Raw genomic sequence first — 72,089 nt, 5'->3', positions numbered from 1 at the left:
ATAATAAATTGAAAAAATAAAATAGCACAATAAAATTTTCACGACGTTTCGGCCACAACACAAGCGGGCTTCATCAGGTGAAGGGACGAGACTGTCTGGAGGACAGCGCTGGAGCGAACAAAGCCAAGCTCAGATCGAGACCTTTAAGCTGTGTGAGAAAAAACAAAGCGCCTTGACAAAGGAATTAGCATTGAATTTAGCATTGAAATGGCTGAGTGATTAGCTTGTGACTGGTCACAGATATGGCTATGTTAAAGTCAAAGCATACACATCCTCAGAGGCACCCCTTGACAAAGGAATTAGCATAGAATTTAGCATTGAAATAGCTGAGTGATTAGCTTGTGACTGGTCACAGAAATGGCTATGTTAAAGTCAAAGCATACACATTCACAGAGGCACCTAGTAAAAATCAAACAGGAAAATTTAGCATTGAAATAACTGAGTGATTAGCTTGTGACTGGTCACAGAAATGGCTATGTTAAAGTCAAAGCCTACACATCTGAGCTATTAATAGTAACTGGGTCAGTGTCTACTTCAAATATTGTTCAGGCTCTGGAGACTTCCAAAGTTATTCGTGATGTTATACATTTGGTTCGTTTTGAGCATAATCGCGACCTTATATAATTATTGCGTGATACACACGCTGAATATATGCACACAAACATCGTGTACACGTGTGTCGTGCCCTCTATTGTCCACATAGACGGCTTGTGCTGACTAGAGAACGGTCTTAACAAACAATGTCGTGACATGTATCAGCCCTTTGTCGATCCAGCGTTTTGATAGAGGCCTCCCCCACACCATGTCGTTCGTGGGAGTTGTTTAACCATACTTCACCATGCCAGTCAATGCGGGTTTGGTGAAGTGAGGAGGCCCAGAAACTTGTATATGCAGATACGAGTTTGCCTGTGCTTGCATCTGCAGAATTACATTCTCACACATCTTCAAGTATAGTTTAATACTTCCACAAATGCATTTATTCTTGAGGATTCCATAAAGTACTGTGGTAAAAAGAAAACAACTTGATTTGAATACATTTCGATTTAAAGCTTTCGTGACTGCAGGGATTCATCTTCTTGGTTCTTTCGGTAAAGTCACGTAGAAGGGAAATAATAAAATAATAAAAATAAAACATAATAAAATAAAATTCTCACGACGTTTCGGCCACAACACAAGCAGCCGTCCTCAGGTGAAGAAACATAACTGTCGGAAAGACAGTGCTCCAATGAACACTGCTAAGCTTGGCAGCATATTTTAAGCTGGGTGGGAGGAGCAGAGCGCCTTGCCAAAAGAGTTTACATATCAACAGAAGAATTTAGCATTGAAGTAGCTGTGTTAATGTGATAGATTAGCAGGATGGTAAAGTCAGAAATTAGCATGTAACTGGGATTTTAGCATGATGTTAATGTGAGGAATTAGCATGTAACTTGTCACGGAAGTAGCATTGTTAAAGTCAGAGTTTATATATCAACAGAGGCATTTAGTATATTGACGCTAAAGAACTGCAACTACCCAACTATCATACAATAAACCGATGTGAAAGAACTAAATATAAACTACATCAATATAATCAATGTACTCAATATATGCTCCACTAAGCTGAGCTACTAACAATAAGTCATTATACATTACACTTCTATGTCGCAAAAATTATTATAATATGCCTCCAAATAATATTTTTATTATAAACTGCCATAGACAGACACCAACATTGAATTATACACTGCGTTACTATACACTACCTTAGATTATAATAATATTAGACTTTTAATATTACACTATGTATTATTTTACCAACCCTACTGTATACCACACTGCTGTATATTGACTATACAATTACGATACTATATAATACCAAATAAATTATATTAAACATTACACTGAGTACTTTGTTGAACAGGGAATGCTTTGAGCTTGTGGGTTGAATCCATCTGTGTGGAGTTGTGTTATTTCTCCATATGCAAGGTGGGGTCTCTCTGGGTTCCACTCACACAAACATCTCAATGCAATGGGACCTTTCTGAAAATGCAGTACTTAGACTCAATGAAGCTTTCCTGGGTAACTAGTTGACATTGTAATATTAGCATGAGAGATAATGACGTTCAGTTATAAGTGCCATTAATAGTACTATACTGTACTTTTATTGAAGACTATAATTTACGTAGTTGTTTGTAAAAAAAGTGTCCGTCTCAAAACTTTTTAACGGGCCCTCATACATAAATGATATTACAGTCTTATATGGAGATTGCGAGTCAGAGTGTCGTGAATAGTGGACTGAACGTGTGGTGCAATCATTATATTGTTGGTGTGTATATACAGAAAGCCCTATTAGGTGGGTAACATTACGAAAATGGAGGTAGTTCGTCATTGTTGTTTAGAAACAAAATATTATTTGGGTGGATAAGAGGGTAAAATCGTACATGATAGGAACTGCAATATTGTGGAGTTCTGGTATAATGAGTTCTAGTATATATGAATCTTATGTCACCTTAAGTATGCCTGTGTGAGTACACTCGTGACACGGGTGTCATGCGCGTGACCTTTGTCTTTTGTTTCAGATGTGCGAGAGCAACTCCGCTGCGAGTCAAGGTGGTGCTGGGAGAATTGCCTTCACCATTGATGGCACTTCACCAGCACCCATCTCAACCCCACCTCAATCCGGTAGAGTTACAAGAGCGAAAAAACTTATCTCTTGTGACGTCTGTGGGAAAAAAATTCCAACTGGCATGGTGCCTAGAAGCCCACATAAGAACGCACAAGGAGACCTGTGAACAATGGTGCGGCATATGCGGACGAAGGTTTGATCAGCTAGGAAGATTAAAAAGGCATATGAAGAGCCACGAAAAGGATTATATGATAAAGGGTGCACCAAGCTTGGTGAATAACGGCAGTTTTGCCAATGCGGTGTTGAATCCACCGTCGCCCTATGAGATGTGCTCAGTCTGCGGATTTTTACGTCCTATTGAAATCCTGAAAACTCATGAAAGTCTTCACGCACAGTTCATGTACAGACCGAAGCCTGAACATGAATACACTTCGACAAAAGATAGCGGCGTTAAGATAAATGACATGAAATCCATTTTTCTTGAATGCTTTGGCCTAGTTCCACGTCAAGAAACTGCTTCACCAGTCAGTGAGAATAAACCATACGCTGCTCTCGATCCTATTACGAGCATGAAAGTGTTGATGGTCTTGCAGCAGAAGAAGGAAAAGCGAAGTCGACCTAAGTCCATTAAAAGAAAAAAGACCACCACCAGCGTCACCAATTGCAGCAGTAGCAACAGCCAGAATTCGGACATCAAGAGGATGGACTGCACGGAAGCAGGAGGCTGCGTGGAGCAGAGCATCCCCAAGGTGGATGAACCCAACCTGGCACCTTTAGGTACGTCCTAGTAATGCACACACTACATTTCATTTGGATGTAATTCCTAATTTCACAAATTAGTTAATGTACGCATTGTTGACGATATTTGTATGCCTGCGCTGAGGAGTCTAGAGATCTGATGTGGTGCTGCTCGGATGTTGGGTTAAACCGTGAAACTCTGGGTTTCAGTCACCGAGCCATGATTAAACTGGCTTCTCATTGATGGTCTTATCCAGTTACCAAACACTTCTTCCAGCAAACACTTCTGATGTCGCGTGATGTGTAAGGAATTGCAATAACCTCCTAGTGGATATAAAACGGCCACGAAGGGATGTCATGAGTAGTGCAATGATATCTCCTTCCACGAGCTCTTCTCTTACATGAGGTGGTTCTGTGGGGGCTACCGTCCCCCGCCATCGCTGAATTGTCGGGGCCGTTGTCCACCGACTCCCCCGGTCCATTCATACCGCTACCCCCCCGGTTGCTCTGTCAGGTCCAGACTACCGACCCCTAATGCCTCGCCCCCCTGTACCTCTGCCTGGGATGTCGACCGCGTTTGCGTAGCTTAATTAGCGGCTCGTACGCTTTGCGCTTGCGATGCGTTACCCTGTTCAACGACGGCGTGTCGCGGTGAGCGCGCTCGCAAAGTAAAACCCCGTCCTGCACGGGAATAAACAGGTGCGGCGCGCCGCCATGGGATTCCCTCCCACCCACGCTCCACGCGGTTAAGCAAAAACAAACACGCCACGATTACTTTGCTCCGACTTAACGGGCTGTTTACACAGCTGCGTATTCGCGCACGCTAGTTGCTTAATTCGCTATCTCGCTATTAGACAATCGCGGGGGGCGCGACCGCCACCCCGCCACCCCATCACACTGGTGCGCGAGCGTTAAGCCCTTCTGTAAACAATCGTACAGGTACACGAGCGCTAAACGCCACCAAAACCAGACGCGTAGGCACGCGCACACTGAGCACTCCGCCTCGTTGTAAACAACCGCGCACGCACGCGAGCGCAAAGTTCTACTGTAGGCGATTGCGCAGGTACGAGAGCGCTGGGCACCACCGAAAATAGTCGTGTAGGCACGCGCGCGCTGAACAATACTGTAAACGATCGTACAGGTACGGACACCAAGCACGCTCTACTCCCTTATTCGCCGCAAACAGCCGCGTGTGCGCACGAACACAAAACACTCTCCACCCTCCTCTTCACCCTCCAAAGACCACACGAAACAGTTTATTCCCCTACCAGTTATTTTATTAACTGCGAGCAACCCGTTAAGCTACGCATAATTGTGTGGGTCAGTGGATGTCAGCTTATTCCCCTTGGGATCCTAGACTGTATTTCATCTGCCTATCGCTCTGCTTTCTACCCTCGATCAAATAGCCCAAACTTACCTCTCTTTCTTACTCACGTGTACTTCCACTCTGCTGCACTGGAAGCTGTAGAAAAGCGATCAGTAGAGGGTTGAGCCTGGCTGCGCTGAAGTTCGTCACGCGGACGTCTCGAACGGCTGACTCCCCTCCTGCGTGGACCGTGATGATTTTTGAAGAAGACTGTCTTGCTACCTGAATCCCCCTCCCTTTATCCCACCTACAACAAAGGAATTTCGCCGTTTCGCTCTCTTGGCCTCCCGTCCAATCAGGGGCTCGGATTTTCCCGCCCTTTCGATACCCGGATCCCAGCTCGGGTGATGTCGCCGCATTGATCTCTCCGACGTCCGCTCTCTGTTCTCCCGCTACCAGTCCACTGACCCGTGCTTGTGCGTGCGTGGTTCCACTCGCGGTGGCACGATGGCCCTTGCCGTGACCATGCAACTTTAATATTAGGTCATGGCGCCGCAGTGCATGTCAGCTACAGGGGGAAGATCGCCCAATTTCCCGGCCGCAGGAAACCATGAAGTTCGATCCCATTAGGGACTTCTGGAAAAAAACCTATCGGCCGGGTGACCTCCCCTCCCGGCTCTACGTGGGGCGTGTGTGCGTTCGTGCGGGGGGGGGGGGGGGGGGCGAGGGTGCACCGCGTCGGCGTCGGCATCCCCGGTGGCGGCTTCACGGTGGTGGGCACGGCCTCGGCAGAGCGGCTCTGCTGCGGCGGCACCACACCCTGCTGACTCAGACTGATTCGGGTAATAGTGGCTCGCAGACACGCCGGGAATAAATCGTTAGTGATCGATAACAGCCTCGTGTGGTTTCTACGAGTGTGGGGAAAGTGCATGGTGGTGTGTTTGCGCTCGCCGTAACGCGTGTGGTCGGCGCGCAGTGTCACGGTAGAAGAAACGCCGCGCCCAAAGGACTCGGCGAGTGAGCGCTTCGTCCTGTGACCCCGGACTCCCGCCCTGCTGCGTGCGGGCTAACACCAATCCCGAATATCCGCCCCTCCAGCCCTTTAAATAAACTCCAATACAACCCCCCAATCGGCTACGCGTGTACGAGTGACGTCCCTGCCCTCTGACCCCCGACCCCCCCGTCCCGCGCGTGCGATTGATGTGTCGCTCTAAAAAAATCCCCGCCCCGCAGCCCTTTAAACAATCTCCATTGCCCGCCCTCGGCGGCAATGCGTGTGCGAAGGACGTCATTCGCTCTGACCCCTGACCCCCCGTTCAGTTCGTGTGAATGGGGCGCGGGGTTGTGTGAGCGGAGACGTCGCGTTTGAGTGGCTGAGAAGCGACGGATTGATTCCAGGCAGCCACGTGCCAGCCCCGAGCTATGCCCCACAAACAGGACCTGCGGACCCGAGGGGCTGCGGCGTGAGGAGAGGAGCCGGAGAGCGGCAGCCCTCTCCCCGCGAGCGAGGAGTCGAGTAGCGGCTGCTCTCACTCGAGCGAGGAGTCCGGAGCCCGCAGCCCTCTCGAGATCAGCCCTCCCCCGCGGGGGGAGCCGGGGGCCCGCGTCCCCCACAACTTTTAACCTGTGTACCAACTGGCCGAGCGAGAGTTTGTGTGTATTTGAGCGTAATCGTGCCAGTGTTTAGCTGTACCAGGGAGTTTTATGCAGCAGAGTGTTTCGGTGTAGCAGGGTGTCCGGATTGTGCCGGCACACTATCCTTCTATCCGTAATGTCGTAGGGTGAGCTCCATTAAAAGTTTACTCGGACCCCAACCTGTCAAAGCGCCTAATCTTTGAACGTGGTTCTCAACATCGTCCCTCACCCATGCTACGTACCTTTGAGACGTCCTGCTTTTACAAATGTTGATGAACTGGAGGGCAAAGGTTTGGAGGACCCCACATGGAGTCTGGTTTCTCACACCCGAGCCTCCTGTGACATTTCTGGAGGCTTCTCTGAGATTTTTGTCCCATTTATTGAGTGCGGATTTGGCTTACTTCTGGCTTCATCCCAAGACGTCATCCAGTTGGGAAATACCCGAAGGTTGTGGGAGTCGCCCCGTGCTTCAGTTTATTTCCAACCCTCGCAATGGCCGGTTGCTCACCAGCCGGAAGTCTTTTGTTGCATACACCACGACCGAGGTGTTGAGAGCAGCCATCTCGTGGCTGGTCGGCAATGGAGATAGTATTATCGATTAGGGGAGCGTGAGTCTTTGGCGTTGGTGGTGCTGCTGTCACGGAGGCGACACGAGTTTAGGAAATTCAGTTTTGTGGGTTTCCTGTAGGGAGCACTGAAAGATCCTCTCTTCCTCTTTCTCCACCCTTTGTCTGTTGTCTCCATGTCCCCGTTCAACTCTTTCTATGCCGCTTTCCTTGAATGTGCAGCCACCTTTACGGCCTCCCCTCTCCCCTTCTCTCCACCTCCAACCCATCTCCGTCGTAATCTCCTCCCCTTTGTTCAGGCTCTTCCCTTTCTTCCTCAGTCTATGTATGGGGTTATTGTTTATCGGGCTATTATACAAAAAATGGAGCTTATTTTAGCCTTTGAATAGGATTTTCTGTTTTCTTTCGGTAGCGTGTTGCGCACATAGGGAAGATCGAGCCACGTCACCGGTTCCCATGATCAAAATCTTTGTCAACTTGTCTCCCTCGGTAGGAATGCCTTTCCTTTTCCAGCAGGCAATTGTATTCTCTCTCTCAACTCTGTTATTTCTTCCGATGCGCTTTCTTAATCTCGCTTGCTGTGTGTATCGACTCTATCATTCAACAAGGGCAAATTAAAAAATTTGCTTTTTTTTCCACCACTGCTTTACCACTATACCTCCTGAGTGGGTACTCGGAGTTTCATCTAATGTACTATTTGATGAGTCGCTTCCACACAGCACAAAGGCGATAGCTATCCGAACTGTAAATTTTTCTTTCAATTTCGATAGATTCTCGAATTATTCTTGGCCAGCAGTAGCTAGTTTTGCACAGAACTTCAACATTAAAATCAACTGAGTGTCCTTGTTGGCACGTGTGCTCTGTTACTGCTGAACACGGGTGCCAACAAATAATACATTATTTAAATGCATGCCTATAAAGGGCAGCATACTTCAATAGGGATTACCATTGGTACGGCTATTTTAATACACAATAGACAGGAAGGACAAGATCAAAGGGCTCTCATAATGCACATGCATAATGTACGTTGACTCGGTAATCTCCCCCCCCCCCCCCCCCCACTTTGCGCGAGAGTGTCACAAATCTGGCTGTCGCCTGATGAAGCTAGTTGTAATTACTGGCAAAACGTCGTACTCCGATTGTAAATGTTGTGGCTTGGCTCTCCAAAGTACCAGTGACGAATTGGCTTGTTCTGTTTCCGTGACAACCCTTACTAGTTGGCTGTGTCGAGTGGTGGCGGGTTTTAACGACACGTTTAAATATGTACGCGATCTAACCCAAAAAACACCTCTATGGATGATATTGGGCCCGAAAGCCTACGTGTTAAACCAAAATTAAAAATATATACAAAATAACAATAATTTCTAGTTTTCCTCATTCACATCGTGATTCGTATGAAAAGACATGAGATGATTGAGACATGTTGAATCATAAACTATTTATTAATATATATACAGATAGTCCTCGACAGCAATGTCCTTGTCCACGTGCAAACAGAGTTAGGATAGCAGCCTCCTTTAAAAGTCAGAGTAGATTTATATGCTGTAGAAGACAGTTGACGAATCCTCGCTGCTTGATTCCTCCTCGGATCCCTTCAGCAGTGAGTCGTCACCAGTCTTCTCTGCCTGCTCATTCTCCATGTGGCACCGCTGGGGTGGGTGCGATACGCCAGGAGACTCCTTATGCAGCGAGCAGCGAAGCAGGCCCATCTCTGCCTGCTCATCCTCAACGTGGAATTGAGGCGATGGCGGTGAGCTGGGGGCATCGGTGAGGAGGGTGTTACGGAGACGGCCCAGCTCTGCCTGCTGCAGAATCGTCTGTACGACGAAGCGCTCGCGGCGCATGCAGGCGCGCACATGGGATGGCGTGTCCGGGATGATGTATGCAATGCAGGCCTTCGTGAGTAACACCACGTGCTGCACACGTCCACACACAGGCAAAGGATTTTCAGTTTCAGGATATGCATGTAAAGGGTGCTTACTAAATATAATATGGCAGCATCTCAAAGTGCTTTACATCTCAGGTCAACTATTCCGGGGACCTGCAGCCTAGGGATATTATATTGTTACGTCGTTTTTCCCAAATTAAATTAAGTCATTTGAGTAATTTTTGAACATTTGGCAAATTATACCGAGGCACTTTTTTAATTATTTAATGGGTTTTTTACGTTCACTATGCAGCAGGCAACATTTATGATGTGCAGTTAATGCACCCACCGTATTCACCTGGGCAGCCGCAAATTACCGCAACAATCAGCAAACACACTCGGCCATGTCACCACTACAAAGATTCCCTGTGTAGCCTTTCACAGACTGAGACAAGTGCATCTATGAAGGGTGGCACAGTGCCTGTGGGGGTGGTGTGCACCTTTATCTCGCCAGTGATGATTTTCACACACTTCATCAAGTACTCATTTTAAGACAGAATCAACTTAAGGGAAGCTCAACACTGGTTCTAATATTTTCCACTGTTGTTGGCTGTGGCCAGAAATAGTACTCCGGTCACACAGGATTGGTAGCGCAGTTCACAAACAACAACGCAGCCGCTCCCCTTCCCACCCACACGCACACATGCTTATGTGTGACAAATTGCATCAACAACATGAATCGTCTGCTGCATGATGAAAGTGAGTATTGTATTACCACTATTATTTGTGATCTCAGAAATACTGTGCAATTGTGAGGTGTAATAGCATTACTGACATTATCTGTAATGACCCATTGACAATGATCACGGTTTGCTCTGCTGACCTTAACAACTGCTCACAGATGAGTCTATACGATGGTGCAGTAGTGTAAGGCTTTGCACACTAGACTTGCAATCCAGAGGTCACGGGTGTGAATTGATCTTTGGTCGTGGCAGTGTAAACAATGGTGAAAGTTTTTTTTTACATTCCACTGCCTCTATCCACTTAGCAGTGTAAATGGAATACATCCAGTCAATTGGTCGGCTGAGTTTGGTGCTGTCCAGTGTGGGAACTCCCACATCTTCCCAAGACGTCTGACAAGTGTGGAAGAGCAGTTAAAATACATCTTAAGGGTCTCTCTTGAGCTCCCTATAGCAGGAGCCCTTTTGCCATCAGTGACATGAGCAAGTAATTGGAGGGCTGTACCTTTATCTTTCAATGGGTTTATGAATGTGTGTGTGCATGTTGATGTGTACCTGCATGGCAATGACAAAGGCCAGCTTTGCCGTCAGTACTTGCCAGTACTGCTTGGTGACGGAGTAGGCTTGGGGATGATCCGGTGGGTAGCGATAACCAGGATACCTACACACGTACAACCACAAGCACGCATGGGCTATATTGAGCAAAGTGCCTCGAAAGTAGAGTTGGCGCTAAATTGAACAAGTATGGTTGTGCACAAACGGTATATGCGTTCACAGCCCTTTAAAAAATCCGCTTCTGAAAGAGGGCCTTCCCACAACGTGCAGCTTATGGGGGCTCTTTTGACCATGGTTCACGCTGGTCCGTGCCAGGTTGGTGAAGGCAGGGATTAAAGATAATGGGAGAGCAATATAGCACAACTGTTAATTTTGCTGAACTACCCACTGCTGACAACCTAGCTCCACAGTCGCCTACTGCACCTGCATTGTGCATGGTGATCATCAATCTAAGCACGAACAAGGCTCAAGCCTGCTTGACTTCCGGAATCTAAGATCAGCTGCATTCGTGGTGATTTGGTCATAGTCAAGGAAGGTTATATTAAACATCGATCAATATGGTTATATTGATTATAGTTGTGTATGTCAGCAATTCAAAAACGTTAGAGAAAAGGGTTGTTAGATCGCATCAATTTCTTAACTAACTGTGCTGTGAGGTGACCAGAAGATGGCTGTAGAGCAAGTGGTTTCATGTCTGTGTGGACCTTTAAGCTTCATTTCATTATCATGGGTTCTCCAGCACCTCTTATTGCATCCCACATGCATAAAACCAACTTAAACTGGAATCCCAATGCGCAGTCTTCCTGCAAAGGGATCTTGAGACTCAATTAAGCAGTCGTGGATTGATAGATAAATAAATAACATTACTCTTTAGCAAGGTAACAATGAGCTAGAATTTATATCAATCTATTATTATACTTCTCTGAGTGGGACTTTGGTTGTGAAGCCATCCCACCCGTACCCACTGCTCCCCCCCTCCAATTCCCCCTCCCCCACCCCCTTTACTGTCCCCGCCCACCACGCACACTCCTCCCCCAACCCTACCACAACCCCTTACTACCCAACTAAGCCAAACCCTGTGTCCAGGGTAAGGGGCAGGGCCTAAACAGAGGTGGGGCCTAGGGGAAGTGTGGGTCTTAAAAGGAAAGTCACAGAGTGAAAAGAGGAAGAGAACCAGACTAATCAGGAAGGGGCAGAGCCAGAAGGACGCCACACCCAGAAGGATGTCGCATCTACCTGGACAACACACCCAGAGATCAGTGCATCACATTCGCAGGGACGGCACCCCCGATAGCTGGGCATGGCACTGAATAGCACAAACCTGCAGGTTGTGTGGATTGCCGGATCAAACCAGGCTGGCAGGATGTTGGGATGATTTTGCTCCTTGAAGTCGCTGATCTTGAAAATTGAAAGGCTGTCCTCCGTGTACCCATGCATTGTAGGCGAACCTGTTCCATACTCTGCTGAGTATCCATAATAATACACCAGGCGTGGGATGATGTCCGTTGTGAACGCCAAGATGCATGACTGTGGAATAAGCATACGGAGGCACAGCGATAGCAGTCACTTAGCATGCAATGATTTTACCAAGGCTTCTGAACATCTCACCTTGACAATTACATTCATTTTCACAAATACAATTTGGGGGGTTGCTGCCAGAGTGTAATGGTTAGCATATAAGGACTTGCAATCTGGCAGTCGTCAGTTCAGTCTCCTGACACAACAGTTGAAGCAATGGATCATTTTCTTAAATCTCCCCCACCTCTGTCCAATTAGCAATATAAATGGGTTCATCACTGTTTTAGCACAGGTAATTCCACATCTTACAACATGTCTGGTCATCATGGAAGAGTAGGCCAAATACCGTGTAGAGGGGTTCTCGAGAGCTACCTTTAGTTGAGGCCCTTCTGCCAGCAGTGACATGAGCAAGCAATTGCAAGGCTTTACCTTTTGCGATTTTGGGAGAGAGTGCATAGGAGCGGTGGTGCAGTGATTCATGCACTGCACTTTGAATTCAGCACACATGCAATTGACTTCCAGCTACGACTAACATCAGTGACGAGTGATACCCGAACCGCTCCTAGTCCCCCACTACATCTCTTCTCAAACCTGCCATGACCAGAATGGTGAAGTATGGTAAAAAGAACCCACACGGCTAACATGACATGTTATGTCACTCATAAGATGGGATATTGAGCGAGAAAGCGAGCGGACAATCTGGCGACTTACATTGGTGATTACGGAGAGGGTGGCAACGATACTCAGAATGTCGGCCCAGGCTCCAATTCCTCTTGCTCGCGAAACCACAGGCCTCCTCATCTTTGTTACGAGCTTCCACGCGTCGACCCGCACTTCAATGATGTTGTTGAGCAGTGCGAGCAATGGCGCAAGTGGAAATGATGCCACAAAGAGAGTGACAAACCCGAATTGGATAACTGGGGTATATTTTGAGAATGGGTAGGGGGGCAAGGATAGAATAATGAGTGAAACAGGATATAGACATAGACTCTTAATGCTGTTATGCTGTGATTACTTTAAGCAAATAAAACATGTTTTCAATGCATTGAATGTGTTTTAGTCAAAGGAGACCCCAAAATATGATCACATTTTCGTATAATTTGTTCACAAAATTATCGTGTCCATTACATTGGCCACTGAGATGCGACCAGCCACTACCATATTTAATGCTCAGCTCTGGTTCACCTGGGTTTCTTTTGCAGCATTTTCCACCACTAGGTGGCTATAATGACAAGATCACACCCTGTATTGAGGACTCCATTAACCGTACCACACATTTTTAGGCATATGCACTGTGATTGAAATGCCAACAAATCACAGCAGTTAACCACAGTGGACATGATGCACCAGAGTTTTAAATATATATTATGGGGAGAAACGTCAACCCAAGCTGACCAATGTAGCTGCATTGGTTAGCAGACAAGAGGAGTAAATATGTGCTCCTATTGTTTCTAAAACTTAACTCCGTACATATGCACATACGCGCATGCTCAAAGACAATTGTGTTACAGTATATCCATAGATTGGTGCCTATGGCCAAATCACCCAGTATGCGTCAGATTTAATCAGATCCCAGAAGTTAAGGAGAGCTGAGCCTGGAAATTGGTTGGATGGGTGACCATGCAACAGTTGTTGTGGGGTTGTGAGCAGCAGAGGACAGTGCAGCAAATTACATTGTTGTATTGTACATCTAAGCTCTTACATCTGTGCTCCCTGCCTTCAACAACCCGAAGTGTGGGTAATTTCCCTCCCACAACAATGTCCGACAGATACACAGGGGCCGTACACACGTGCCTATATAGTCAAATGATACCCAATTGTGTGTGTTTTTTTATAATAAAGTAAAACGCGTTGACTCCGTAGTGTGATCCTCTGAGCTCATTGTACCCATCTCGAGGTATTCATCAAAGAGTCCAAGTGGGCTCTGGGGCTGTAGGTCCATGTCTTGCTCCCAGCGCGTGTAGACAGCCTCAGGCCTTAGCTTGGCCCGACGCTGGGCCCACCAATTGCTGAACCATCTGGGGAATTGTGGAGGGAGGTACGCATGTGCAGACACAGAGACACCCTTACACACATGCATATCCATTTGTTCATCAACACTAGGTTTGCTATTTCATAGCTTTCCACTGCGTTTTCAGGTTGTATCATTTGAATATCCCAAGCACGTGGAGCGAAACGTCAAGACATGCCAAACAATATGCGGTATGACACAAAACATGTCAGAGAGCTGTACAAAACAACTGCTAAAACCTAAGTAGTAGCTGTTTTTCATTTAGCCCGTTGTCAATCCACTACACTCTTTCAGTCATGGGAGTTGCTTGTCTAATATTATGAAACTATGTACGAAGCGTCTGATCGGAATATCGCATGATACTAACGAGGTGAACTTTGTCCACTTGACTGGTGTTCACTGCTTAACCAGTGCACACTGCTAACAAGCTGTCGACCCGAGTTTTCGCTGAATGCGTTTTCACACAACACATTTTCATTGTAACATGGTTCTTATATTTGGGAAAACTTTTCACACAACGTGGAACGTGTCCATTATAATGTGGAATGCACACTGTTAAAACGCCGAACGCGGCCATTATGATGCGTTCCTGAGCAGTCGACGATGAACGACTGTCTTGAGTTGCGCGGCTGAGCAGTTTGATAAAGGATGCCGAATGATACAGTAACACGGCAGCCTAGCCTGAGTTATTTATCCCACCATGGGATGACTGCAGGTTGAATTTACTGTGAAAATGTGATTAACTCAGTAATTCCTTGCTTTGCGCGTTTTTACTTCATGCGGAAATTTTCAGGAACGCATCTACCGCGTTACACGAGGAAACACCGTAATCAGACTTCACAGCTTTCATGTGTTCATGCGATACTTACGGGATGATGACCTCCTGAAAATTGCCAACCATCTGCTTCACTACCATGATGACAGTGAGTTGAGAAGTCAGTTCAAAGAGACAGCCGTTTGGGGGACACTGGAGGGGGGATGGGGTGGAGAATAGATTCAGGTTAAACACTGAAGATATGAAATATTGGGTAATACATATATGGATACCACACATCATTTCTAATGATCCTCTCACATTCTTCTCTTCAGTCAATTGCACACTGCAAAAGTGACGGCTCCATATGTTAGAGGGGACAGTGATTAAGAATATCAATATTCTCCAGATTATAAGAAACACTTTCCCCCTCCCCCTCATGTATTTTAAATAAATAAAAATAGTGGCGCATCTGATAATGTTTTGTTTGTTGTCCTTCCCCCACACATCCGATGCAGGCTGTGTACGGTGCAAAATAAGTTCAACACACAACATGCATACTGCAGTTGGTGTTTAGTATCAGGTGAGTTTAATTCAAGAGCATCGTCTAGTAAATATAATAATCGTAAAACATGAAATTAAGTTGGTAGAAAACACAGAGGCACTTAAATAATAAGCTGTAATCTTTATCCTTTATGTGTATTGTTTTTGAGAGGATATCAATCAATGAATCGCCCTCGTAACGATTTTCTACAAATCTGCAACAGGACAAAGTAGGCACCTTAATATAACACCAAATATACTCATAATAATCATCTCATGTGTCAACAAGTCTGCCTTCAAACAGAAACATGAGCAACAGGTGCACATTTTGGGCAATGGACTTTCTTCCGAGCATAGAGTGACTGCAAATACTCAGGGTGACTCTGAATGGCAATTATGTAAATGTTAAACTACGTGTCATTAACACTGTCTTAATGACATTGAATTAACGTGTGCACAACGCAATGCTGCTTAATTCCTTACTCCAGAATTCGTTCTTGATATCATATTACGGGGCCGTTCTCTAACACAACGTGCTCCACTGCGCCACAGTGAGTCATAGGTAGTGGCTAAACATATCCTTGAGGGGGGCTGAAATACTGTACATTTTTAAGGATGATCAAATATATAATTTTAAATAAATGGCGTTTGATAAATACGGTATATAATTGAAAATGTCCAATGAGAGACCACAAGGGTACTACTTGCAAAGTATGTGATAAACTAACACCCTCAAGTTAACTGGGTTACCAATTGCATCAGTCTAACACGTGTTCTGCTCGTGGTGACCTCGTGCTCTCTCAAGTCTGGTTTCGAAAACTGTTTTACTCCGGAGACTGTGTTAATGCTAGAGCTGGTGACCAGGTGTGAAGACAATGAGGCCTTTTAGAGTTCCAAAAAAAAGAGTCCTTATTTCGACATTTCACCAACAGCACGGTGTGAAGACAATTGTTGGGAAAAATATCAACTACAAAAGTAAAACATAAAAATGTTGTACAAACAGCATAGAAAACAGAGGGGCCAACCCCTCAGATCTACACACCTCCTCGATTCTCCATTTTCCAAAGTAAGTGTAGCTTCCGGGGAAGCCGATGAATTTCCCTTTGAAAAATGCAATGTAGAAAGACGCCGAGTAGAAGTTGACGAACTGAAATAAGAATTTCTTGAACGTCAGCCGATACTCATATTCTCCTTGCGTCTTGGGCATCTCTGTGGGTGTGATACAAAGGCACACATGGACACAAACATCAAACAGGGCAATGAGTTTTGATGTTACTTTCATAGTTTCTGGCACACAGGCTACGAGAAGCCACTGATAATGATGCCGCATTGAGGAATAGCAACATTTCACAATGTAACGTGCTTTGATATCCATTAAAATGAATTTGAAGATCAAAAGTGAATTTCAAAGATGTTGCTGGGGAATGAGTGACAGTGGACAAGTTGTTTACCAGGTGTTGTTCACCACATTCACCCTGTGGAGTGTCCTTCAGTCTCCATTTGCAATTAAGCCATTTACACTGTCCGTATAATGTCTGAAAGCCAGTGCACTTGATTTTCAAATATCTTTAAGGTGTATTAAATTTCGATTTAAAGCTTTCGTGACTGCAAGGATTCATTTTCTTTGGTTCTTTCGGTAAAGTCACGTAGAATGAGAATAAAATAATAAATTGATAAAATAAAATAACACAATAATATTCTCACGACGCTTCGGCCACAACACATCGGCCTTCATCAGGTGAAGGGACAAGACTGTCTGGAGGACAGCGCTAATTATCATGGGTCACCTTTCAGAGGGGGTGCAGGCTTCAGCAGGATAAATTACTAATAAAGGGCTCAGTAGCGGGCAACATGACCAACACAAGCAGAGAGCTGTTTGCTGGCTAGAAGGTAGCAATGCAGCAGTGAGGGTCAGCCCACAATTACATTCAGTGATTCAATGGATCGAGAGGTGAAATCAGAGCGCTAAGTTGGCACCATTGAGATCCTGGGTTTAAATCCAGGCAGCGGCCTCTGGTAACATGTGTTCTCAAGTGCAGTAAATTAATGGCTTCAGGACGATTACTAATGATGGCATTACATCTGTAACATACACCATTTGGTTCATCACTTAATTTGGTGAAATTTTAGTTGTGAGAATGAGCAATTTGACTGTTACGAGATTAACATTATATTCCGTAGCAGTGTGGATTGAAAAGTGCTTCCCTCTAATGTGTGAACCAGAGTTCACTTGAATAAAGGGTCTCAGAGGTAGCTCACTTCTAGGGCCATTTCATGACATTAAGGGTTGCACTGGTCTACAAGAGATCCCATTGGATACTTCATCTCAAGACACGATTCTGATAGCCCAATCGGAATGAAACTGGAGGAAAAATTTAACAGAGTTCTGACAAAAACACGCAGTAGTTGAACAAGTGATTGGATGATGCACTGATGCTGCTATTCATGGCCTCATGGTGCAAGGTTAAAATCATGATGACATTTTACAGCAACAATATTTACCATGCACAACATTTATCCAATCTTCAAATTTACATGTGTTCTCTGGTGGCGTATAATAAAATAAACATATGCAAACCGTGATGGTGATGACACCTACCAAGATCAGTGAGGACGAGGGCCAGCTTGTCGTAACCTTTGTTGAGTAGTAGTATGATTACGATGTTGAGGATGGAGGCCGTGATGGTGGTAACCATATCAGGTGTGAGTAGGGCACCAATCACCTTGATCTTGGTCACATGATTGGGGATACTCGAGGAGAGTATGCCAAAGATGGACAGGCGGTAAACAACCACACCCAAAATTGCAGCAAGAATCAGGAGGATCTGCCAGTAACACAAGAAACACAGAGGTGGGTGAGATTTACAGTCTTGTAGCTCTTTTCCACTGTATAACCAAGCCGTGAGTTAGCTGTGCCAAGCTAGCCTGGTGTGACTCAGGAGGTGCCAGTTCGTTTGTCTACTGCAGAACCAAATGACTGGCAAAACGTCGTACTCAGATTGTAGATATTGTGGATTTGCTGTACTAGTAACGAATTGGCATGTTCTGTTTACGTGAACAACTTTACTAATTGGCTTTGTCGGGTGGTGGTGGGTTTAATGACACATATTTACGCGATCTAATCCAAAAAAAATATTATGGATGATATTGGTCGCGAAAAGCCTACATGTTAAACAAAACCTGAGCTGTTTCGCTAACATCACACACAATGAACGTGTAATGGTAACGTCACTTGGTCAATTGTAGAAAATGATGCAAGGTTATGAAAGGAATTACTATCCCTGGCCCTGCTTGACCTCGAGCCACGTTCAGATGTGAAGTTGAGACCAAAAGCCACAGGGCCAAGGTGAGGCCAAGGCGGCAGCTTTTTAGGCCACAATCAGTGTCAAGGTCACTCAAGGTTGGGTGCGCTAGTATGAGGCCAGTGTCAAGGTCGGTACCTCTAGTAAAACCCCTCGGACTGAGGCCACACACTCAAGGCCAAGGAGCTGAGGAAATCTTTTCCATCTGGCCTTAAGGCCGAGGACTAGTCTCGAGAAACCCAAATCGAGGTTGACAGGAGCAGGTGGATAACATGATACGGCTCATGATGTATTCATTGCCTTGGGCCACCTGTAGATATTTCAGGTGATTGGATTGACAAAGGGCTGTAAGTTATATAATTATGCATGTATCTATACCCCCACTTGTAATCACTCAATGGATCACACAGGAGGAACAACATAGTTTGAGAGCGATTCTGACTGGTGGAGCAGAGTGTGGAGGTTAGGATTGGGTCAAGTAAAAATATATATATGTGTATAACCCGTATATGAATCCACTGCTGGATGATGGCCTTCCCAACCCTGCGCAGATTGTCAGGGTTATTTTCCCATACTTCACCATGCACACCAGTACAGGTTGGTAAAGGATGGAAGCAAAAGAATGCAGTTCTCTGTTGGCCACAAGGTAGCTCTGCAGCAGCCTACAGTCCATTTTGTGCAGATTGTCAGGGTTATTTTCCCATACTTCACCATGCACACCAGTACAGGTTGGTAAAGGATGGAAGCAAAAGAATGCAGTTCTCTGTTGGCCACAAGGTAGCTCTGCAGCAGCCTACAGTCCATTTTGTGCAGATTGTCAGGGTTATTTTCCCATACTTCACCATGCACACCAGTACAGGTTGGTAAAGGATGGAAGCAAAAGAATGCAGTTCTCTGATGGCCACAAGGTAGCTCTGCAGCAGCCTACAGTCCATTTTGTGCATGATGGTTACCCATTCGTGCAGTACCCAGGCTCAAAACCTGCTTCGCCTCCAAGATGAGGCACATAGCAGGTGACTTGGCCATAGCTCACTGGATCAGGAGAAGGGGTTCAATGTTGCTGTTGAGTTGGCGGACTCACCCAGAACAACACCATGATCCCGGAGAGGCAGTATCGGAACCTCAGTATCCTCTTAGGCATATGAGGCTCCTCCTTCTGCACTCACAATGCACGGACACAGACGGAAAAGCATTTGTATATAGATTAGTCTGTCGGAGTGACCAATGTTAGTGTGAGCCGTTAAGGTTGACTGATGAACTATTATTTGTTTTCCCCACTACTAGTTAAGCATGCGATGATATAAAGGAATGGATTTGATGGTCCTGATGTCTGAGAGTTGAGCTGGCAGCGCTGAGATTTCTTGGTTTTAATCCAGGCAGCTGCCTCCAATAAAACCAAGTAGTAAGCCGATCAGCCTGGTCACCAATATTACATTTGTTTCTTTTCTTAATTTGGACAAATTTCACCTTTCAGAATTAAAAAAGATGAGTTTGACCATCATGAACATTTCTTTGTAGCAGGGCTGATGCGAAAGGGCCACCCTCTAGTGTGTGTTCACTTGAAGGGATCTTATAAGTAATTATGTAACATCTGCTTCAGCAAACCTTTCCATAACATAGAGTTCCAAATGGACATTGTTTCATAACGATTCCGATAGTACAATCGGGATAATATTGGGAGGAAAACAAAATTGAGCAAAGGCCAACAAATATGTTAGAAGAAAAACTAGGAAAACAGTGAACAGTTACACATGCAACATTACAAAACAGAGGTGTGTGTGTGCAATGAGGTAGTCGCCGTGGTGACGGCAGAAAGCATTACCATGGTGATGATGTTACATTTCGTGGTCGTGCAGCGAGCCAGGTACTCGGGCCGGATGGGGTCTCCTTCCTCCGCCGCTGCCGTCAGGTCCCAGCGGTATGCGAGCGATGCCTGGCGACGCTTCCAAAATTCCAGGAACACCGTGGCTGTTGCGACACACCACACGGGGAGGATTTACTTAGAAAAGTAATTTCACTATCGATTGCTCAAGGGTTCAAAGGTTACCTAATGTAGTCTGTTAAATGTAATGTTCAAAGTAACTTCATTAGTACTTTTTTTTCTTTCATAAATACCTTTATTGGCTTTTTTTGGTACATTGCCACAATTTTATCCCATTTGCACCATGAGTGGCATGGCATGAGATTGAGATTTCTTTTGGATCTGTAACAGAGCAGTGCTGCTCTTCGTGTTACAAAACGTTACACAAAAGTGAATGTCACAGAGCTACCTCTGTGATTTCTGGTCCACACAGTAGGGGTAGCTCTTTCCCAAATGCTTTGCCACGGAGAGGAGCGTTTGTTACGTGATAGTCAAGCTAACATTTTTATTCTCAGAGCTGGAATGTAGCCTTATTAAGTACAGAACCAACTTTAACATAATGGATTTTTTGTATTTGTTGTGCAGATATCGGTGACTGAGTTGAGACCATCATCTTGCTATAATTGAGAAACTGGTTTAATCGCCGGTGGCCACTTTCATTCCAACACAGAATCTCAGCGGCGGCAACGCAGCACTCTGAACTCTGAGCCACCTGGCCACTTTGCATTTTTCATGGAATCGCCTTGGGGTACCGCATTCGTTGGTTGTTGCAGAGGTTCGTGGTTCAAATTATGTGGCTGCCCTGATTAATATTGCCCGTGTATTAATTACACAAAAATACACACCATCTGCTTCACAGTGGACATTAAAGATTATCGATTATCATTCATAAGAGTAGGACAATGTGTGCAAGTCATGGTCCAAATTTGCCCTCATTGAGCAGTGGGTTCATAATAGGACTGTCAGGATCACTGCATACGAACATTGCAAGACATGATGGTACTGTATATGGTTGTACGTATGTATGTTGAACTTCTTTAACACTGTATGTAGCCAAATGTGCTCATCATAATTGCAAACATGTTGATACTTGTCACTGTGTCTGGACAATGTGTGCCAATGCTTAGCATCACTTACCCCAAAGTCCCATGAAAACTGCGAAGAATATGGTGACCGGATTTTCATACATGTGTGAAGTCTGCAACGGCACAATCAGAGGTGTTAGTCACAATTAAACCTTAAATCTTAGCATCCACGTCTTTTCAATATCATCAGCAGGAAAGTAATGATGCATCGATTGATTTTTAAGTTAAAATAGATTAATCACTCATGAAACATCCATTAAATTGTGGAGATGACAATGCTCTACAATGTCTGATATTATAGCGCTATTCATGTATCAAACAAATCTGTATAAATGTGACAGAAAGAGCAAAATAAGCAATGGGCAGTTCCATGATTGTGGACATACATTTCAGACACTTTAAAGTGAATAATCATTATTTCGGCATGACATGTCAACTAATTAGCACTGAAATTCAGATTTCAAAAATACTTTGTCCACTTGTATTGATCGTGGAGAAATACTCATGAAATACATCGTGTCGGATTTACTCAGACAAAGTCACTTTTGCACTCCCGCTGGGATGTGACGATGCATTCATTTTCATGTATTTGTCAAACCATCGACTTCGTCCATTAAAATGCCCTATTTACTAAAACTATAACTACCTTCAAAATGGTCACACGTGTATTATTAGTATAATATTTTTTTAACACCCACACGAATGGCAGCATAGTGTTTAGCATGATGTGCTGCAATCTAGTGATCATGGTTAATGTTAATGATACAATTTCAGCAACGTGAGTTGGCTATGTGATAATGATGCACAGCACCAATAACCAATAAGTATCCTTATTTAGAGGGAACATCGATGGTGTATTTGTGTGATACCTTCGCAGTCTCGCAGGTATCATTTAGCCTCCAAAAGGTGCATTTTTGGTCACACTGGGGACACATGACCAGGGATCCTCCGATGGTGTTGTTGCATATTTCTCCACTGCACACATAGACACGCACGAACATAAACACACTAATGGGCATAGTACACTTGGATGAGAAATATAATTTGCCTAAAGGTCATGCCGCCTTTGAATGTGTCTTACCCTCCCTTTAAACAAAGTCAGACTAAATTATGGGTTCCAACGTCGAGCATTTTCCAAAGTAAAACGTATTTCCTGATGTTTAATTATAATTTTCGTTCATATCAGTGGTGTAACATCTCTATGTATTGATTTACAGGGGTGTTTACAGCCCTTTTATCAATCCACTTCTGGCTGAGTGCCTCCCCACACCTCGTGGGTCATGAGGGCTATTTAATTCTAGTCATCCCACACTGGTCAGTACGGGTTGAATATGGGAAGCGAAGACTCCAGACACAGAGTACAGCAATGTATTTCCTGCACTTGCTCACCGCTGTCCGTCATGCAGCTCCACAGAGTCTATGTGTGTAAGTCGTATTATAAGGATACGTTTCACATTTAAACATTTTGGATTTGAATATTTTTTGCTTTTGATTTTCGGATTATTTACAATTCGTAAGAATGTACAATATATTCATGTGAACAAGAGTGACGAAACCCGATGCCACGTGATACGTGTTGTCGTGAGTGACGTCACAATGGGTGATGTCATGTTTTCTGAGCAATCCAAAACAATGTTTAATTTTCCCTGGATTGTCCGAAATATATTGTAGCTAGGCTTGATTTTTTGGATTTACTTTTAGAAACAGAGACATTTGGAACATATATACATATACAATATATTGAATGTACTATATTTGTACTGTATATGTATATAAACTGTATGAGATTGTATATATGTGCATATGTACTTTAATAGTGAAATGTTAAAGATGTGGCCCTGAAATTGCTTGCTCATGCCACTGCTGGTGGAAGGTCCTCCACTAAAGAATGCTCTAGATTGCCCCTCGAGATGATATTTGGCCTACTCGTCCATGATGGCCAGACGTCTTGGACACGGTGGGAGTACCCACATTTTACCCCATCACATCTGAACTGCCAATCATCTAACTGCGGTGTCTCCGTTTATACTGCTGAGCATATGTGGGATAATTGAAGAAACCTAGCCATTATTTCAGCTGCCATGCCAGGCGATCGCACTGGAAATCTATAAACTGCAATTCTAGAAATGTAACTATTACACCATGGCAGCATCCCATGGGATTGTATATAAGTGTATCTGTATGTCTATATGTACTTTACGTGTATATGCACTTGTGTATAGCCTTAGTAGGTGCTTGCTGATACTCATTGTTCAGTCTGTATTGCCATACAGGAGATCTGTGTGATTTCTACATCTGACACATGAGTGTATGTGTGTGTGTTTGTATGCATTTGTCTGTATGCATGTGTCGGGCCAGTACCTAGTGATGTCACGGTCATTGCTGAATACTCCAAAGAAAAAGGAGATCAGGCCGACGATTGCAGCGAAGATCAGCATCTTTGTGTAGAAGCCGAGCCATGCAAAATAGAGCCCCACTTGCTCCCCGAAGTATGACCTGTGCCGACAACATCACTCGCACACACAGCGCAAACATCACCAACCGCACATGGCACCAGTGGTGTAGCTATCGAATATGTAAGCAAGGACCATGGGCTGGAGGGAAATGTGAAGAGCAGGGAAGGCATGGGCAAATGCTATTCTGGAACTCCATTTCCCCAGCCGTCTGTGCTATCAACTCCCAGCTAGGATTCAAGTGCAGCCTTAGGACCGTTCTGGACAGGGCACGTCCCTAAGAGGTACGATGGCCTGTGGTCGAGACTAAGAATGATGTGGCAGTCAAGAGAAGGAATGCGTCTGAGAGGATGTGCACCACAGAGATTTAAGTAATAAAATCAGCATGTGTGCAGGAGCCACATGGATCGTTGCATCAGGAGACTGGGAGAGATGGTGAAGGCTTGGAGAAGTCTTCATCCAGCAGTGGATAGGGCATGAACTTACCGCACAAGGTCAAGAGGCTGCTCCTTGAAAGAGCGCCCGGCTCTCGCCCACTCCCGTCGCAGCGTGTTGCGGTCGCCCAGCGTGTTCGGGTTTTTGGTGGGATGAACAGACTCACTCTGACATGGGGAAAGCAATTGTTAGTCACAAACACTGCATGGACATTCACAAATTACCAGCTCCACCCCCCCAAAACTCTGCCGTGGCGCTGCTGTGGTGTAATGGTGTTGCACACTGCACTGGACTTGCAAAGTTAGAGGTCGCCCATTTGATTTCATGGGAACGACAGTTAAAACAATGACCACGTTTCTTAATCACGCTGCTTCTGCCCAGCAAGCAGTGTAAATGGGTGCACCCACAGTTAGTCTATTGGTTGGTCACGTGTTGTGGGATGAAGTGTGGGTACTTCTAATTCTTCCAAAGACTTCTGTCCCACGTGAAATAGTCGGCCAAATACCCTTGAGAATGGCTCTCTAGAGTGCTCGTGGAGTCCTTTCCAATGCATGGATATTGAACTTATTTTGCACCGTATGTAGCCAACCATGCAAATCAGACGTGTGTTTAGTGAGCTGGGGAACTTGGACACCTATACGGCACATCTCTGTGGGACACTAATGTTAAGTATGTGGTAAGCTTTAGACTATGCTGAAGCGTCCTAAACAGGTGTGCAATTCAGGTGTCGTACATGGGCCTCCCGTAGGGTGTCAGTGTGCCCTCCACTCCCTCCCCCCCCAACAACTTACGTCATGCAGTGGATAGGCTGCAGTATAGCAGCCATTTTCAATCATTTGGTTGATATTTAATATGTTTGTGCTGTCTTGTGGCATGGGGATTTGCAGCATGTAGTGGACCTGTGTGAGCACACATGACACACATGACAAACATCACAAACATGACACATAGGGCTAGGTGAGCTATTATTTACTCACTCCACTGTGAAATGTTTCCCCCTCTCCAACCACCACCAGCCTACACAGTTATAATGGGCCCATGACTCTTATTGAGTCCCTACTCGGAAGCGTCCCAGAACGCCCCAAAAACTGAAGTAGATATGTACCGATTTCAGCAAGTACAATGTCCAGATTTCAAGGAGACATTTTCTCCATGCTTCCCATTCATAAAGGCAATTTATTCAGAATACAATACTATCAAAACCCGAAATGAGCACAATATTGGCTCGACAGGATACCTGCTCACCAGGATCCAGGAACCATATCACCAGTAGTCTGTCATTCTTTTGTTGTGCAGGGGAGAGTGATTGAGGGGGCGTGGTTATATAATGTGGGCAGGACTTACAAAGGGAGGGGCTGCTAGCTCACCATGTCTCCTGGTTAAGCATACCAGAAATTTGGTAGCTTTTTCTACAGGGACACATTAACACAACCCCTAAACCGTAAATCCAGGCATTCTTAATAAACCATAATGATTTACACTTCTAATCACATGTCACTCAGAGATCACAAGTTGCGATACAGAGCTAAAAACTTTAATCAAAATGATAAAAAAAACACGACAAAACCCTATTAAATTCACATATGTAATTGCTAAAAAAAACATTCTGGCATTATTGATACAGCATTCTTGATACAAACGTACGATTTGGCTGCGTACAGCCGGTGGGATGAGGACGTCATGATCCTTTATAGGATAGATGTCCTGCTCCGAACGCCGGAAGGGTGCCGTGAAATAGTCCGGTTGTTTGGGCACGGCTCCCGGGTTCAGGTGGTGAATATTTCCCAGGTAGTGAAGAGGCCCACTGTCTGAGCCTGACACCTGGGGGAGGTCGCTCTCCTTGAGTGGCACCTGTTTGATTTTAAATGTATTAAACGCTTTGCCTCGAGCACATGGAATCATCAACATCAGCCAAAATCAGTCCACGAATGGATGAAGGTCTCCCCAAGTTGTTGCAATCTATACAAGTTCTATAATACAACAAGTCCTATAATACAACAAGTCCTTTAATACAAGTCCTATAATACAACAAGTCCTTTAATACAACAAGTCCTATAATACAACGTTCTATACAAGTCCTATAATACAAGTCCTGTAATACAACAAGTCCTATAATACAACAAGTCCTATAATACAAGTCCTATAATACAACAAGTCCTGTAATACAACAAGTCCTATAATACAAGTCCTATAATACAACAAGTCCTTTAATACAAGTCCTATAATACAACAATTCCTATAATACAACAAGTCCTATAATACAACAAGTCCTATAATACAAGTCCTATAATACATCAAGTCCTATAATACAAGTCCTATAATACAACAAGTCCTATAATACAACAAGTCCTATAATACAAGTCCTATAATACAACAAGTCCTATAATACAACAAGTCCTATAATACAACAAGTCCTATAATACAACAAATCCTATAATACAACAATTCCTATAATACAACATTCTATACAAGTCCTATAATACAACAAGTCCTATAATACAACAAGTCCTATAATACAACAAGTCCTATAATACAACAAGTCCTATAATACAACAATTCCTATAATACAACATTCTATACAAGTCCTATAATACAAGTCCTATAATACAACAAGTCCTATAATACAACAAGTCCTATAATACAACAAGTCTTATAATGCAACAATTAATATGCCAAAAGACTCCACTGCATACCCCACCCACTCTTCAAGTTGTCCCACTAATATCTCCAGTCATGAGCACACGCACATGAGCCAATCTTATCTCGCCATCTCTATGATATACATCATCTTGGGCACGTTCTCTCCTTCTGCTGCCACTCCAATGTCATTTTCGGCCAGCAGACATCATCCCTTCAAGAAACGTGCCCTTCCCGAGCCCATTCACTTTTCTAAAAAGAGTCAATATGTTGCTAATATGCATATGTTTTCAAATGTACGTTTTTCTAATCCGTTTGTATATTTACGTCTCTCGATATCTCGTAATGTCAGTGCTACGATTATTATCGTTGAACGTCATAAATTATAATCATCACAATCATCACCCTCACCATCATACTCTGTATCACATGCATGATCAACGCAATTATCATCACAACCATGATGAATCTTCACAAACATTATTGTCATCACATTCATTATCACCATCATAATCACAATCATCACCACAATCATCATCACAATCATCGGCATCATCATGATCATCATTACAATGACCATCAGAATCTTGCCTGGATGTGTAGAATCTCGGCATAGGTGGTGAGTGGGTTCCATGGCGCGTGTACTTTCACAAAGGTGGTGCGTCCGCTCACCGACTCCTAGTGGATGGCACGAAGTTCATCGTCAGACTCTAGATGAGTGCATTTAGTTGTATTTATTAGACTTTGTTTGACCAGGTGAGAGTTCAAGGGAACAGGATGGTCTCATTTGGAAGAGTGTCCACGGCCGCGTGGATTTTCGTGCTTGTGTCACGTGTTGTTAGCACCTCGTGCCGATCAACGTGTGGCACAACCCAAAAGCAAATTGCATAATGTACGTGCAGTTATCGAACACTTATTACTACAGTATAAATAGCTGGCATGCCACATTAAGGTGGAGACTGTTATACCCTCCAGTATAAATGGGTAAGCCACAATTAATCCATCTTAAGATTGTGCATGGTGGGGTAAAGTATGGGTATTCGCTATCTCTTTCAAGACGTCTGGCAAGCATAGAAGAGTAAGCCATATACCCTCCAGCGGGGATCTTTAGCGCTCCTACTCAAGGAATGTATGCCAGCAGTGATATTATGAAGCAATCACAGTCTAACACCTTTTTATTTGTATACAGTGTCTGTCATCTATAGCAGAGAGACACGCAGGAAACTTACCTCCTTGGGTTCAATCTCGAGATCTAGCCCCATCTTCATCAGGCTTGCCTGATATTCGGTCCTCTTCTTCTGTAAAACAAAATTGACCATCTGTGTTATACATTGTTCTCAGTTGTGTCACTGTGGGAGTCAAGTCGAGGTGAGGAAACTTCTTGAACTCTTACAGTGAGTAGAGCCTCACATGGGAATCAATCAGAGAACGGCTCTGCAAAGTAGCATCACTGAACTGCTTCAGTCGGTGTCACTTCAGCAGACCTTAATAAAATAAAAATTTGCACAGCTCTTTGTCAATCAACTGTTTGAGTTCACCTTATTTGTTACAGGGATGGTCTCACTTAGCTAGTTGCTTTGCTATTTTACAAGGGAGATAGATCCATTGTGCGTGGGTACAATAGCAACAAAATAAACAAAAACATCAATATTGCAGAGAATGCATACTGGGTACTTCAGCACTGTTGTAATAGTTTTCCATTTGGCAGTTAGAATGTGGATATTACATGTATCCTGTAAGTTATGTCTGGGTGTCGGTGTTTGCAATATGAAAGTGGTGTATTTATTTAGGAGTTGTGGATGGAGTGTGATACGTAACGATAATTGATTGTTGTTCGCCAAAGCAGTGAGGCGTATGGTTCAGGGTATGGATGTGCGAGTTGAGTGATGGGAGTCTAGCGTTCATTGACTAGCGTGGTCTGCAGTTGACGTTACAGTTTGATAAAGGATGTATACTGTGGATTTAAAGACTCGTATGGAGGTGGCAGGGTGACTCAGCAGTCAGAGAGCTGAGCTGGCACCACTGCGTCAAACCTAGGTTTAGAGGCGTGTGGTGTTGCACGTGGGGAGGGGTGATAATGCTGGGTGCAGGAAGGTGGAGCATTATTTGTAGGTTCCTCGTTCTCACCTGATTGTTGATGGCGTCCTGAGAATGGACCTCATCATCGAACGCGAGGATGAAATCGATCCGACGGACTCCATCGCAAAAGTAGACAGTGTCCTACATGCAAAGGCAAGCACACACACGAATATGAGAGATGTAATAGCTTATGCATGAAATGTATATTTATTCATAAGCTCATGATACATGTATCAGGACATAAGTTAATCTGCTATTTGTATGCAAGTTGTTTATTGCTATGATGATGTACTAGTTTACCCAGGAAAACCTCAATGAGTTTACATTTTTATTTTCAAGGAGGGTCCTACCAAGTTCTGTTTTTTTGCAGTCGAGAACGAAGTTGCTTAGTTTAATTCCAATTGAATAATTTGCATGTATTTTTTCAGCATTTGTACGTTTGGCTAATACCAGTTACACTGTGTCATTTAGCTATGGGAGGAAACCAGAGACCTGGAGAAATATGTACACAAAGCATCTAGCCCCTGTGCATTATACAAAAAACATCAGTATTTTCTAAAGTGCATTGTGGTAATGGTATCTTAAACCACCATCAAAATAAAGTTGAGCAAATGTGACAGACTAACAGCAGCAGTGATGCAGTGATATGCAACTGTGGACCGGTGTCATCCTCATTCGGACTCATCAGCACTGTATAGTCACCAAAACGCACTGCTGCAAAGGCTGCAAATCTATAAATGAGGAGCAGCCATGTCTACACTTTGGGGCCCATTAGTTGGCGAATGCAAATAACAACTAAATCTGTAAATACCAGGAATCTCCCATCTTTGACATTAGCCAAGTTAATTTATAGGCTGTGCAAATCCACGTTGTGCCGCATCGTACCTGGGCCAGGGTAGATTGAAATGATGACGTCGAAAAGTCTTGTGGCACCGTTGAAGGTTGAGCCTCATGCCCCTCCGCTCCCTCCTCCTCATTCATTCTCTCCACGAGCTCTGCATAGGTAATGTGGGGGTAGAGGGTTCATTGCATTAGGGACAGGGGAGGCAGGTGCAGGGATGGGAATCTCGGTAAAGAACCGCACATGGTACCCATGTGTAAAGCTTTCTCATAAATGTCGACGCTGCTCCAGTGTGAGTACACCTGTGGTATAAAGTTGTATTACCATTAGGGGACTTTTACCCCATTGAATATCGTACACTTTAACAAAGCCGTGCCCAGCATGGTCAGACACAAACCAGGGCAAAAAATATTAGTTGGAATATGCAAAGTCATTTTTGCCCTGACAGCTTGTCAGCTATACTCTTTGGTTCTTTCGGTAAAGTCACGTAGGTGAAAAAAAAACAAAAAATAGAAATAGAAATAAATCACGACGTTTCGAATGCAACACAAGCACTCATCATCAGGTGTGACAACCACAGCAAGGAAACTGTTTTACTGAAGTGGGAGAGAAACCAGGGTTAGGGCAGTTAAATAAGTCAGGGAGGGGGAGAGTGGGGGTGAATGGGGCGAGGAGTGCGAGCGCTGCAAGCGCTGCAGAGACGCTGAGAGTAAAAAAGAGGCAACATAATTACTGCCAAGATGGAAGCTTGTCAGCTTCTGCGAGAGCTTCCCCGTGACCACACAGATCATGGTGGTTACTTGACCACATTTCAATTGAAGTGCTGTCGTCCCGACAGTTCTGTTCCTTCACCTGAAGAAGACCACTTGTGTTGTGGCCAAAACGTCGTGATTTTTGTTGTTTTATTTTTTACCTACGTGACTTTACCCAATAGAACCAAAGAGTATGGATCCTTGCAGTCACGAAAGCTTCAAATCCACATTTCACCACTCTGGTTAATGTGGGTTGGTGAAGACGTATAGTATGTATAGTACAACCAATTTTGATGGACTGCCCTTTGCTGCCCACCATGTAGCCCGACACCACACTTTTAGACCTGTTATGCACTATCCTGGCTCAAACCCTGCTGAGCGTCCGATTAAAACACTGACAAGATCTCAATATTTAAAACTGGACATCATGAATCTTTGGTCTAATCTCAGATCTTGTGAGTTAGAACTCGGGGGCTCCTCATGCACAGCCAGCCAAGGATAACTCCCCGCTATAGTGACGTCACAGCAAAAGGGCGTGACGTCACCTAAATATGGGCGTGGTCAAAAGCGGCCCCATCCCCCGCTCTTCCCCACCTTGCTTCCCCCCTCGCCGAGGTTACCCACATGAACAATAATAATAAATCATAGATGTACATTATGAAAGAATCAATGATTTTTCACAAAACTGCTCCTGTACGGCCTTTTGCCAATCCCCTGCTGGAGAGCCTCTTGACGATCGCAGGAATCGTGTTGGTTATTTGCACATACTTCACCATGCCGGTGAGTATGGGTTGGTAAAGGAAAAGGAGGAGCATTAACGTACAAACAAAAACCTATTTTACTAGAATGCCTTCTGCTTCCCATCATGTAGCCTGTAACACCTGGTATGCGCTATCCAGACTCCAACCTCCTTAACGTTAGATGGAGACATCTGGCACATCCCCAGCAGTTTTGTCTACAGGCTCAACATTTAACACAAACACACCTCCCTAACACTAACGTTAAACTTTACCTATCTCGACGAAGGTAGACATCGTGAATCTTTGATTTTTTCTCGAATTCAGAGTCAGAAGTCAGGAGCTCCTCGCGTGCACAGGCAGCCCACGATAAAGTCCGACCCAGAATGATGTCACCGTGACGTCAGTTAAATATGGGCGTGGCCTGAATGTGGGTGTGGCCAACAGCGGCGGCTTCCCCGCCCCCCGCTGCCCCTCCCCGCAGGTTTCTCTCAACCCTCAGTGCGCATGCGCGGGCGGCATGTCTCGGACATCGCCTTCAGCGGCCTTTGGCGACGCGGTGGTTGTGGCGGGAAAATTAATTTAATAAAACTTCTCCGAATAACCGCGACCTTTAACTACCCTCACGGATAATCCACACGGATCTCTGGACGGCAAGGCGAAGACGATCAATGGAATAATCTCCGGTGAGAGACGGAGAGAGATGGGCAGGCGTGAGGGCGAGCCAGGTTCAACTTTGTTGAACGCTGAGCGCAGAGTGAATGGGGTTTGCTTCACTCAGCACGCGGCTTGGACACTTCGGTGTGCAAAGTGTTGTCTGGTTGTGCCGTGTAAAGGAGGAGGACATTCAGTAAATGTCGTTGGTTTGTTAATGGGAGTGTGTGGCACGGTAATGGACTGGGTACGACTTACAACACAAGTTCTGCTCACATTGCACGCTAAGGGTTAGCACGGCGATTACTACGCGTGCATTTATTAGTTATTGTTTATGTTAAAAGTAGTATTGATTGTTAAGACAATAATGTTTAGTATTTGTAGGTGAATCATTTCAATATTGTACAGTATAGCATTGTCCTGCTGTGTGGCTCTCAGGTGGCGGGCATCAGTGCAGCAATATCCAGTACATGGTTGTAATGTACTTCTATAGCCCCCTGCCACCAGTGCAGCAATATTCAGTACGTGGTTGTAATGCACTTCTATAGCCCCCTGCCATCAGTGCAGCAATATTCAGTACGTGGTTGTAATGCACTTCTATAGCCCCCTGCCATCAGTGCAGCAATATTCAGTACGTGGTTGTAATGTAATTCTATAGCCCCCTGCCACCAGTGCAGCAATATTCAGTACGTGGTTGTAATGCACTTCTATAGCCCCCTGCCACCAGTGCAGCAATATTCAGTACATGGTTGTAATGCACTTCTATAGCCCCCTGCCACTGGTGCAGCAATATTCAGTTCATGGTTGTAATGTACTTCTATAGCCCCCTGCCACCAGTGCAGCAATATTCAGTACATGGTTGTAATGCACTTCTATAACCCCCTGCCACAAGTGCAGCAATATTCAGTACATGGTTGTAATGTACTTCTATAGCCCCCTGCCACCAGTGCAGCAATATTCAGTACGTGGTTGTAATGCACTTCTATAGCCCCCTGCCATCAGTGCAGCAATATTCAGTACGTGGTTGTAATGTACTTCTATAGCCCCCTGCCATCAGTGCAGCAATATTCAGTACGTGGTTGTAATGCACTTCTATAGCCCCCTGCCATCAGTGCAGCAATATTCAGTACGTGGTTGTAATGTACTTCTATAGCCCCCTGCCATCAGTGCAGCAATATTCAGTACGTGGTTGTAATGTAATTCTATAGCCCCCTGCCACCAGTGCAGCAATATTCAGTACGTGGTTGTAATGCACTTCTATAGCCCCCTGCCACCAGTGCAGCAATATTCAGTACATGGTTGTAATGCACTTCTATAGCCCCCTGCCACTGGTGCAGCAATATTCAGTACATGGTTGTAATGTACTTCTATAGCCCCCTGCCATCAGTGCAGCAATATTCAGTACGTGGTTGTAATGTAATTCTATAGCCCCCTGCCACCAGTGCAGCAATATTCAGTACGTGGTTGTAATGCACTTCTATAGCCCCCTGCCACCAGTGCAGCAATATTCAGTACATGGTTGTAATGCACTTCTATAGCCCCCTGCCACTGGTGCAGCAATATTCAGTACATGGTTGTAATGTACTTCTATAGCCCCCTGCCACCAGTGCAGCAATATTCAGTACATGGTTGTAATGCACTTCTATAGCCCCCTGCCACAAGTGCAGCAATATTCAGTACATGGTTGTAATGTACTTCTATAGCCCCCTGCCACCAGTGCAGCAATATTCAGTACGTGGTTGTAATGCACTTCTATAGCCCCCTGCCATCAGTGCAGCAATATTCAGTACGTGGTTGTAATGTACTTCTATAGCCCCCTGCCATCAGTGCAGCAATATTCAGTACGTGGTTGTAATGCACTTCTATAGCCCCCTGCCATCAGTGCAGCAATATTCAGTACATGGTTGTAATGTACTTCTATAGCCCCCTGCCATCAGTGCAGCAATATTCAGTACGTGGTTGTAATGTACTTCTATAGACCCCTGCCATCAGTGCAGCAATATTCAGTACGTGGTTGTAATGTACTTCTATAGCCCCCTGCCATCAGTGCAGCAATATTCAGTACGTGGTTGTAATGTACTTCTATTGCCCCCTGCCACCAGTGCAGCAATATTCAGTACGTGGTTGTAATGTACTTCTATAGCCCCCTGCCATCAGTGCAAAAATATTCAGTACGTGGTTGTAATGCACTTCTATAGCCCCCTGCCACCAGTGCAGCAATATTCAGTACATGGTTGTAATGCACTTCTATAGCCCCCTGCCACCAATGCAGCAATATTCAGTACGTGGTTGTAATGCACTTCTATAGCCCCCTGCCATCAGTGCAGCAATATTCAGTGCATGGTTGTAATGCACTTCTATAGCCCCCTGCCATCAGTACAGCAATATTCAGTACATGGTTGTAATGTACTTCTATAGCCCCCTGCCACCAGTGCAGCAATATTCAATACGTGGTTGTAATGCACTTCTATAGCCCCCTGCCATCAGTGCAGCAATATTCAGTACATGGTTGTAATGTACTTCTATAGCCCCCTGCCACCAGTGCAGCAATATTCAGTACGTGGTTGTAATGTACTTCTATAGCCCCCTGCCATCAGTGCAGCAATATTCAGTACATGGTTGTAATGTACTTCTATAGCCCCCTGCCTCCAGTGCAGCAATATTCAGTACGTGGTTGTAATGCACTTCTATAGCCCCCTGCCACCAGTTCAGCAATATTCAGTACGTGGTTGTAATGTACTTCTATAGCCCCCTGCCACCAGTGCAGCAATATTCAGTACGTGGTTGTAATGCACTTCTATAGCCTCCTGCCACCAGTTCAGCAATATTCAGTACGTGGTTGTAATGCACTTCTATAGCCCCCTGACATTGTGCAGCAATGTTCAGTACATGGTTGTAATGCACTTCTATAGCCCCCTGCCATCACCAAACTCACACTGACCAGCGTGGTGAAGTATGGTAAATAACCCCTCCCCCTGGGAGCTGCATAGCATGGGACAGCTGTCAGCCAGCAATGGATTGAAAAAGGAGCTGTACTCCGCACACGTTGTTATTCAGGGTAGGGTAAGGAACTTGGAGGTTTGGTATGCATAATGTGCTCGGAAAGTATTGTATTCTGTATGTGTGTTGAATCTCTTTCGCACCTTACCAAGCCCACCGTGCTCTTCGGAGGTGCGATAATATATAAATATAAGTAGTCATACTACTGTAATACCACTATTAATATTTAGCATTCATTTTATTAGTAGTACGGTAATTTGTTGATATGCAGGTGTACATGCCAAACGTTAACCAATGTTAAATGTTAAGCCTTCTCTTTTGAATACAGTGTGTTTTAAACATGGAGTTGTCTCCAGCTAATTCTTAAATGTATATCATTCATAATGTAGTAGTAGGCAGGTAGTGCATTTATGACACTTCAATTGTACATAGAGCTTGCAGGTGTGATGAAGGAAAGCATGGGAAAGGCTGGAATTTTTGTTGAAAAAAGGACAACAGCCACAGTAGCTTAAGAGACCTAACGCTGAAGCTGCTAACGCGAATTGGTCGACACTGGCCCATGCGTTGTGACGTCGGACCCACTTTCCGCACACAGCAGCTCCTAATGGTGCCCCCCATACCAGGACCAGTGGTGACCTGGTAGCCACAGCCCTTCCTCTCCCTGGCCCCATCCGGTCCGGGCATCCCAAATCGTACAAAATGAACTGCAACGGTGGTGAGACAAACAGCCCTTCGGGCGACAGCACGGTGACGGACACAAGCCCTCGTGGCAGCCAGGGCAGCTCGCTGCTCCGGACCGGAAGCGGGGGCTAGCGCAGCCCTGTGGTGTGCGGAGAGCAGTGCTGCTCGTAGGCGAGCGGTGCGCTGGACGCCTACATCGAGGACTTTGAGCAGAGCGGAATCTGTGCGTCACCGCCACCCAGGATACGTGCAGAGCACAGCGCCGCGCAGCATGGCTGAGCGGAGACGCGCGGAGGAGAGGAGGATGCACAGTGTGGATGAGGGTGGGTTGCGCCTCTCGCCACGCGAGGAATCGCTCCGTGGTGCTTGCGCTCGAGTGGCTATCGAGTGTGCAGGCGGTGCAATGGTATCGAAGCTATAGTAATAGGTTTTTACCCTTTTATCTGGCACAAACACTGACACCTTTATACAAGGGATCATGTTTGCAATAACCACAACACAAGTAGTCAAAATGCAAACAAAAAAGACAACTGATAATATGCACTGTCCTTGAATTTGATTGGTCCACACCCGAGACGGCTTTTCTGAGATCCCAGTCTCCACTGGTGTTGGACCAGAAGACGCCAAAAGGCGTCTTCTTATTCTTAGCGTCTTCTTGTTTGCATTTTGACTACTTGCGTTGTGGTTATCGCAAACATGATCCCTTGTATAAAGGTGTCAGTTTTTGTGCCAGATAAAAGGGTAAAAACCTATTACTATATCTTGTTACTGGCAAAGGAGGTCTCATAAGGTATCGAAGCTAGTTGACTGGAGGGGGGATAATTGGAGAGGAGAACCCCATTTTTTTTGCTTGTACTGGGTGCTTGTCAATTATGCTATGCTATCATGAATGTAATGTAATTCCCCTAGAAAAAAAACCCCTTAATAAGGTCTAAAGATACATTTTCGTGAGAGTCCCACACTGGGATGCTTGGCAAATTCCATTAATGAGTTCATTTTATGTCAGAGAAAACTATCCACAGTAAGCACACGCATATGAGAGGATAGCATAGGTCTGAACAGATAGGTCGGTGCATGCATTTCTTTCTCCTGTCATCTTCCAGCAACTTCACTGATTATCGAGTTTGTAAAGTTTGTGAAATCTAAGTGATCCTCCAACCTTTGTGTCAAAATTTGCAGATCCTAGACTGGACACATCTGAAGTTTAAACAATAACAGCTCATGCACTGATTTATCCCATATTCTCACAAACTCCACAAACGGATAACATCATTAGTTACTGATGGTGCAAAGTAAGGCAACATTGCAGGATTGCCGTTCAGGGGTCAAGGAATCTAGGGGAGAGCAAATTTATTGTGTACCAGTAAAATGTCTGTGGGTCTTACATTGCAGGTGGCATGCTGCTTGTGGAGGACCTCATCTCGGGCACGTGCAGCCTCACTGCTGTGCTGCAGCGGTCGTGGCTCATAGCCCGACGGTCAGTCTAACCACGGACCAGCTCCTAGCGGCGCCAGTTGACGGTTCCTCCAAGTCCTTGCTCCGCTCGCCTGGCACCCACCGAGACCTCGCAGTGTCGCACAGAGGCAAGCGGTCATCTCTCGGGGTCACCGCGCACAGCCTCGGCGCATCATTGGTGAGGGGCAATAAGCCAACTGAACGGTTGAGCTCAACAGCGAGAAGCAACAAGGCCCTGATGCCATTAAATTTGTCGGCAAAGCCCGAAAATTATTTCTTTTCTAACCAGAAGAATGTTTTGTTGTACTTACGGAGCAGTGAAGCAACTAGGCGTGAGCACTTGCCGAACGGCGGCTGTGCGACAAGTACCTATCCCAGGTGGTTGACAAGCCAAAAGGATGAGCTGGATGTGTCGGGGATCACGAGCATTCCTGAGCTCAGGTACCCGGCCTGGCTGCGTGACTGCGATGTGGACTCCCAGACCAGCAGCCACGAGACGGATACCAGCACGAAGAGAGCAGGTGCTGCTCGAGAGCCTGCAAAGCAGACCAAAGTACCCAGAGTGGCTCAAAGTTTTGGATATCTCCGGCCTTACGAATGTAGCCAACGAGGAGCCCGTGTCAGAGGACCATAGATCCCTAGGTGTGTGTGTATATATATAGTCTGTATATAGCAGATGACATTTCATATGTTTTCAGGTACATATTCAGTCTTTTCTCACAGAGACGGCTGAGCGGCCACCCATGTGGTTGTGACGTGCGATGCGTGATTCTTGATGCACAGCCTCATTGGAGGAGCTGCTGAGCAGGGCGCACATGGAGTTGGACTCCCCCGGCTTGGAGGCCCCCTCCCCGGGCAGCTTCAACACGGACGTCTTTCTAGGGGCTGATCGTCCCTGGGAAAACCCCTCCACGCCATTGTGAATTTATCTTTATATCAACACTCACGCACAGCATAGAGGCTGCACCGCCTCTAAGTATGATGTCAGATTTTGAATGTTATAAGCTAAGCAGGTAAGCCTGGTTATTACTTGGATGGGAGACTATTTTGAAATAGCATATATTATAGATTTTGGCTGCTAGGTAACCAGGAGTTAGTAATACAGCAATGGAATCTTGAATCTATATCCAGAGTTTTGCATTTTACTCCCTCTGTTTTCACCGGGTTCTCCGTTTTCCTCTCACATACCACTCGCTGATGAAATTTGCAAAATATCACTGCCAAACCCTCCTGAGACTTGGTGAGATTTTTCTGGCTTCCACCTTGATAATAAGTCAACCAAGTAATTTTCTCTCAATCGTGTCTTCTCAGGGCCGTGTACCACCTGTCGCGTCTGAAAGAGCTGGTTGACACCATCAAGGAGAACAAGGATGGCTGACTACCCGTGATGTAGAAAGCCCGAAAGCATTTTATGGCGGTGGTCGAGGTTTCTACTCAGAAGGATACGTTCGCTTGGTCCTGCTAATTCATGGTTGTTAAACATCAATGGTACTTCAGGTGCTGTGGTGTGAATCGCAATTACTTGTAAACTTGTGGGGCCCATGGGGCACAGTAATTGCCCTGTTAATGGAAGTGCCACAACAAAGTATTGGAAAAATGTGATAAAGTTCGTTCAGGGTTGGAGTTAGTGAATGGTTGCAGCAGTATTTTGCACAGCAAATCCATACAGACTCAAATGTCACTTGAAATAGAACGGATATGTGAACAATATTGTGAGCACAACTAAACTAATTTTGGTTTTAGCCATTTTGGAAGGAGACTACTTTATTGGGAACATACATGCTAGTATTTGTGTAGTTATAAACATTTGGGAAATCACTGTAAAAGTACATTTGCTTATTTAGATTGCACTATACCTGTATTGTAAAATTTCAGAACATTTTATGTAATTTGTAATCAATAAACCAAAGTTGCATATTGTATGCAACCCATGACTTGGATTGTTTTTATCATGTCTTGTTTAGCATGGTTGGTTATGTACAGTGTGAAAGAAATTCAACATACATTAAATATTTTCTGATATTTGAATGTTTATATTGTACATGTATATTTATTTTACAATAAATCTGAGACAAAGGCTTATACACATGGAATTGAAAATATTCAGCTATGATTTGTATTTCTCAAGTATTTTAAGAAAAGTCAGCGAGTCTCGTGACATGTCTTCACATTTGGGAGTGATGATTGTGATGGATATACAGGCATTAACCTGCTTACATTCCTGGAGTATGTAAGGTGAATTTGGGCATTCTGGGTGATTGGGTTTTAGGCCAAACACAGGCAGATGGTGGAGGATAGATGTTTTCAAGCATCTATTAATTATTCATCGGCATGTACTATCTTACTATGATGTAAAGTTCAAAAACATGGTTCATGAAGGGAATGGAATAAAAACTCAACTGTGCACAAGTATGGAGGAATTAATACTTGGAATTCAATTTAAAGATCTGGCCATATGGCATTTACTGGGCACCAGGGTTGCCAAACAACACGTGAAAGATGTGTATCAGGCACAGCCTCTGCATTATGAAAAAAATATCACTTCCTGAAGAAGTGCATTTTGCTTCTCCTGTCTTAGGTCACCATCAAAATAAATTGGAGCAAATGTGACTCGACTGACAGGCAGCATTTATACTTGTGAAGTGTTCTCCTTCCGACGTGTGGTGTGTGTCGCACACACTGTCGGAGACGAGGTAGTTGCAGGAGACATCGTCTCTTTATTATCTTGTTCACACCAACTCCGGCCTCACTCTCTCGACCACGTTGCCATAGAGCCCGGCCTAGACACGACCCTGTCCGTGTTGCACCGACGGCATCGACCGAGAAGGCCAACTACTGTCTGGCCACGCAATGATCGGGCGAATGCGGTGGCAACGACAGCGACGTCGAGACGAGTCCACTCCCAGAACCGGCAGCCCGGAGCTGTCGCTCTCCGCTGCTTATATTATATTCTATATTCTACTCGGTGCGGCTTGGCTCTGCCCTATCCACGCCTCCCTTCTCGAACCGACCAGAGGGTTTCAGAGGCTTCCCTATGAGGTCTTCCATGACCCTTGCCCCAATTCCTCTGCCCGGCCGGCACACCCGTATATATGCTCAACGGCGTGTGTGCAAACTTTCCACTGCAGTTGCCGCTGCTGGACAGCAGTCAGCGCTGTGTCACTACACTTGTATGAACACAAGAATTACATAATCATGTCTACACTTATATGTAATGGGCTGAGATAGGCGCACACAACTTCTTGGGAGGCAACACTATTTATTAACACCAACACATTACACTTAACATAAATTTCGATTTAAAGCTTTCGTGACTGCGGGCTAACACCTATCCCGAATATCCGCCCCCACAGCCCTTTAAATAACCTCCAATACAGCCCCCCAATCGGCTACGCGTGTACGAGTGACGTCCCTGCCCTCTGACCCCCGACCCCCCCGTCCTGCGCGTGCGATTGGTGTGTCGCTCTAAAACCGACTCCAAAACCCCGCCCCGCAGCCCTTTAAACAATCTCCATTGCCCGGCATCGGCGGCAACGCATGTGCGAAGGACGTCATTGCCCTCTGACCCCTGACCCCCCGTTCAGTTCGTGTGAGTGGTGCGCGGGGTTGTGTGAGCGGAGACGTCGCGTTTGAGTGGCTGAGAAGCGACAGATTGATTCCAGGCAGCCACGTGCCAGCCCCGAGCTATGCCCCACAAACAGGACCCGCGGACCCGAGGGGCTGCGGCGCGAGGAGAGGAGCCGGAGAGCGGCAGCCCTCTCCCCGCGAGCGAGGAGTCGAGTAGCGGCTGCTCTCACTCGAGCGAGGAGTCCGGAGCCCGCAGCCCTCTCGAGATCAGCCCTCCCCCAGGGGGGGAGCCGGGGGCCCGCGTCCCCCACAACTGACAACCTGTGTACCAACTGGCCGAGCGAGAGTGTGTGTGTATTTGAGCGCAATCGTGCCAGTGTTTAGCTGTACCAGGGAGTTTGGTGCAGCAGAGTGTTTTGGTGTAGCAGGGTATCCGGTTTGTGCCGGCACACTACCCTTCTATCCATAATGTCGTAGGGTGAGCTCCATTAAACGTTAACTCGGACCCCAACCTGTCAAAGCGCCTAATCTCGGAACGTGGTTCTCAACCTCGTACGTCACCCATGCTACGTACCTTTGAGACGTCCTGCTTTTACAAATGTTGATGAACTGGAGGGCAAAGGTCTGGAGGACCCCACATGGAGTCTGGTTTCTCACACCCGAGCCTCCTGTGACATTTCTGGAGGCTTCTCTGGAATCTTTGTCCCATTTATTGAGTGCAGATTTGGCTTACTTCTAGCTTCATCCCAAGACATCATCCAGTTTGGAAATACCCGAAGGTTGTGGGAGTCGCCCCGTGCTTCAGTTTCTTTCCAACCCTCGTAATGGCCGGATGCTCACCAGCCGGAAGTCTTTTGCTGCTTACACCACGACCGAGGTGTTGAGAGCAACCATCTCGTGGCTGGTCGGCAATGGAGATGGTATTGTCGATTTGGGGAGCGTGAGTCTGTGGCGTTCGTGGTGCTGCTGTCACGGAGGCGACACGAGTTTAGGAAATTCAGTTTTGTGGGTTTCCTGTAGCGAGCACTGAAAGATCCTCTCTTCCTCTTTCTCCACCCTTGTCTCTGCTGTCTCCATGTCCCCGTTCAACTCTTTCTACACCGCTTTCCTTGAATGTACAGCTGCCTTTACAGCCTCCCCTCTCCCCTTCTCTCCACCTCCAACCCATCTCCGTCGTAATCTCCTCCACTTTGTTCAGGCTCTTCCCTTTCTTCCTCAGTCTATGGATGGGGTTATTGTTTATCGGGCTCTTATACCAAAAAATAGAGCTTATTTTAACCTTTGAATAGGATTTTCTGTTTTCCTTCGGTAGCGTGTTGCACACATAGGGAAGATCGAGCCGCGCCACCGGTTCCCATTATCAAAATCTTTGTCAACTTGTCTCCCTCGGTAGGAATGCCTTTCCTTCTCCAGCAAGCAATTGTCTTCTCTCTCTCCTCCGGTATTTCTTCCGATGCGCTTTCTTAATCTCGCTTGCTGTGTGTATCGACTCTATCATTCAACAAGGGCAAATCAAAAAAATTGCTTTTTTTTCCTCCACTGTTTTACCACTATACCTCCTGAGTGGGTACTCGGAGTTTCATCAAATGTACTATTTGATGAGTCGCTTCCACACAGCACAAAGGCGGTAGCTATCCGAACTGTAAATTTTTCTTCCAATTTCGATAGATTCTCGAATTATTCTTGGGCAGTAGTAGCTAGTTTTGCACAGAACTTCAACATTAAAATCAACTGAGTGTCCTTGTTGGCACGTGTGTTCTGCTACTGCTGAACACGGGTGCCAACAAATAATACATTATTTAAATGCATGCCTATAAAGGGCAGCATACTTCAATAGGGATTACCATTGGTACGGCTATTTTAATACACAATAGACAGGAAGGACAAGATCAAAGGGCTCTCATAATGCACATGCATAATGTACGTTGACTCGGTAATCTCCCCCCCCCCCACTTTGCGCGAGAGTGCCACAAATCTGGCTGTCGCCTGATGAAGCTAGTTGTAATTATTGGCAAAACGTCGTTCTCCGATTGTAAATGTTGTGGCTTGGCTCTCCAAAGTACCAGTGACGAATTGGCTTGTTCTGTTTCCGTGACAACCCTTACTAGTTGGCTGTGTCGAGTGGTGGCGGGTTTTAACGACACGTTTATATATGTATGCGATCTAATCCAAAAAACACCTCTATGGATGATATTGGGCGCGAAAGCCTACATGTTAAAATATATACAAAATAACAATAATTTCTAGTTTTCCTCATTCACATCGTGATTCGTATGAAAAGACATGAGATGATTGAGACATGTTAAATCATAAACGTATTTATTAATATATACAGATAGTCCTCGACTGCAATGTCCTTGTCCACGTGCAAACAGAGTTAGGATAGCAGCCTCCTTTAAAAGTCAGAGTAGATTTATACACTGTAGAAGACAGATGACGAATCCTCGTTGCTTGATTCCTCCTCGGATCCCTTCAGCAGTGAGTCGTCACCAGTCTTCTCTGCCTGCTCATTCTCCATGTGGCACCGCTGGGGTGGGTGCAATACGCCAGGAGACTCCTTATGCAGCGAGCAGCGAAGCAGGCCCATCTCTGCCTGCTCATCCTCAACGTGGAATTGAGGCGATGGCGGTGAGCTGGGGGCATCGGTGAGGAGGGTGTTACGGAGACGGCCCAGCTCTGCCTGCTGCAGAATCGTCTGTACGACGAAGCGCTCGCGGCGCATGCAGGCGCGCACATGGGATGGCGTGTCCGGGATGATGTATGCAATGCAGGCCTTCGTGAGTAACACCACGTGCTGCACACGTCCACACACAGGTAAAGGATTTTCAGTTTCAGGATTTGCATGTAAAGGGTGCTTACTAAATATAATATGGCAGCATCTCAAAGTGCTTTACATCTCAGGTCAACTATTCCGGGGACCTGCAGCCTAGGGATATTATATTGTTACGTCGTTTTTCCCAATTAAATTAAGTCATTTGAGTAATTTTTGAACATTTGGCAAATTATACCGAGGCACTTTTTTTGAATTACTTAATGGGTTTTTTACGTTCACTATGCAGCACGCAACATTTATGATGTGCAGTTAATGCACCCACAGTATTCACCTGGGCAGCCGCAAATTACCGCAACAATCAGCAAACACTTACACTCGGCCATGTCACCACTACAAAGATTCCCTGTGTAGCCTTTCACAGACTGAGACAAGTGCATCTATGAAGGGTGGCACACTGCCGGTGGGGGTGGTGTTGCCCTTTATCTCGCCAGTGATGATTTTCACACACTTCATCAAGTACTCATTTTAAGACAGAATCAACTTAAGGGAAGCTCAACACTGGTTCTAATATTTTCCACTGTTGTTGGCTGTGGCCAGAAATAGTACTCCGGTCACACAGGATTGATAGCGCAGTTCACAAACAGCAACGCAGCCGCTCCCCTTCCCACACGCACACATGCTTACGTGTGACAAATTGCATCAACAACATGAATCGTCTGCTGCATGATGAAAGTGAGTATTGTATTACCACTATTATTGGTGATCTCAGAAATACTGTGCAATTGTGAGGTGTAATAGCATTACTGGCATTATCTGTAATGACCCATTGACAATGATCACGGTTTGCTCTGCAGACCTTAACAACTGCTCACAGATGAGTCTATACGATGGTGCAGTAGTGTAAGGCTTTGCACACTAGACTTGCAATCCAGAGGTCACGGGTGTGAATTGATCTTTGGTCGTGGGAGTGTAAACAATGGTGAAAGTTTTTTTACATTCCACTGCCTCTATCCACCTAGCAGTGTAAATGGAATACATCCAGTCAATTGGTCGGCTGAGTTTGGTTCTGTCCAGTGTGGGAACTCCCACATCTTCCCAAGACGTCTGACCAGTGTGGAAGAGCAGTTAAAATACATCTTAAGGGTCTCTCTTGAGCTCCCTATAGCAGGAGCCCTTTTGCCATCAGTGACATGAGCAAGTAATTGGAGGGCTGTACCTTTATCTTTCAATGGGTTTATGAATGTGTGTGTGTGTGCATGTTGATGTGTACCTGCATGGCAATGACGAAGGCCAGCTTTGCCGTCAGTACTTGCCAGTACTGCTTGGTGACGGAGTAGGCTTGGGGATGATCCGGCGGGTAGCGATAACCTGGATACCTACACACGTACAACCACAAGCACGCATGGACTATATTGAGCAAAGTGCCTCGAAAGTAGAGTTGGCGCTAAATTGAACAAGTATGGTTGTGCACAAACGGTATATGCGTTCACAGCCCTTAAAAAAATCCGCTTCTGAAAGAGGGCCTTCCCACAACGTGCAGCTTGTGGGGGCTCTTTTGACAATGGTTCACGCTGGTCCATGCCAGGTTGGTGAAGGCAGGGAGTACAGATAATGGGAGAGCAATATAGCACAACTGTTAATTTTGCTGAACTACCCACTGCTGACAACCTAGCTCCACAGTCGCCTACTGCACCTGCATTGTGCATGGTGATCATCAATCTAAGCACGAACAAGGCTCAAGCCGGCTTGACTTTCGGAATCTAAGATCAGCTGTATTCGTGGTGATTTGATCATAGTCAAGTAAGGTTATATTAAATATCGATCAATATGGTTATATTGATTATAGTTGTGTATGCCAGCAATTCAAAAACGTTAGAGAAAAGGGTTGGTAGATCGCATCAATTTCTTAACTATCTGTGCTGAGGTGACCAGAAGATAGCTGTAGAGCAAGTGGTTTCATGTCTGTGTGAACCTTTAAGCTTCATTTCATTATCATGGGTTCTCCAGGACCTCTTATTGCAGCCCACATGCATAAGACCACCTTAAACTGGAATCCCAATGCACGGTCTTCCTGCAAAGGGATCTTGAGACTCAATTAAGCAGTCGTGGATCGATAGATAAATAAATAACATTACTCTTTAGCAAGGTAACAATGAGCTAGAATTTATATCAATCTATTATTATATTTCTCTAAGTGGGACTTTGGTTGTGAAGCCATCCCACCCGTACCCACTGCTCCCCCCCTCCAATTCCCCCCCCCCACCCCCTTTACTGTCCCCACCCACCATGCACACTCTTCCCCCAACCCTACCACAACCCCTTACTACCCAACTAAGCCAAACCCTGTGTCCACGGTAAGGGGCAGGGCCTAAACAGAGGTGGGGCCTAGGGGAAGTGTGGGTCTTAAAAGGAAAGTCACGGAGTGAAACGAGGAAGAAAACGAGCCTAATCAGGAAGGGGCGGAGCCAGGAGGACGCCACACCCAGAATGATGTCGCATCTACCTGGACAACACACCCAGACATCAGTGCATCACATTCGCAGGGACTGCACCCCCGATAGCTGGGCATGACACTGAATGGCACAAACCTGCAGGTTGTGTGGATTGCCGGATCAAACCAGGCTGGCAGGATGTTGGGATAATTTTGCTCCTTGAAGTCGCTGATCTTGAAAATTGAAAAGCTGTCCTCCGTGTACCCATGCATTGTAGGCGAACCTGTGCCATACTCTGCTGAGTATCCATAATAATACACCAGGCGTGGGATGATGTCCGTTGTGAACGCCAAGATGCATGACTGTGGAATTAGCATACGGAGGCACAGCGATAGTGGTCACTTAGCATGCAATGATTTGACCAAGGCTTCTGAACATCTTACCTTGGCAATTACATTAATTTTCACAAATACAATTTGGGGGGTTGCTGCCAGAGTGAAATGGTTACCATATAAGGACTTGCAATCTGGCAGTCGTCAGTTCAGTCTCCTGACACAACAGTTGAAGCAATGGATAATTTTCTTAAATCTCCCCCACCTCTGTCCAATTAGCAATATAAATGGGTTCATCACTGTTTTAGCACAGGTAATTCCACATCTTACAACATGTCTGGTCATCATGGAAGAGTAGGCCAAATACCGTGTAGAGGGGTTCTCTAGAGCTACCTTTAGTTGAGGCCCTTCTGCCAGCAGTGACATGAGCAAGCAATTGTAAGGCTTTACCTTTTGCGATTTTGGGAGAGAGTGGATAGGAGCGGTGGTGCAGTGATTCGTGCACTGCACTTTGAATTCAGCACACATGCAATTGACTTCCAGCTACGACTAACATCAGTGACGAGTGATACCCGAACCGCTCCTGGTCCCCCACTACACCTCTTCTCAAACCTGCCATGACCAGAATGGTGAAGTATGGTAAAAAGAACCCACACGGCTAACATGACATGTTATGTCACTCATAAGATGGGATATTGAGCGAGAAAGCGAGCGGACAATCTTGCGACTTACATTGGTGACTACAGAGAGGGTGGCAACGATACTCAGAATGTCGGCCCAGGCTCCAATTCCTCTTGCTCGCGAAACCACAGGCCTCCTCATCTTTGTTACGAGCTTCCACGCGTCGACCCGCACTTCGATGATGTTGTTCAGCAGTGCGAGCAATGGCGCAAGTGGAAATGATGCCACGAAGAGAGTGACAAACCCGAATTGGATAACTGGGGTATATTTTGAGAATGGGTAGGGGGGCAAGGATAGGATAATGAGTGAAACAGGATATAGACATACACTCTTAATGCTGTTATGTTGTGATTACTTTAAGCAAACAAAACATGTTTTCAATGCATTGAATGTGTTTTAGTCAAAGGAGACCCCAAAATATGGTCACATTTTCGTGTCATTTGTTCACAAAATTATCGTCTCCATTACATTGGCCACTAAGATGCGATCAGCCACTACCATCTTTAATGCTCAGCTCTGGTTCACCTGGGTTTCTTTTGCACCATTTTCCACCACTAGGTGGCTATAATAACTAGATCACATCCTGTATTGAGGACTCCATTAACCGTACCACACATTTTTAGGCATATGCACTGTGGCTGAAATGCCAACAAATCACAGCAGTTAACCACAGTGGACATGATGCACAAGAGTTTTAAATAAATAGTAAGGGGGAAAAACGTCAATCCAAGTTGACCAATGTAGCTGCATTGGTTAGCAGACAAGAGGAGCAAATATGTACTCCTATTGTTTCTAAAACTTAACTCCGTACATATGCACATACGCGCATGCTCAAAGACAATTGTGTTACAGTATATCCATAGATTGGTGCCTATGGCCAAATCACCCAGTATGCATCAGATTTAATCAGATCCCAGAAGTTAAGGAGAGCTGAGCCTGAAAATTGGTTGGATGGGTGACCATGCAATAGTTATTGTGGGGTTGTGAGCAGCAGAGGACAGTGCAGCAAATTACATTGTTGTATTGTACATCTAAGCTCTTACATCTGTGCTCCCTGCCTTCAACAACCCGAAGTGTGGGTAATTTCCCTCCCACAACAATGTCCGACAGATACACAGGGGCCGTACACACGTGCCTATATAATCAAATGATACCCAATTGTGTGTTTTTTTATAATAAAGTAAAACGCGTTGACTCCGTAGTGTGATCCTCTGAGCTCATTGTACCCATCTCGAGGTATTCATCAAAGAGTCCAAGTGGGCTCTGGGGCTGTAGGTCCAAGTGTTTGCTGGAAGAAGTGTTTGGTAACTGGATAAGACCATCAATGAGAAGCCAGTTTAATCGTGGTTCGGTGACAGAAAACCCAGAGTTTCACGGTTTAACCCAACATCCGAGCAGCACCACATCAGATCTCTAGACTCCTCAGCGCAGGCATACAGATATGGTCAACATATGCGTACATTAACTAATTTGTGAAATTATGAATTACATCCAAATGAAATGTAGTGTGTGCATTACTAGGACGTACCTAAAGGTGCCAGGTTGGATTCATCCACCTTGGGGATGCTCTGCTCCACGCAGCCTCCTGCTTCCGTGCAGTCCATCCTCTTGATGTCCGAATTCTGGCTGTTGCTACTGCTGCAATTGGTGACACTGGTGGTGGTCTTCTTTCTTTTAATGGACTTAGGTCTACTTCGCTTTTCCTTCTTCTTCTGCTGCAAGGTCATCAACACTTTCATGCTTGTAAAAGGATCGAGAGCAGCGTATGGTTTATTCTCACTGATTGGTGAAGCAGTTTGTTGACGTGGAACTAGGCCAAAGCATTCAAGAAATTTGGATTTCATGTCATTTATCTTAACGCCGTTATCTTTTGTCGAAGTGTAATCATGTTCAGGCTTCGGTCTGTACAAGAACTGTGCGTGAAGACTTTGATGAGTTTTCAGGATTTCAATAGGACTTAAAAATCCGCAGACTGAGCACATCTCATAGGGCGATGGTGGATTCAACACCGCATTGGCAAAACTGCCGTTATTCACCAAATCTGGTGCACTCTTTATCATATAATCCTTTTCATGGGTCTTCATGTGCCTTTTTAATTTTCCTGGCTGATTAAACCTTTGTCCACATATGCCACACCATTGCTCACGGGTCTCCTTATGCGTTCTTACGTGGGCTTCTAGGCACCATGCCAGTTGGAATTTTTTCCCACAGACGTCACAAGAGATTAGTTTTTTAGCTCTCGTAACTCTACCGGATTGAGGTGGGGTTGAGACGGGTGCTGGTGAAGTGCCATCGATGGTGAAGGCAATTCTCCCAGCACCACCATGACTCGCAGCGGAGTTGCTCTCGCACATCTGAAACAAAAGACAAAGGTCACGCGCATGACACCCGTGTCACGAGTGTACTCGCACAGGCATACTTAAGGTGACATAAGATTCATATATACTACAACTCATTATACCAGAACTCCACAATATTGCAGTTCCTATCATGTACGATTTTACCCTCTTATCCACCCAAGTAATATTTTGTTTCTAAACAACAATGACTAACTACCTCCATTTTCCTAATGTTACCCACCAAATAGGTCTTTCTGTATATACACACCAACAATATAATGATTGCACCACACGTTCACTCCACTATTCACAACACTCTGACTCGCAATCTCCATGTAAGATTGTAATATCATTTCTGTATGAGGGCCCGTCAAGAAGTTTTGGGAATGGACACTTTTTTACAAACAACTACGTAAAATAGTCTTCATTAAAAGTACAGGATAGTACTACTAATGGCACTTATAAGGGAACGTCATTATCTCTCATGCTAATTATTACAATGTTAACTAGTTACCCAGGAAAGCTTCATTGCGTCTAAGTACTGCATTTTCAGAAAGGTCCCATTGCATTGAGATGTTTGCGTGAGTGGAACTCAGAGAGACCCCACCTTGCATATGGAGAAATAACACAACTCCACACAGATGGATTCAACCCACAAGCTCAAAGCATTCCCTGTTCAACAAAGTACTCAGTGTAATGTTTAATATAATTTATTTGGTAATATACAGTATCGTAATTGTATAGTGAATCTACAGCAGTGAGGTATACAGTAGGGTTGGTAAAATAATACATAGTGTAATATTACAAGTCTAATATTATTATAATCTAACGTATAGGGTAGTGTATAGTAACGCAGTGTATAATTCAATGTTCGGGTCTGTCTATGGCAGTTTATAATAAAAAATATTATTTGGAGGCATATTATAATATTTTTTGCGACATAGAAGTGTAATGTATAATAACTTATTGTTAGTAGCTCAGCTTAGTGGAGAATATATTGAGTACATTGATTATATTGATGTATATTCTTAGTTTTTTCGGTAAAGTCACGTTGAAGAGAAACAAACAAAATAATATAATATATATAAAACAATAAAAATTCTCACGACGTTTCGACCATAACTCAAACGGTCATCTTCAGGTCTTCAGGTGTGAAGATGACCGTTTGAGCTATGGTCGAAACGTCGTGAGAATTTGTATTGTTTTATATATATTATATTATTTTGTTTGTTTCTCTTCAACGTGACTTTACCGAAAAAACTAAGAATATGAATTACTGCAGTCACGAAAGCTTTAAATCAAAATTTATATTGATGTAGTTTATATTTAGTTCTTTCACATCGGTTTATTGTATGATAGTTGGGTAGTTGCAGTTCTTTAGCGTCAATATACTAAATGCCTCTGTTGATATGTAAACTCTGACTTTAACATAGCTACTTCTGTCACCAGTTACATGCTAATTCCTCACATTAACATCATGCTAATCTCCCAGTTACATGCTAATTTCTGACTTTAACATCCTGCTAATCTATCACATTAACACAGCTACTTCAATGCTAAATTCTTCTGTTGATATGTAAACTCCTTTGTCAAGGAGCTCTGCTCCTCCCACCCAGCTTAAATACGCTGCCAAGCTTAGCAGTGTTCATTGGAGCGCTGTCTTTCCGACAGTTCTGTTTCTTCACCTGAGGAAGGCTACTTGTGTTGTGGCCAAAACGTCGTGAGAATTTTATTATGTTTTGATTTTATTATGTTATTATTTCCCTTCTACGTGACTTTACCGAAAGAACCAAGAAGATGAATCCCTGCAGTCACGAAAGCTTTAAATCGAAATTTATTCAAATCAAGTTGTTTTATTTTTACCACGGTACTTTATGGAATCCTCAAGAATTAATGCATTTTTATAAGTATTAAACTATACTTGAAGATGTGTGAGAATGTAATTCTGCAGATGCAAGCACAGGCAAACTCGTATCTGCATATGCAAGTTTCTGGGCCTCCTCACTTCACCAAACCCGCATTGACCGGCATGGTGAAGTATGGTTAAACAACTCCCACGAACGACATGGTGTGGGGGAGGCCTCTATCAAAACGCTGGATCGACAAAGGGCTGATACATGTCACGACATTGTACGTTAAGACCGTTCTCTCGTCAGCACAAGCCGTCTATGTGGACAATAGAGGGCACGACACACGTGTACACGATGTTTGTGTGCGTATATTCAGCGTGTGTATCACGTAATAATTATATAAGGTCGCGATTATGCTCAAAACGAACCAAATGTATAACATCACGAATAACTTTGGAGGTCTCCAGAGCCTGAACAATATTTGAAGTAGACACTGACCCTTGTCACGAGTTCTTATGAACTATAAACTAAACTATAAACTATTTATATTTACCAGGTAAGGCCCACTGAGCTATATAACTCTTATCAGAAGCGACCTGGACACAAATGATAGCTCAACAAAAGTGGCTTATCATGTGGACATTTATAGCAGCCAAGTACTCTGAACTCACCTTTCTAAATGTGGAGGGGAAAACCGAAGGACCAGGAGAAGAATCTACGCGACCACAGGGGGAAAACATAAACAAATACAGAGCAGGCGTCAGGGTCTGGATAGAACCTCCACGCTGCTGTAGGCCTGGCGAGGTAGTTAACATCTCGACACCGCGGCGCCCCTTATTAAAAGCTTAGCCATGTCTAGCAAGGTTATTGACTCATTTCACTCGACTCACGGCACCACAAGTAATGTATTAAACAAATAAAACAATAATAAAGTAGAGAGGCGCTACTTACATTTAACAATGTTGTTGTTAACTTTAAAAGGAGCGCGCTTCTCTCTGGCTTGCAGTCCGGTGATCGCGGTCTCCTTTGCGATTGGTCAGCGCAGGCGTCAGCCAGGGTGACACTTTACGTCCCCTTTGTTATTGCACGCCCCCACGTAGGCTCGAGACTCCTCCTCCCACTTCCTGGATAAGCCACGCCTGTCGCGGCTGTGCCTCGCCCACTGTCGTGCAAGCCACGCCCCCGCGGATCGGGCCAAGCTCACCCCACGGTGAAAGCCCCACATCCACAATCGGAATCTTTATTTACAGGCAGTCCTCGACTTACGAACGCCCAAATTACAAACAGCCGCCCTTCAGAACCAACTGGTATGAAATATAAATTATTTTATATCGCCTGAAAACGCGAACTCGCGCTTGTGAGTGAGTGCGCGTGAGTGTGAGGAGGGGGCACAGGTGGTGCATCAGCCAGTCATCTCAGTCATCTCAGTCAGTCGACCAGTGGCACCCTTGGGTCTGCCCCGTGACCTCATGCCAGCGGGCGTTCGACACTTGACGTGGCCTCAAGGTGCACATGGCCTGGCACAAGCGTCGTGGTGACGTCACCGCCACTTAGTGGCGAATGGCGGTTGTTGTTGTTGTGAGACAGTGAGAGAGTGTGAGGTCGACTTAGCCTCAGATGAATTCCTGGTGCGGTGTGGAGTGAACATCGCTACTGGGGGAGACAAAGGCGACCGTGGAGGCGAATCCTCCAGGTGCTCACCGACACACTCACCATGCAACTCACCAACATCACCAACCCAATCACCTCTCAAATCACACCTGGCAGCATCTGCACGCCACGTTGGTGGCCGGCAGGTGGCAGCATCTACACGCCGTATTCTTGGTTATGTCGGTAATGTCACGTCGATAGAAAATACAAATAATTAAATAAAATTGAAAATAATAAAAGCTTTTATTATTATTTTCAAAATAATAAAAGCTTTTATTATTTTCAATTTATCATTTGTATTTTTAAATTTAAAATAATAAAAAAATGTTTTTTTATTAAATTCGATTATTTTATTTTCAAATCTACGTGACTTTACCGAAAGAACCGAGAATATTTTTCGATTTAAAGCTTTCGTGACTGCAAGGATTCATCTTCTTTGGTTCTTTCGGTAAAGTCACGTAGAATGAGAATAAAATAATAAATTGATAAAATAAAATAACACGACGTTTCAGCCACAACACAAGCGCCTTCAGCAGGTGAAGGGACGAGACTGTCTGGAGAACAGCGCTGGAGCGAACAAAGCCAAGCTCAGATCGCGACCTTTAAGCTGTGTGAGAAGAAACAGAGCGCCTTGACAAAGGAATTATCATAGAATTTAGCATTGAAATAGCTGAGTGATTAGCTTGTGACTGGTCACAGAAATGGCTATGTTAAAGTCAAAGCCTACACATTTGAGCTATTAACAGTAACTGGGTATACACTACACTAAATAATGAATACTATATACAACATGGAGTATAACAGCGCCTCGCAGCTGTCTCTCTACCCCTCCTCTGTTCCGACCATGGATGAACTCGTCCGTCTGAACGGGGCTCGTAGCTGTCCGTGGTGCTAAAGTTAACGGTAAGAATCCACCAATTTTTTCGCCATATAGCATTGTGATATATAACGACTTATTGTGTGGTAGCTTAGCTGATTGGAGAATATATAGAGTTTATTGATAACATTGAGGTAATTTATATTTTAGTTTTTATTGGTTTATTATGTAGTATTCATTATGTAGTGTAGTGTATACCCAGTTACTGTGAATAGCTCAGATGTGTAGGCTTTGACTTTAACATAGCCATTTCTGTGACCAGTCACAAGCTAATCACTCAGTTATTTCAATGCTAAATTCTCCTAGTTATTTCAATGCTAAATTCTCCTGTTTGATTTGTACTAGGTGCCTCTGTGAATGTGTATGCTTTGACTTTAACATAGCCATTTCTGTGACCAGTCACAAGCTAATCACTCAGCTATTTCAATGCTAAATTCTATGATAATTCCTTTGTCAAGGGGTGCCTCTGTGGATGTGTATACTTTGACTTTAACATAGCCATTTCTGTGACCAGTCACAAGCTAATCACTCAGCTATTTCAATGCTAAATTCTATGATAATTCCTTTGTCAAGGGGTGCCTCTGTGGATGTGTATACTTTGACTTTAACATAGCCATTTCTGTGACCAGTCACAAGCTAATCACTCAGCTATTTCAATGCTAAATTCTATGATAATTCCTTTGTCAAGGTGCTCTGTTTCTTCTCACACAGCTTAAAGGTCGCCATCTGAGCTTGGCTTTGTTCGCTCCAGCGCTGTCCTCCAGACAGTCTCGTCCCTTCACCTGATGAAGGCCGCTTGTGTTGTGGCCGAAACGTCGTGATAATTTTATTGTGTTATTTTATTTTTTCAATTTATTATTTTATTCTCATGCTAGGTGACTTTACCGAAAGAACCAAAGAAGATGAATCAAGATTATGGCGTGTAGATGCTGCCATCTGCCGGCCAGCAACGTGGCGTGTAGATTCTGCCAATTGAAAAATGAAAATAATAAATTGTAAATAATAAGCAAAATCCAGATTCATATTCTTGGTTCTTTCGGTAAAGTCATGTAGATTTAAAAATAATCAAATAAATTTAAAACAAAATAAATCGGAAATAATAAAAACTTTTATTATTTTCAATTTATGATTTTTATTTGTAATTTTTAATTTGGCAGAATCTACACGCCACCTTGGTGGCCGGCAGATGGCAGCATCTACACGCCGTATTCTTGGTTCTTTCGGTAAAGTCACGTAGATTTTAAAATAAAAATAAAATAATTAAATGAAAAATCATGAATTGTTATTATTAAATTTTGATTTAAAGCTTTCGTGACTGCAGGGATTCATATTATTGGTTCTTTCAGTAAAGTCACGTAGAAGGGAAACAATAAAATAAAAAATATATTTTTAAAAATATTGTTAACATTTTTACTTTTCTTTTATTATTTATATTTTCTATTTACGTGACTTTACCCAAAGAACCAAGAAAATGGCGTGTAGATTCTGCCAATTTAAAAATACAAAAAAATAAATGGAAAATAATAAAAGCTTTTATTATTGTCAATTTATTATTTTAAATTCAAAATTTTGTTTCATTTTTTTTTTATCTCTGTGACTTTACCGAAAGAACCAAGAATATGAATGTGGGTTTTTTGCTTTTATTATTTTCAATTTCACACTTTTTATTTGATTTGATTTTTTTTCTATCAACGTGACTTTACCGATAGAACCAAGAATATGGCGTGTAGATGCTGCCAATTTAAAAATTAGAATAGATTGAAAATAATAATAAAAAAATATCCAGATTCATATTCTTGGTTCTTTCGGTAAAGCCATGTAGGTTGAAAATAAAAATAATAAAATTAAATAAAAAAAATACAAAAAATAAATGCAAAATAATGAAAGCTTTACTTATTTTCAATTTATTTTAATTTGTAATTTTTTTTAAATTGGCAGAATCTACACGCCATATTCTTGGTTCTTTTGGTAAAGTAACGTAGATTTGAAAATGAAAATAATAGAATTAAATGAAAAAATACTAAATCATGAATTGTTTGTTTTTACTTTTCTTTATTATTTATATTTTACCCAAAGAACCAAGAATCTGGCGTGTAGATGCTGCCACCTGCCAACGTTGGTGGCCACCAGATGGCAGCATCTACACGCCAGATTATTGCTTCCTTCGGTAAAGTTATAATAAAATTAAAATAATAAATTGAAAATAATAAAAGCTTTTCTTATTTTCAATTTATTATAAATAATAAAAGCTTTTATTATTTTCAATTTATTATTTTTATTTTATTTTTTTATATTTTAAAATTTCAAGTAATAAATTGAAAATAATAAAAGCTTTTATTAGTTTCAATATATAATTTATATTTTTCAATTGAATTGAATTATTTTTATTTTCAAATCTACGTGACTACCTGAAGAACCAAGAATATGGCGTGTAGATTCTGCCAATTTAAAAATAAAAAAAATAAATGGAAAATAATAAAAGTTTTTTTTTTTTGTCAATTGATTATTTTAAAATCAAAATTTTGTTTCATTTTTTTTATCTCTGTGACTTTACCGAAAGAACCAAGAATATGAATGTGGGTTTTTTGCTTTTATTATTTTCAATTTCACACTTTTTATTTGATTTGATTTTTTTTCTATTAACGTGACTTTACCGATAGAACCAAGAATATGGCGTGTAGATGCTGCCAATTCAAAAATTTGAATAGATTGAAAATAATAATAAAAAAAATCCAGATTCATATTCTTGGTTCTTTCGCTAAAGCCATGTAGGTTGAAAATAAAAATAATAAAATTACATAAAAAATACAAAAAATAAATGGAAAATAATGAAAGCTTTACTTATTTTCAATTTATTTTAATTTGTATTTTTTTTAAATTGGCAGAATCTACACGCCATATTTTTGGTTCTTTTGGTAAAGTAACATAGATTTGAAATAAAAAATAATTCAATTCAATTGAAAAATATAAATTATATATATTGCGGGCTACATGCCCAGCCAACACAGCCTTGCCTGCTGGAGGAGCTCGCCGATGGGACTTTGTCCAGATCTTTCGAGAATTTGTGAGCTCCTCACACAATCCAGCCTGGTTAAACCTAGGATTGATCGTAGGCAGGCCAGCCTAAATGTTTCTAACCGGTGAAGATGCTGCATTAGGGGGGTCCACGTTTCGCAAGCGTAGAGGGAGGGAATGACTGTGGCCGAGAAGACCCGAAGCTTCATGCGGAGCGACAGACCAGGTAGCTTCCACACGTTACACAACCGATGAAAAGATAATGCCGCTCGACTAATTCGGAGTGAGACCTCTGTTGTTAAACCGGAGCCGAGCATGAGCACACTGCCCAGGTATGGGAAACTCTCCACTCTCTTCCCAACTGCCCCATCACCGAATGGGAGTTGTGGGGGTGGAGTGCCCGATGGCACAAAATACCCAGGCAGGTGCTTCGTTTTGGTGGGGCTGATGGTAAGGCCCCACCTCTTAGTGGCACACTCCAGTTTCAGCAGCAGCGCCTCCAACTCTTCCTCTGAATGAGCAGCAATTACCAGGTCGTCGGCATACATAATGTGGTTGACCAATAGGGAGCCATCCCTTGACCGCACCCGGGCATCGATCAGCCTCCCATTATATCTGTACCAGACGTAAATTGCTCTGGTACAGCTACTGAAGGCTTCACGAACTATGTGGTCGAAATAGATGTTAAATAATGTTGGAGCCAGAGGACATCCCTGTCGCAGGGAATGGCTCTGACTCCCGGCTACGTAGTTTTACCCGGGCCTGCTCACCATCATGAAGGTCCTTAATGAGTGTGAGCAGAGGGTCAGGGACTCTGAATGCACGAAGAAAAACCCAGAGCCCAGGCCTACTGATGGTATCATAGGCCTTGACAAAGTCAATAAAGCAGAGATGTAGGTCTCGTTGGAATTCCCTCCACCTCTGCTGTAGCAGACGGACAGATAATAAGACATCTGTGCAGGACCGCCCTTTCCTGAAACCGCATTGGGGCTCCGCAAGCCTCTGCTCAGCGTACCTAGCAAGGCGATGTTGAATAATCCTTGCCAGGACCTTTCCCGGCACACTGAGTGAGATGCCCCTGTAGTTGTTACAGTCTGTGCGGTCCCCCTTCATAAAGAGGGGGACCACCAGGGCATCCTTCCAATCCTGCGGAACCCATCCAGTGGCCCAGACTGTTGTTATGATGTCATGTAGGGCAGTCTACGCACAAACGCAACCCTCCCTCAGCATTTCGCTTGGGAGATCATCTCTGCTCGGTGCCTTTCCTGGTCTCAGACTCTGGATCGCCCTCAGTACTTCCTCAATGGATGGTACCTCAGCCAGCCACTCACAGGGGGTGACTTCCTCCTCTAATATTTGAGGCACCGCATGCTCAGCAGGGTCATCCCCACTTTGTCCCATGATGTTTTCCAGGCTGAGGGATTCCCCCTCCCCCAGGACCTCACAGAAATGCTCAGCAAATCTGCAGACCTGTCCCTGGGGGTCGGAGATTGGATCACCCTTCGTTCCCCTAATGGTGGTGTAGTGGGTATAAATTGACGAATAAACTTCTGATGAGGCAACACGATATTTATTGTCTTCCTTACAAGTCTCTAACACAAGGGGTATATCGGTCCCTTTACCCGATACCTGGGGAGGTGTGGCCTCCGGATTATGCGGGCCCTATCACTGGGTACCCCGTTACCTTTCGTCCTCCGGCTGGGACCCTAGGAGAGGCTATTTGACCTGACCGTATCCGGTCCGTGGGTCCTGACCACTGGCCTCACTGAGCTCCGGCCCTTAGAAGGACAACGGAGCTTGGGGTCCAGAGTCATATCTTCAGCCCAGGTCTTCATTCGTCAGCTTGCAGATGACTGAGCCAGACCTCTGAGAGGTCCGGCTTATGGTTCGTGGCTTGCTCCGCCCGAGCCACGCTTCCCTTCTAGAACGCGGAATGTGTCCCAGGATCCGTTTGCTAGGGTTTGGCGTTGGCCCCTTTTTGGGCCATGGACATTAGCCCTGGCGTAATAGCGCTTCCGCCCCCTATTGACGATAAGGGGACGCTACCAGCCCACAGAGTGGTGAGTGACGATTACCCCTACAATGGTAATAGGTGTGGCGCTGTAGGTTACTTTTTTGATAGAGTTAAATAGGGATTTGTGATCGCGGGCGATTGAGGCAGACTCCATCTCCTCAGCAACCCGCGACCACCACCCATCCTTGCAGCGCCTCACGGCTCTCCGAACCTCCGAGCGAAGGCTGCGGTAAGCCTCCTCATTCTCTGACGTGGGATGCTGTAGACGATTAGAGTGGGCCTGTCGCTTTTTCTCAAACATCCTGAACATCTGCTCTGTCGGCCAGGGTCTCTGGGGAGGTCTAGACCGCGTACACAAAGCAGCCATTGCAGCTGCATGAGTCACAGACCTAAACCTCGCCCATTTACCCTCGACATAAGGAGTGGGGGACGATGCTGTCTCACTCACACTCACTCACAGTGCGAGGCCGACTCATTACATCTCGCGGAGGATCGCGCTGCTGAACAAAAAAAGTTCCGCGGTTTCAGTTTGCAAGCGCGAGTTCGCGTTTTAAGGCGATGGGGGCCGTCCATAAATGACGTCACACACCTGGGGAGGGAGGGGGGTCAGACATTTGTGACGATGTGTGACGAGGGGGGGGTTTGAGAAATGTGACGTCACATCAAAATGCGCAACTTTAAATAAATATAGACAACACGTTCTACTTAGTTAAATAGACTTTTTAATGTTTTCTCCGACAACAACTGAGTGCAGCACCACATTAAATACGCGCTACAATGACAATAGTTTAAAGCGATTTGAGTCATATTTAATTTTCAAAATGGAAATATGGTTTTGGGGGCAGGGGGGCAGAGCTTTGTGACGTCATATTTGAGGGGGGGGGTCTGACTTTTTGTGACGCTGTGTGACGAGGGGGGGGGGGTCAAAAATCGTCCAAAATCGCATGACGTCATTTATGGACGACCCCATATAAAATAATTAATATTTCATAGCAGTTGGTTCTGAAGTGCGACTGTTTGAAATATGGGCGTTCGTAAGTCGAGGACTGTCTGTAAATAAAAAATCGAATTGTGGATGTGGGACTTGAACCGTGAAGTGAGCTTGGCCTGATCCGCGGGGGCGTGGCCTAACCGATAGCAGGCGGGGCATAGCCGCGAGGGGGCGTGGCTTATCAAGGAAGTGGGAGGAGTCTCGCTCTTACATGAGGGCGTGCAATAACCCAAGGGGCGTAGCATGTCACCCTGGGTGACGCCTGCGCTGACCAATCGCAGAGGAGAACGCGAACCCTGGACTCCAAGCCCGAGAAGCGCGCTCCTTTTAAAACTAACAACAATGTTAAATGTAACTAGTCACAAAAGTTAAATTTCGATTTAAAGCTTTCGTGACTGCAATGATTCATCTTCTTTGGTTCATTCGGTAAAGTCACGTAGAATGAGAATAAAATAATAAATTGATAAAATAAAATAACACAATAATATTCTCACGACGTTTTGGCCACAACACAAGCGGCCTTCATCAGGTGAAGGGACGAGACTGTCTGGTAGGACAGCGCTGGAGTGAAAAAGCACGTTCAGATCACGACCTTTAAGCTGTGTGAGAGGAAACAAAGCGCCTTGACAAAGGAATTAGCATATAATTTAGCATTGAAATGGCTGAGTGATTAGCTTGTGACTGGTCACAGAAATGGCTATGTTAAAAGTTAAAGCATACACATCCGCAGAGGCACCCCTTGACAAAGGAATTGGCATAGAATCTTTGCAAACCAACCGGCTACCATGAGAGATTCGTTCATGAGGCCATTCACATATACAAGCACAGAGACAATTTCAACCGAGAAGATGGATTCTGACTTAGCAACCATTGGAAAGATGTTTTAAACCATTTCTGTTCTTAATTAATTGTATTTTACGATGACCTTCAGACCGCAGCTCTTTCGCCAGCATTGACTCTTAATACCTCTCACACCACGGTTAATGGTATGGTTTACAACATGGAGTATAATAGTGTAGTGTTGTAAGGACGAGCAGACTTCTTTAGGAGGCACACTCTTATTCTTAGTTTTTTCGGTAAAGTCACGTTGAAGAGAAACAACAAAATAACAAAATATATATAAAACAATAAAAAATTCTCACGACGTTTCGACCATAACTCAAACGGTCATCATCAGGTGTGTCGGTTTGCATAAATTTATTTTGAAAACGGCATATTTATTTATTTATTTATATAGAAATAACGTTTGCGTCACGCGCAACGATTGGCTGTTTGCCAGGACTAGTCCATCTATTTTTTGAAAAGAGGAGGGGGGAGACGAAATTTGTTTTTATGTATGCTGTCTGAAAGCCACTGTAAGCGTGAACAATCAATCAAGAACTGAAATGATTTATCAAATCTTTCCAATGATTGCTAAGATAGAATCCATCTTCTCGGTTGAAATTGTCTCTGTGTTTGTATATGTGGATAGCCTCATGAACGAATCTCTCATGGAAGCCAGATGGCTTACAAAGAACCTCCGTCTTGGAAAAGTCAATGGCATGTGAGCCTACTGAATTAGAACAATGATCTGCTACGGCCGAGGTGTTGGTCCTACCGTGTTTAAGGTCTGCTTTATGTTCACGAATGCGGTCCGAGATATGGCGTTTGGTTTCTCCAATGTAACTACTACCACAGAGGCAACTTAGTTTGTAGACACCAGGGTATTGTATGTCCGGAATCACATCTTTTACAGACGGAACCAGATCACGGATTTTATGTAATGTGTTGAAACGGACCTGGATCTTGTGTTTATTCAAGATTTTGGAGATATTTTTTGTGATCCCAGCAATGTAGGGTAAAGTGATGGTTTTGAAAGGCTCCTCAAGAGGGTTCTTCTTCATGGTTTGAGTGATAGCTTTGCGGATTGTATAGTCGGAGTAACCATTAGCCCTAAGAGCTTGGTGTACGTGCTTGAGTTCACTGCTTATGTGTTCCTGGTCGGATATGCATTGGGCTCTATGATACAGAGTCTTGATGAGAGAATTCTTCTGTGATGGATGGTGGTGGGAATCCGGTTTCAGATAAGCATCCGTATGGGTAGCTTTCCTGTAGACAGAGTGGCTCATTGAACCATCAGGTCTCTTTTTAATTAGGACATCCAAAAAAGGTATCTTGCCATCTATTTCGACTTCCATGGTAAATCTGATGGCTGGGTGTATGGAATTGATGTGGTCGAAGAATTGGTCTAGAGCAGGCCGGCCATGTGGCCAGATGACAAAAGTGTCATCCACGTACCTCTTCCATAAGGTTGGGCGCAGAGTGGCAGTCTGGATGGCGTCAGTCTCAAATTTCTCCATGAAAATGTTAGCTATAACTGGAGAAAGGGGGGAGCCCATTGGGGTGCCCTCAGTTTGTTTGTAGAAAGTTCCATTCCAAGTGAAGTATGTATTGGTTAAACAGTGTCTCACCAGGGGGGGTACCTCAGTGTTTAGTCCTTGATGAACCAAGTCTTCAATGATTGCAATGGTGTCAGGTACAGGAACCTTGGTGAATAAGGAAACTACATCAAAACTGACAAGCAGGTCGTCTGGGGACAGGGAAATACCCTTGATTGTTGATACCAGGTGAGTAGAATTTTGTACCGCAGAGGTGGTCTTTCCAGTGAAAGGACGCAGGATTTCAGACAAAAAACGAGCTAGTTTGTAGGTGGGGGAGCTGATAGTAGAGACTATGGGACGAAGAGGTGTATCAACTTTATGTATTTTTGGTAAGCCGTATAATCTTGGTGGCCTGGCAGCAGAAGGTTTCAACGAAAACTGTGCAATCATTGGAAAGATTTGATAAATCATTTCAGTTCTTGATTGATTGTTCACGCTTACAGTGGCTTTCAGACAGCATACATAAAAACAAATTTCGTCTCCCCCCTCCTCTTTTCAAAAAATAGATGGACTAGTCCTGGCAAACAGCCAATCGTTGCGCGTGACGCAAACGTTATTTTTATATATATAAATAAATAAATATGCCGTTTTCAAAATACATTTATGCAAACCGACACACCTGATGATGACCGTTTGAGTTATGGTCGAAACGTCGTGAGAATTTTTTATTGTTTTATATATATTTTGTTATTTTGTTGTTTCTCTTCAACGTGACTTTACCGAAAAAACTAAGAATATGAATTACTGCAGTCACGAAAGCTTTAAATCAAATTTAATCGCCTCTACGGGGAGGGTTTTCACATAACTTTAAGATCCTTCAACAAACTCCGGGATAAGAAAGCTCAGCTGATCGAGTCTCTCACCTTCCTGAAGAGATGCCGCGACTCTGGGGTAATACAAATCGCATTTACACTCACCTCTGCTACTGTAACTTCTTCTAATGCGAAACGAATTCTTTTCAAAACTAGCTTAGCTCTTATCTCAGAAAAAATCAGACTTATACGCACAGAACTAGATCAGTTAGACAAGACACTCTACAAATCACACTTATCATTGACGGCAATAATGTCCACATCGGATTGGGAACATGTAGACAATATGACTGCCTCTTCAGCTGCTACTATGTCGACCAAATGTAAGGAAAACCTGATTTCCAAATTTAACCTCCTCTTAAACAAAAGACCGGACCCACACACCAAAAAGTTAGACGTTAATAAAGTCGTAATTAATCGCAGTAACAGTTCTATTTCCGATGGTCTGAAATCCGTTTTAGCTAAAGGTCTAAACTTTGCAGTCACACCTAAACACATACCAGTTAATGATATAATTGCCCAAGTAGACGTTGCTCTCAGGGGCCTGGGTCACATCGCTGCAGACGTAGCAAGATCTGAAATCGCTGCAACCCTCAAAAACGCTAAGATGCCAGCTAGCAACCTCAGCAAAGATGAGCGTTTTGAATTATATAAATTAAAAAAGAGGAATGATATTGTAGTTCTCTCAGCTGACAAAGGCAATGCTACTGTTATCATGGATAAAATAGAATACAACAACAAAATTAAAGAATTACTCGACGATGGTAGTTATACAAAAATAAAAAGAGATCCCACCAACAGCCTCGTCACACAAACCAACAAAATAATTTCTGATTCAACCGCATTAATTGATCAATCTAAACAGTTTTCGTTGAAACCTTCTGCTGCCAGGCCACCAAGATTATACGGCTTACCAAAAATACATAAAGTTGATACACCTCTTCATCCCATAGTTTCTACTATCAGCTCCCCCACCTACAAACTAGCTCGTTTTTTGTCTGAAATCCTGCGTCCTTTCACTGGAAAGACCACCTCTGCGGTACAAAATTCTACTCACCTTGTATCAACAATCAAGGGTATTTCCCTGTCCCCAGACGACCTGCTTGTCAGTTTTGATGTAGTTTCCTTATTCACCAAGGTTCCTGTACCTGACACCATTGCAATCATTGAAGACTTGGTTCATCAAGGACTAAACACTGAGGTACCCCCCCTGGTGAGACACTGTTTAACCAATACATACTTCACTTGGAATGGAACTTTCTACAAACAAACTGAGGGCACCCCAATGGGCTCCCCCCTTTCTCCAGTTATAGCTAACATTTTCATGGAGAAATTTGAGACTGACGCCATCCAGACTGCCACTCTGCGCCCAACCTTATGGAAGAGGTACGTGGATGACACTTTTGTCATCTGGCCACATGGCCGGCCTGCTCTAGACCAATTCTTCGACCACATCAATTCCATACACCCAGCCATCAGATTTACCATGGAAGTCGAAATAGATGGCAAGATACCTTTTTTGGATGTCCTAATTAAAAAGAGACCTGATGGTTCAATGAGCCACTCTGTCTACAGGAAAGCTACCCATACGGATGCTTATCTGAAACCGGATTCCCACCACCATCCATCACAGAAGAATTCTCTCATCAAGACTCTGTATCATAGAGCCCAATGCATATCCGACCAGGAACACATAAGCAGTGAACTCAAGCACGTACACCAAGCTCTTAGGGCTAATGGTTACTCCGACTATACAATCCGCAAAGCTATCACTCAAACCATGAAGAAGAACCCTCTTGAGGAGCCTTTCAAAACCATCACTTTACCCTACATTGCTGGGATCACAAAAAAGATCTCCAAAATCTTGAATAAACACAAGATCCAGGTCTGTTTCAACACATTACATAAAATCCGTGATCTGGTTCCGTCTGTAAAAGATGTGATTCCGGACATACAATACCCTGGTGTCTACAAACTAAGTTGCCTCTGTGGTAGTAGTTACATTGGAGAAACCAAACGCCATATCTCGGACCGCATTCGTGAACATAAAGCAGACCTTAAACACGGTAGGACCAACACCTCGGCCGTAGCAGATCATTGTTCTAATTCAGTAGGCTCACATGCCATTGACTTTTCCAAGACGGAGGTTCTTTGTAAGCCATCTGGCTTCCATGAGAGATTCGTTCATGAGGCTATCCACATATACAAACACAGAGACAATTTCAACCGAGAAGATGGATTCTATCTTAGCAATCATTGGAAAGATTTGATAAATCATTTCAGTTCTTGATTGATTGTTCACGCTTACAGTGGCTTTCAGACAGCATACATAAAAACAAATTTCGTCTCCCCCCTCCTCTTTTCAAAAAATAGATGGACTAGTCCTGGCAAACAGCCAATCGTTGCGCGTGACGCAAACGTTATTTATATATAAATAAATATGCCGTTTTCAAAATAAATTTATGCAAACCGACACACCTGATGATGACCGTTTGAGTTATGGTCGAAACGTCGTGAGAATTTTTTATTGTTTTATATATATTTTGTTATTTTGTTGTTTCTCTTCAACGTGACTTTACCGAAAAAACTAAGAATATGAATTACTGCAGTCACGAAAGCTTTAAATCAAAATTTGAGGCACACTCTGTTTATTGTATTATTTCCTTATACAACGCTTAACACACACAGAGGGATATTCGGTCCCCTCACCCGATACCCTAGGGAGGTACAGCCTCCGGACCTGGCGGGACTCACATGTCTACCGCTAACCTCCTTGATACCTAAGGAGGTACAACCTCCGGACTTGGCGGGACTCACACGTCTACCGCTAACCTCCTTGATACCTAAGGAGGTACAACCTCCGGACTTGGCGGGACTCACACGTCTACCGCTATCTTAGTCCTCCGGCTAGGACCTAGGGGAGGCTATCTGACCCACCGCTGGCCCGGTGGGTCCTGACCACTGGGTATGCCGAGCCTTAGCCCTTAGAAGGGCTGGGAGGCTGGTCCAGGGTCCTAGCTAGGCTTCAGCCCAGTCTTCTATCTTCGTGCAGGGAGAGAACTCTCCGAGGTCCGTTGGGTCACCTGTCTTATACCCCTTCTTGGCCAGGTAGAACCAATCATACATTCCCACATAGAACCGTCTGATTGGTTCGCACCAAACCCTGGCCACGATCCGTTTCACCTCGACTAACCCCAACCGTTGTACCCAGGGGTAATGCTGCACTGCCCTGGTGGCAACACAGGTTACGCAACAGCGCGTAGTTAACACCTCTACATCACCCCCTCCTTCGGAAGCTCCAGCCGTCCCGGCTGCAACAATGGGAAACTCCGAAATTACCAACGGTAGAAGAATTGTGAGTGTGCCTCACGAACAACAAGAACAATTAAACCCCTATAAATACCCCCCTTAACAACATAACGTATGTACAAGGTACTAGACATGCCAAAAAAACATTATAACAACCGGCGAGATTTCGCGCGCGTGTGTTTCGCGGGACCATTTTAGGGGATGGCAGGCTTTGTCGGCGGCACAAGGGAAGGAGGAGGATGAGCCAGAGCATCCGGTGGGTCTTTAGGCATCTCCACGGGGACACCTGCTGCTCCACGGTCCATTGAGGCCGAACGTGGCCTGCATGGAGCCGTCACTCCCACGTCATCTGCAGGAGGAATGACACGCCTGCGCTGCGGGTTAGGCACCAATGGGGCAACCACCGGCTCGTCGGACGCGTCGCACACTCGGCCCCCATGTCATGTGTGTTGTGGAGGGACGCGTGGCGTGACGAAGGGTTTTAACCGAGAGGGGTGAACGCACCAGCGACGCCGTCCCCAGCTAATTTTAACACATTGGGGACGCAGGACTTCCACTACCGCAACCGGGCCTCGCCATGGTCTGAGGAGTTTGGCCGACGTGGACACCGGCACCTGGGGGCAGTGGAGCCATGCCCTGTCTCCCAGTGCCCACCGATGCGTGTACGACCGAGGGTCCCGCAGTCGCAAATTCGCCCGTTGGCGGGAAGCCGAATTTTCAATGGCGGCCTCCCGTGCCTCGGCCAACTTACGGAGGTTGAATCGCAAGTGGTCAACGAGCTTTGACTTTTGCGGTGGCTGTTCGATTTCCAGCCGAACGTCGGCGGGAGGAAAGGCATCCCTGCCGTACATTAGAAAAAACGGGGAAAATCCCGTCGCCGCGTGAGGTGCCATACGGTATGCGGCGAGGACCCCCGGAACCTGCAAGTCCCAATCGAGGTGGGATTCATCGACCTGATGGCATAACATAGCGGTGAGAGTTCTATGAAGGCGCTCCACCATGCCGTCGGTCTGGGGATGGTAGGGCGAAGTACGCACTTTCTTAGTGCCCAACAGGCGGCACACATCAGTCAGCAAGGCTCCCGAAAAATTTCTTCCGTGATCGGTCAGCAACCGTTCTGGTGCGCCCTTGTCCAGGACATAGCCTTGAACAAAGGCGTCCACAACGGCCGCCGCCGACTGGTTGGGGAGGGCCCAGGCCATAGGCCACCGTGTAAAATACTCTACCCCAACCAGAAGGTAGTTATTACCCCGTGGCGTAGTAGGAAAAGGGCCCAAAATATCGAGAGCCACCAACTCATTTATACGAGAGACCGAAATGGGTTGCAGGGGTGGACATGCCGGTTTAGCCGGCGGTTTACGTTGCGCACAATGGGTGCATCCCAGCAAAATGTCAGTGACGTCGCGCAGCATGCCCGGCCAGAAAAATTGCAACCGCAACAACCCAATGGTCTTATGAACACCCAGGTGCAATAAACGCTCATGCGCCGCCCATACGGCCTTGCATCGCAAGGCGGATGGCACGACGATTTTATGTTGACACGAGTCAGCATCCCAATGCATCAACAAGCCGCGCTTCATGACAAATGAATTAAATTTGCCCTGTCTTGGAACCGCATTATTCGCGTGGCGACGCAACCTCAATAACGACATGTCCTTGCCCTGGTGCCGACCCCATTCGGCCAAAGTTAGCCCCAGCAAATCGTCACTGGCCATTGGATCTGCATGATCCAACATCGGCGCTGAGGCGGCGGGAAGTGCGGCTGACACCGTTGTGAGAGGTGCGACCTGCGCAGGCAGTGGCGGCTTACAACGGCCCGAGCCCAAAAAACACGCACATTTTTGAGCCGGTGGAAGGCGAGACAACGCATCGGCATTCGTGTGTTGTGCACCCCTACGGTAAGTGACATTGAAATCGTAGTCCTGAAGGACTTCGAGCCACCGAGAAAGCTGCCCGGACGGTTGGTCAACCCGCAGAGCGTACTGTAAAGCCGAATGATCAGATCACACGGTAAAATGCTGACCATACAGGTACGGCCTGTATTGCTGAATAAAAAAAACAATGGCCAGCAGCTCACGTCTGGTCACACAGTATCTTTGTTCAGCAAGAGACAAGACTCTGCTACCATAGGCAACAACCCTTTCAATGCCATCAACTTTTTGGGACAGAACACCCCCAATCCCCGTATTGCTAGCGTCGGTGTCCAACACGAATGGCACGGAAAAATCGGGGTACGCAAGGGACGGTGCCGTCACGAGCGCGTTCCGCAAGGAGTCGAACGCAGCCTGTTCTGCGTCCCCCCAATGAAACGCCACCCCTTTTGACGTAAGGGCGTGGAGCGGCTTGGCAATCGTCGCGAAGCCAGCAACAAACCGGCGGTAGTACGACGCAAAACCAATAAAACTACGAACATCGCCCGCAGATGTAGGGGTCGGCCAATGTTGAACACATTTGTTTTTTTCAGGGTCGGTAGAGATGCCCGAGTGGCTAACTATGTGGCCCAGATAGCGCACAGACTCACGCAGAAGGTGACACTTCTGCGGCTTGAATTTCAAGTTAGCGGCCCGCATTTTCAAGAAGACAGCACGCAACCATTCGATGTGTTCGCCGAACGTGCGGCTAAAGACGATGACGTCGTCAAGATAAATGAGACATGAGTCCCACTGGAGCCCAGCGAGGACCAGCTCCATGAGCCTCTGGAACGTCGCTGGGGCCGTGTGGAGACCCATGGGCAATCTATTAAACTCGAAAAGGCCCTGTGGTGTCCGAAAAGCAGTCTTAGGTTTTGACGATTCGTCGAGGGGGAGTTGCCAAAACCCCGACAGAAGGTCCAAGGTGGAGAAATAGTGCGCCCCTGCCAGGGCATCCAATGACTCGTCCATACGAGGGAGAGGGTAGGCGTCCGCTACCGAGATTTTATTTAGGCGCTGAAAATCAACGCAAAAACGGAGACTGCCATCGTGCTTTTTGACCAGCACTATTGGAGCACCCCAGGGACTAGTGGAGGGAGAAATTATATCGGCCTTCAGCATGTCGTCCACAGCCGATTTAACATGCTGTTTCTCCGCCGGGCTAAGCCGAAACGGGTTTTGTCGAATCGGGGCAGCGTCACCAGTATCAATGTGGTGACGCAGCAGCTTGGTGCAGCCAATATCAAATTTAGATTTACTAAAGACATCGGAAAATTTTCGCAGAAGAACGTGCAATTTAATTCGCTGCGAATGAGACAGATCACCCGTGTCTGTGCAGAGCGTGTCCAACCATCTCTCATCCGATTCGGAAGGAGGTGGGACCTGCGGCGTGTCATGCACGTGTCCCGCGACTCCGGTCCCCAACGGCACCGGGGTCGCGTGAGCGAGCACAGTTCCTTGCGGAATGACGGTTGTGGACAATCCGATATTCAAAACCTGCAAGAACGGCTCCCTGTCGGCTGCTACGAGGGTCTGTGCAGCCACCAAATCTAACCCCTTAGCAGCTGCGTTTGAAGGCCCCAGCAAAATGCCATGTGCCGAGGCCTCCGGGGCTAGCGGTTTTTTAAGTTGCAAGGGCACGAGCATTTGTGTCCCTGGCAGAATGCGGACTGTGCTCGCAACAACGCCTGCACCGAGGCACTAGCCATGCGCGGATGTGAGGGTGTGGGCAAGAACGCCATCCGTCGACCCGACGGGAGTTCGATGCAGCCTTGATCTACAAGGATCTTAATAGGCATTTTCGCGAGAAAATCAGTGCCTAACAAACACGGCACGGCGAGGGAAGAAGAGACCAAAATAGGCCCTGCCAATTTAATGTCTCCAATCGAAATTTGCGCCCGAATTTGCCCAATAATGCCAAGTGAACTGCCATTAGCGGCGAAACACGGGATAGAAACCCGTTCCAAGGGGCGGCATCGTACGGGCAGTATATTGTAAATCAGATCCGAAATGATCGTAGCCGACGCACCAGTATCGACCAACACGCGAAATTCCACACCCTCGATTGATCCGACAACCACGGACGAACCTGCCGTCGCCGCGACTACCCTATGGGCCAACTCAGACCACTGCCCAGGTCCGAGTGGCCGCGAACAAATGCCAGAATACCCCCCATCACACGCCAAATCGCGAGCCCTTCTTATGGTGCGTTGCAGTGTGTATGGTGTGAATGAGGGCCGAGCGTGAGAGGCGTCGCGACTTGCCTGGTTTTGCCGTGATGCCGTGGACGTCCTGTAGTCCTGGCCCCGGGATGCGGAGGGGCGTCGTCGAGGCGCACGGCAGTCAGAGGAGATGTGGCCTCATCGGCCACAGTTGAAGCACGTCACGTCGGCGCGTGGAGCAGGCCGTCCCCGCTGCTGGTCGTTGCGGCGACCACCGTGGTCGGACGATCGCCGGCCCGTTGACCTGGTCGCCATGAAGGCCCGGTCGGGGGAGAACTCGGCTCCGACGTCGAAGCCGAGGCGGCGATGGTCGATTCCGTGTGGAGCAGCAGATGTGCGTGGATGCACCGAGCGGCTCGTAGCGAGCACATACTGTCGTCGTCCACCGCTTGGATGATGATGCGCAGCTCGCGTGCCAGCTCCAGCATCTTCTGGAGAACGATGGCATCGATGGCCTCGTCGTCCATGTGAGGGTAACCCGCTCTTGCCATCGCCAGTAGAGCGGTCCGGAATGCCAACGGAGATTCTTTAGGGCGGCGTCGCCTGTCGTAAAATCGGCTGCGGACGTCGGATGGAGGCCCGTACACGTCGGACATCCGTCGGAGGGCCGATTGAAGAGTCGCCCTTTGTTGCCTGGGAATGGTGAGGAGCGAGGCGAGAGCGTCGTCGTCCAAAGTGGCCGGTAGTGCTCGGAGCGCCTGTGCGTCCGACCAGCCCACCATCTCTTGGTGGCTCAGGAAGCGACGCTGGAACGCCGCCCAGTCGCCCCCTTCAGATGTGAATTCTCGGAAGATGGGCAGGCGTTGTTGGAGGGCGGATGTCGTCTCCCCCTCAGCTTGTACCATCTCGAGCCGGAGATCGGCGATTTCCCGGCTGATAGAGTCTACTGTACCGTGTCGGTACAGTGATGACGCGGCGTCCGCTGAGGAAGTTGAATTCGCAGCGTCGCGTGCTGATGACGTTGCGGGTTGTGATTGGCCCCCCGCGTTCCCAGGATGCCCCTGGCTTCCACTTCCGGCGGAATCACGTGGTTCCCCGGCGGGAAAATCAAAATATCTGCCCCGGCCGATGGCGGGAACGTCTGCCGGCGGTTGACTCGGCCTGCCCGCAACCTCCAAGTTGATCTCTTCGAGAATGGAGGCCGCGGCGTGTAGGAGTTGAGCGAGACGGCCGTGTGCTGCCCTGAGTCCATCCCCCATGGCAGGGGGAGCAACCGGCTGCTCAACCGGTGGCTGGGCGGCCGTCAACGCGGCAGCGTTTTCAGCGGAGCTGGCGGTGCTTGCAGGTGAGACAGCGTTATCTTCGTTCTGGCTCCGCGCGTGGGCTAAACTTCTGGTTTCCATTTCCAACCACTTCTGACTCCAGTTATAGTGTTGTAAGGACGAGCAGACTTCTTTAGGAGGCACACTCTGTTTATTGTATTATTTCCTTATACAACGCTTAACACACACAGAGGGATATTCGGTCCCCTCACCCGATACCCTAGGGAGGTACAGCCTCCGGACCTGGCGGGACTCACACGTCTACCGCTAACCTCCTTGATACCTAAGGAGGTACAACCTCCGGACTTGGCGGGACTCACATGTCTACCGCTAACCTCCTTGATACCTAAGGAGGTACAACCTCCGGACTTGGCGGGACTCACACGTCTACCGCTATCCTAGTCCTCCGGCTAGGACCTAGGGGAGGCTATCTGACCCACCGCTGGCCCGGTGGGTCCTGACCACTGGGTATGCCGAGCCTTAGCCCTTAGAAGGGCTGGGAGGCTGGTCCAGGGTCCTAGCTAGGCTTCAGCCCAGTCTTCTAACTTCGTGCAGGGAGAGAACTCTCCGAGGTCCGTTGGGTCACCCGTCTTATACCCCTTCGTGGCCAGGTAGAACCAATCATACATTCCCACGTGGAACCGTCTGATTGGTTCGCACCAAACCCTGGCCACGATCCGTTTCACCTCGACTGACCCCAACCGTTGTACCCAGGGGTAATGCTGCACTGCCCTGGTGGCAACGCAGGTTACGCAACAGCGCGTAGTTAACACCTCTACATCAGCGCCTCGCAGCTGTCTCTCTCCCCCTCCTCTGTTCCGAC

The 72,089-nt window shown here is 45.4% G+C and overlaps 1 long non-coding RNA gene across 3 annotated transcripts; it reads left to right on the top strand.

Annotated features, from left to right (window-relative positions):
* The first annotated feature begins 31,481 nt into the window (after positions 1 to 31,481).
* LOC142929166 (uncharacterized) lies at positions 31,482 to 38,750 on the top strand. Of its 3 annotated transcripts, none has more exons than XR_012945375.1 (4): positions 31,482 to 31,706; positions 35,515 to 35,678; positions 36,748 to 36,988; positions 37,594 to 38,750. It is a non-coding gene; the product is annotated as an uncharacterized LOC142929166 (long non-coding RNA). The 3 variants fall into 3 exon arrangements; XR_012945376.1 differs by having other exon boundaries at positions 31,490 to 31,706; positions 35,598 to 35,678; XR_012945374.1 differs by lacking the exon at positions 35,515 to 35,678 and having other exon boundaries at positions 31,505 to 31,706.
* The last annotated feature ends 33,339 nt before the right edge of the window (positions 38,751 to 72,089 follow it).

Source organism: Petromyzon marinus, chromosome 25 (genome assembly GCF_048934315.1).
Source record: "Petromyzon marinus isolate PM22_M1 ecotype Great Lakes invasive population chromosome 25, UKy_Petmar_22M1.pri1.0, whole genome shotgun sequence".
Classification (NCBI taxonomy): Eukaryota; Metazoa; Chordata; class Hyperoartia; order Petromyzontiformes; family Petromyzontidae; genus Petromyzon; species Petromyzon marinus.
This window is presented reverse-complemented; position numbering and strand designations above follow the sequence as displayed.